Source organism: Papaver somniferum, chromosome 8, assembly GCF_003573695.1.
Source record: "Papaver somniferum cultivar HN1 chromosome 8, ASM357369v1, whole genome shotgun sequence".
NCBI lineage: Eukaryota > Viridiplantae > Streptophyta > Magnoliopsida > Ranunculales > Papaveraceae > Papaver > Papaver somniferum.
In genome coordinates, this window is record NC_039365.1 from 93858456 (window position 1) to 93930544 (window position 72089).

General features: G+C 36.6%; 3 protein-coding genes and 1 pseudogene across 3 annotated transcripts; 2 read left to right on the forward strand and 2 right to left on the reverse strand.

Moving 5' to 3' along the window:
• The first annotated feature begins 2785 nt into the window (after positions 1-2785).
• Positions 2786-13169, forward strand: LOC113302106 (regulator of nonsense transcripts 1 homolog). Its single transcript, XM_026550954.1, has 29 exons — positions 2786-3528; positions 4985-5236; positions 5331-5501; positions 5610-5660; positions 5790-5882; positions 6028-6123; positions 6302-6352; positions 6440-6558; positions 6836-6944; positions 7095-7217; positions 7300-7371; positions 7861-7932; positions 8025-8091; positions 8277-8419; positions 8509-8580; positions 8664-8792; positions 8921-9076; positions 9193-9306; positions 9425-9523; positions 9609-9686; positions 10075-10209; positions 10368-10442; positions 10552-10660; positions 10810-11183; positions 11319-11381; positions 11568-11639; positions 11902-12027; positions 12111-12230; positions 12341-13169. Exons 1-29 carry the CDS (start codon positions 2953-2955, stop codon positions 12482-12484), a joined length of 3861 nt encoding a protein of 1286 aa, XP_026406739.1. The 5' UTR covers positions 2786-2952; the 3' UTR covers positions 12485-13169.
• A 761-nt stretch (positions 13170-13930) lies between these two features.
• On the forward strand, positions 13931-15472 carry LOC113303608 (peroxidase 57-like). Its single transcript, XM_026552650.1, has 4 exons — positions 13931-14174; positions 14263-14442; positions 14551-14716; positions 14825-15472. The coding sequence occupies exons 1-4, from the start codon at positions 13956-13958 to the stop codon at positions 15349-15351; spliced, it is 1092 nt and encodes a 363-aa protein (XP_026408435.1). The 5' UTR covers positions 13931-13955; the 3' UTR covers positions 15352-15472.
• A 487-nt stretch (positions 15473-15959) lies between these two features.
• On the reverse strand, positions 15960-19035 carry LOC113302107 (10 kDa chaperonin 1, chloroplastic-like). The gene is made up of 7 exons (XM_026550955.1): positions 18883-19035; positions 18738-18796; positions 18594-18644; positions 17051-17116; positions 16868-16915; positions 16656-16685; positions 15960-16208 (listed from the first exon to the last, which is right to left on the reverse strand). The coding sequence occupies exons 1-7, from the start codon at positions 18965-18967 to the stop codon at positions 16140-16142; spliced, it is 408 nt and encodes a 135-aa protein (XP_026406740.1). The 5' UTR covers positions 18968-19035; the 3' UTR covers positions 15960-16139.
• Positions 19036-43729: 24694 nt separating this feature from the next.
• LOC113307267 lies at positions 43730-43829 on the reverse strand (annotated as a pseudogene).
• Between the last annotated feature and the right edge of the window lie 28260 nt (positions 43830-72089).

Below are 72089 nucleotides of genomic sequence, written 5' to 3' on the forward strand. Positions count from 1 at the left end.
ATGATTGTAACATTCTGCTAAACGCTTCCATGCATAGAATAAATAAGTAAATAAATAAGACATCACCCTGTCGGAGTCCTCTTGATAGTGTGAAAGAAGAAGTGGGAGATCCATTAAGAAGTATTGAAATGGAAGTGGTACTAACACATTAGTTAATTAGCTGGCACCACCTTTCATTAAATCCTAAACATTGCATAATCTTAACGATGAAATCCCATTCCATTCGATCGAAACCTTCGCCATATCCAATTTTATTGCAACTGCCCATGAAAAAGCCTTGGTTTTCTTCATGTGATTAATAACTTCATGCGTAATGATTGTGTTATCTAATATATTTCTTCCAGGTACATATGCTGCTTTCCAAGGAGATATAATATTGTAAAGATACTTCTTCAGTCGATTAGCTAGAATCTTGGATATTACTTTATACGCTATGTTGCAGAGGCTGATGGGCCAAAAATCTGATGAAGTTTCAACACATAACTTTTTCGGAATTAAGACCTGATAAGCATAATTCAATTGTTTAAGCGAGTACCCTGTTATGAAAAAATGAGACACCATAGCAACCATATCATCCGCTACTTCATTCCAACAAGTCTGATAAAATCCCGCCTGAAAACCATCAGGACCCGGAGAAACCCGATCTTTAATCTGAAACACTACCTTCTTAATCTCCTGCCTTGTAGGATTCCTAGTAAGAGCTTCGTTATCTTCCTTAGTAATGCAGGGAGTTATCAATTGAAAAATATTTGAATCTTGAGAAGGATTAGTCGAAGTAGTAATGGTGCTGAAGTGCTTTATAAGTAATGCTTAGATGTCTTCCCTGGAAGTATACCAGCTACCTTGATCATCTCTAATAAAATCTATCTGATTGCGCCTTCTTTTGAAATTATCCTTGGCATGAAAAAACTCCGTATTTTTATCTTGATTTCGAAGCAGTTGATCCCTCGATAGTTGAAAAGCAATATCATCTTTCACTTGGTACCAATTTTGAAGATCCAATTGCAATTGTTTTACTACTTCCTGATTTACAATTCTAGTATTCTGGACTTCTTGAATCTTATGCTGCACCTCTTGTATTTTACTATCCACATTACCAAAAGTTAATTGTTTTCATCTTCGTATTCCTTTCTGAGTATTATTCAACTTGTGAGTAAATAAAGCTGCAGGAGATCCAGTATTGTCAGTTTTTCATTCTGCCTAAATCAGCTTTTTGAAAGATTCATGTTTCGTCCAGTTTTCATAAACTCGAAAAGGTTTATATAAGTTATATGATTGAGGATTTGTGGATAATAAAATGCGATCACGATCTGAACCAACTGGAATAAGATTATGAATAATAATATTTGGAAAAAAAGACATCCAGTCATTTGAAGCTAATGGCCTATCCAATCTAGTTTGAACAAAATGAATATCTTTACTATGATTAAACCATGTAATGTATTTCCAGTGAAGGGGAGATATAGTTTGAGAAATAATAATGGGTACTGAAGCCTTATGAGTAGATAATGATTTTCTATCATGACAAGATAAAGTGACATTCAGATCTCCAATGATGATCCAAGGAAGATTCATATGCATACCCATTTTAGCAATACACTGCTATTGAGTTTTCCTTCCTCGCTATAACAAGAGTTGTATATGTAAGCAAGAACTCATTGTTGATTTTTAGAGCCCGTATGAACTATAAAATTTACCATGTTTCAGTGAAATGCATGAACTCAATTTTAAAACCATCCTTCCATAAAACAGCTAGACCCCCGACCCTAATTTTATTATCATGACACCAAACATTTGGATAATACATATCATGTGAAATAAAATAAACATTCTTACTTTGTTGTTTCGTTTCAGAAAGAAAAATTATATCAGGGTATAGTGAGAAATGCATTCTCTTAGATGTTGTTTAGTATGCTTGTTTCCTAAACCTTGGACATTCTAAGCAAGAATTCGCATTGTGATTATCCACACCAAGTAGGAAGATTTAAACGATAAAACCAGCAATAAATAAGAGGAGTATATTGAAAAGAAATTCTGAAATACGATGTTAAGAGAAAACTTGATCTTCCAGCTCTGTTGTATAAGTCCCTGATTGTTCAATAAGACTGTCCCAATCACCTTGTTGAGGATATGCCCGATAAAAGTTTGGATGCATTTGATGATCGGCTGCATAATAAGCTTGTTGTATATAATCCTGGTGAAATCCTCTGGATAGTTGAACACTATCCTTAGGAAGTTGAACACTATCATAACTACTTGTAACAGATCCTTCTCTAGTTTTTTAGGTCTCCTAGCTGTAGAGTTTCGACTCCTTCCGACACACTATAAATAGTTGAAACATGAAACCATGTTATGGAATTTGAAAATGCTTTTTCTCAATCCTCCTTCTACCTCTTGTCTTCCCGGGGGAAATGATAATTAGTGATGGTTTGGATGCCCATCTCATAATCCTACATGGGCTATCATCAGCATCAGGTTAATCAAGATTATCCAATTTTCGGATGACCAGTTCATATATGCGGTGAAGCCAAAGAGTTTTTTACTACACTAGCGAATCTTCACGTACAGCTGCCAGCCGAAACATTGTACACCGTCAAAACAATCATTTACTCGACTCATGGATTAACCACGATTTAACTCGAGTACACTTCCTCATGGTCCCCATCTTTCTTTCTGACCCCAAAATAGATATTAAGCATAGGCCCTTGTAAAAGACTTTAATTACACTCTCAACCTTAAGAAGAAAAAAAGAAGAGAAAACTTTATTATAATCTGCGTCTTTTTTTCAGTTCTGTCTCTCTTTTCTTATTTTCCCCAAATTCTGTCTCTTCGTCTCTCTCTTTCTCAAACCCTAACCCTAATAAATTCTGATCACATCAAATCACAGAGAGCACGAACCGTAACGAAAACCCTAGTTTTATCCAAAAACAAAAACTAGGGTTGCATCATTCAATGGCCGCTCAAACGGTTGTAAACAATCTATACGAAACGGCATCACAACCTGATACAGGGAATGATGCTTATACCTTTCTAGAATTCAATACACAGGGTGATGAATTTGATTATCCTGAATTTCGTGAACTTTCACAACCAATAAGGGCATCTGTCTGGTCTCCTACACCTGGTGCTCCTCCGTCATCAGATTCTGTAATTGTCGATCCGGTTGAAAGAAGTTCTTCTGATCTTCAAACTGAAACAAATCCTGTTTCTCCTGTTGCTGCTGCTTTAGGAGGAAGTTCTTCTAAGGTTAGAGGTGGTGGTGGTGGTGGTAGTAGTAGCAGCAGTAGTAATAATAATAACCAGGCTGTGGTTGATGCCTTGGCATCAGGAATGACTGGTTTGAGTTTTGAAGAAACTGGTGATGATGAGAATTTTGAGTATGGTAAAGGTGATTTTACGGAACATGCTTGTAGGTATTGTGGTGTTCAGAATCCAGCTTGTGTTGTTAGGTGTAATGTTCCTTCCTGTAGAAAATGGTTTTGCAATTCTCGTGGAAACACTTCGGGTTCTCATATCGTTAATCATCTGGTATGATGCTTCTAACTTTTAGTAATTTTATTCCTTCTGTATCTAACATTCTATGATGAATATGCCATTGTGGGGATAGTTCTTACGGGTTAAGAATGGTATTATAATGACATTTTGAGTAGGAAGTTGCTAGTAATTGTGCATTTATAATGCAATTAGTGATGTGAGTTGTGAGGGATTCATAATAAGGTATGCCAGTATATCCTACGTTGAAAGTAGGAAAACTTCTAAGTGAACTGAAATATTGAAAGAGAAACAAAAATGTGTGTCTGGTATCTTTTGTTGTGACTATGAACTTGTGTGTTAAAAACTATATGAATAAGAAATGTGGTAGGCCGCATATGCACAGATGTAATGTAATGTGTAACCACTTGTTTGTTTTGTATTGAATTTTTCACTCTCACCTGCCACATAAACAAGTTTTGTAGATAAAAGGAGGTAGCTAGTACTTCCATACCCTTCCCACCTCTTCCCATTCACCATAACCTAGCGGAGTAGCGATACCTGAATTTGATGATATAAAGAAGTGATATAAGCAGCAATCTTGAATTAGCATTAATTTAATAATTTTGATCTTCTGAAGCCCAACATTCTAGGTGAGAAGCATAGCCAGAACACTTACTTTTAAGAGCTGGATCTAAAAGAGTCTCAATAGAACCTCCAGTCAGTTACTATGTTAAAATTGTCGCGTTCTGCGTTTGTGGAAGGAGCAGAACATTAATAGGGTTTAGTATAATGAATTACGTGGAAATGATTTAATTGTGGTTGTCCTCCATTTTATATTTATTTTTCAGCATATATGAATTATTACTCAGATGTTCTGCTAGATCTTAAACCATGATAGCAAGTGAACTAGATTTTTGGTCTACAGAAAGAAATTTTATATTTATTTTTCAGCATATATGAATTATTACTCAGATGTTCCGCTAGATCTTGAACCATGATAGCAAGTGAACTAGATTTTTGGTCTACAGAAAGAATTTTTTATTTTTTTTTGGTCTACCTATTTGACTAAGCACAGAACTGGAATAAGTTTCCAGTTACTATTGATTGTGAAGCTGTAGACTCGTTAGAAAACAAATTCTTGTCTTCGATAATAGAAAGTTGTTGATGCTAATTTTCGTTGAATGTGTCTCACGTATTTTATTCAAATTATAGTGAAAAAGACTGTAAAATTTTGGGCAATATTATCTTTAGATAATATGGACTTTTACTTAAAACTGTTGGAATCTGAGTTGGCGTTTCCTTGCCTGATTAGCCTAGCCTACATTTCCTTCCATCTGCAGAGTTGAATGACTTACACAAGTGTTTCTTAGTTTCTTATTTTGTTGGTATCTTCCGTAGATATTTTTTTTTTGCCTTACATGAGAGGAGCAATTTTTATGAGTTGCAACTAACTTTTACATTGTTCTTTATCAACCATCTTTGAATATGTTTCCTCTTTCCTCTTTTCCAGGTTCGTGCAAAGCACAAGGAAGTGTGTCTTCATAAAGATAGTCCACTAGGAGAGACAATTCTTGAATGTTATAATTGTGGGTGCCGTAATGTGTTCCTTCTTGGATTTATTTCTGCCAAAACAGAGAGTGTTGTTGTTCTACTCTGTAGAGAACCTTGTTTGAGTGTCAATGCATTGAAGGATATGAACTGGGACCTGAGTCAGTGGTGCCCCCTTATCGATGATAGATGTTTCTTGCAGTGGCTTGTTAAGGTAGGTCTATATGGCTTTGTATCTTCTACTCAAGGTATACATCAGATTTTTTCCCAAAAAATAATTATTTAATTATTTTTGATTTCATTTGCAGATTCCTTCTGAGCAAGAGCAGTTGAGAGCACGCCAGATTAGTGCTCAACAAATAAATAAGGTGGAGGAGCTTTGGAAGTCAAACCCGGACGCGTCGTTTGAAGATCTTGAGAAACCTGGAGTGGATGATGAACCTCAGCCTGTTGCTTTGAAGTATGAAGATGCATATCAGGTGGCGAATTGTATTTTTGGAAATTTAAAATAGCTAATATGTAAACAAACATGGCAGCTGGCAGGTCAGGCTTGTTCTAACAATTTTATCATGTTGAATCTGTTGCAGTACCAAAATGTATTTGCTCCACTAATCAAACTTGAGGCAGATTATGATAAAGTATGTATCTGTTTTATGCTACTTTGTCTTTTTATTTGTTTTAACCAAGTTTGTAATCTAGAAGTGTGTGGATGGTAATTGTTGCCTGTCATTCAGACTTTGATCGTTAACAATTTCATTTTGTTGCAGATGATGAAAGAATCGCAAAGCAAAGATAATGTCACGATTCGATGGGATATTGGTCTCAACAAGAAACGTATTGCGTACTTTGTATTTCCAAAGGTGTGTTGAATATATCGTTATGTCTGCTCAGACTTTATTATGACTAATATTGTTTACATAGCCACCCTTTGAGGAAAAAAATGTATCAGTGCATGCCAGAATGGAATTTGTACACCATGTTTTAACATTATTTTGCGATTTGCAGGAAGATAATGAATTGCGACTTGTACCTGGTGATGAGTTACGGCTTCGTTATTCTGGGGATGCAGCTTATCCAGCGTGGCAGTCTGTTGGGCATGTGGTATGTTCTACAAAAGAAAAAAAACTAGTATTTTGTCCTCTTAGACATAGCATAGGTCCCTGCACCTTCACCGCCGTCGTTACTTTTGTCAGTTATATCTTACAAATGTATGAGTCAGATATTGTGCAAACCATGCTGCATGTTTTCAATATTTTATTAATGTATCGACTTGTCACAGATCAAACTAACTGCTCAAGAAGAAGTTGCACTTGAGCTCCGTGCCAGTCAGGTGTGCTTCATTACTATTCTTTTTAGCTCTGGATTTTCACTCTGCTATTCGTTACTGTAACCACTTTTTGTTATTATTTCTATTCAGGGTGTTCCTGTCGATGTGAACCATGGCTTCAGTGTTGATTTTGTTTGGAAGAGTACCAGCTTTGATCGGATGCAGGGAGCAATGAAAACTTTTGCTGTGGATGAGACAAGTGTCAGTGGGTAAGGGATCCTTCTTTTGTATCCTTGTAATGGCAGGTCAACAGAACATGCTACAATGTTTAATAACCATGCTGGAGCTGTGTATACATGACAAGTGTCTAAAATATTATTTGAGTGTTCAAGTTCAATGATGCCATACAAGCAGATCTATAGCTGAAGCATACTCTCTTGTATTCGTAAAGGATTCCATGAATATTAAGCGATCTTTAGAACTGAAGTTTGCTTGTAACTGTAGGCATACTGCTTCTCTTATTCTTAAATAATCTCTCTTTTGCAGGTATATATACCATCATTTGTTGGGCCACGAAGTTGAGGTTCAGGTTGTCCGCAATACACTACCTCGCCGATTTGGCGCACCAGGCCTGCCAGAACTCAATGCGTCTCAAGTATGTTCACATGAATAAGTGTGTCTTTTTTTTTTTTTTTTTTTTTTTTTTTTTTTTTTTTTTTTTTTTTTTTTTTTTTTTTTTTGGTGTTGTCTCAGTTAAGCAATTTCCTCGTTTAATGTCCTCAATTTTTACTCGGGTGCTTGACAGGTTTTTGCTGTAAAAAGTGTACTTCAAAAGCCAGTAAGTTTAATCCAAGGTCCTCCTGGCACGGGCAAAACTGTCACTTCTGCTGCCATTGTTTATCATATGGCAAAACAAGGCCAAGGGCAGGTACAATTGGTACTTGTTTATTTTGTGTGGCATGCAACTGTGCATTCCATGTCCGTACATGCTAATGAAATGTAATCTTTAGGTCTTGGTCTGTGCTCCAAGTAATGTGGCTGTAGATCAACTTGCTGAAAAGATTAGTGCAACTGGGTTGAAGGTAAATTTACTAACATTCTAAGGTTGTCGCATTTTTTTAATTTTATTGTATGATATTAATTTATTTCAACCTTCACGTTGGGCCTTTTTGGAAGTTATATTTGTAGATATCTACCCCAGATGCAGGGTACCTTTATTTCTAGCTTGTTAGCCTGTCGAATTGTGTTCACTCTTGTTATCATATAATGTATAACTTCGGTCCAACAGCAATAAAAATAGACTACGCTTTCATGGACCTCTTTATTATTTCTCTAGTGTGTATGACAATAACATACTCTCTGTACAGCCCCAATAACTTGATATTGGTGGATTTTGATATGCTTGAGTTAATCTTTGAGGCATAGTAACATTATTTTAATTTTCAAATAGTGTCCAAAGTTCTTAGGTTGCTTCAGATTCATTGCAGCCTGGAATATTATACCACCAATCAATGGTGAACATTAGTACAGTTGTCTTCTCTAAATACCTCAAAATTTATTGAAATTCTCAGGTTGTTCGTCTCTGTGCAAAATCAAGAGAAGCTGTGAGCTCTCCCGTTGAGCATTTGACACTGCATTATCAGGTATATTGTGGGTTTTGGTAAAAATGACGCGTTGCTTTTTGAACGATTTATTGTTAAGGCTAATCACGATTTGTATTGTTTATATGCGCCAGGTCCGACATCTTGATACTTCTGAAAAGAGTGAACTTCACAAGCTTCAGCAGCTGAAAGATGAACAAGGTGCATTTTTGCTACTTTTTTTACTGGCCTTGCTGGTCAAAAAGCAATAAATGGTTTCTCTATTTATCCGTTTGTGGGTTCAGTTGGTTCGACATTCTGTCCTGTGACCGTCCAAACTTTTGGTCGCTTATCCACTTTCAGATGATTCTAAACATTAATTTCTTTTGTCATTTTTACTCTTCCAGGAGAATTATCAAGTAGCGATGAGAAAAAGTATAAGGCCCTTAAACGGGCGACTGAGAGGGAGATATCTCAGAGTGCTGATGTCATCTGTTGCACATGTGTTGGTGCTGGAGATCCTAGACTGGCAAACTTTAGGTTTCGTCAGGTTGTCGATTAACTCCATTGTAAAATATCAGAATCTTTTAAAATTTGATGTCCTTTTGTTAATTCAATCGTTATCGTGATCTGTGGCAGGTTCTTATTGATGAGTCAACTCAGTCAACTGAGCCAGAGTGTCTAATTCCTTTGGTTCTAGGAGTTAAACAGGTGATTTGGTTACCATAAGTTTTGAGGTGATTGCCTTTAATTTTGATCTATGTAGCTTTTTAACCGTTACTTTCTTGATTTAGGTTGTTCTTGTTGGTGATCATTGTCAGCTTGGTCCCGTAATCATGTGCAAGAAGGCAGCTCGTGCTGGCCTGGCTCAATCTCTCTTTGAGCGCCTTGTGCTCCTCGGCGTAAAACCTTTCAGACTGCAGGTATAATCTAGCATCTCTTTGATATACATACTGAGCTATATTATATGTCTGAAAGATCATTATCTGAAAAGTGATTTTTGTGGGTTTTTGGTTTGCATCATTTGTTTTACTTTTTGTCTGAGTTTCAGGTTCAATATCGAATGCATCCATGCCTCTCGGAGTTCCCATCTAACAGCTTCTACGAAGGTACACTTCAAAATGGAGTGACCATTAATGAAAGACAATCTACTGGTATTGATTTCCCTTGGCCCGTGCCAAACCGTCCCATGTTCTTTTATGTGCAGGTATTTGGAGCTACTTTTCATGGTTTCCACATTTTTGTTTCAAATGAATTCTCTTAACACGCACACACACTTATGTGTATTATATTTACCCATAATTTTTATTGGGATATCTTTAGATGGGGCAAGAGGAAATAAGCGCTAGTGGAACTTCATATTTGAATCGTACAGAGGCTGCAAATGTAGAAAAGATTGTGACAACTTTCTTAAGGAGTGGTGTGGTTCCTAGTCAGGTATTTTATTTTCGTAGTCACAGTTATAACTGAAAGAATGTTCACCTTTTTGCCTTCCAAACATCTATTTGTTGGTGGTCGTGATATTGATTTATGTTTCCTCCTATGTTTTCTGCAGATTGGCGTTATAACACCATATGAAGGACAGAGAGCCTATATTGTGAATTACATGGCAAGAAATGGTGCTCTCAGGCAGCAATTATACAAGGAAATCGAGGTTACCTTCTTCAAACAGATGAATTGTATTATAATCATGTACCGTCTAGGTGATTGTTATCCTGCAACGTTTGTGGTCTTTACAGGTCGCTAGTGTTGATTCGTTCCAAGGGAGGGAAAAGGATTTCATCATCTTGTCCTGTGTTAGGAGCAATGAGCATCAGGTGAGTTTCATATTAAGTTCTCTTTGTTCTTCAGTCAACCGTGCTTTACAATTCTTAGGGTGGAAAATAGGTTGCCATATGTATGGGTTCTTTTACATATCCTCTGTCCTTCGTCATCGTCTCTATCATTCTCTTCTGAGGCAAGTTTTAGTAACTTATGTAGATCCCCTTGTGATACAGGTTCCTGTTTAATTGTCTTAAACGGAAGGAACAAAAACCCATTTGGTGTTTTAGGCATCTTACCTGGAGATTACTGTTACTAGTTTCTTACTCAATTGGTTGTTTCGTTAATTTTTTTTTTCCGGTTATGATCATCAATCTTTGGCTAATCTGGAGTCTTTTTAATATAGTAAGTCTTAACTTTGTATCCTGTCTAATCACTTTTTAGGGCATTGGGTTCCTTAATGATCCACGTCGGCTTAATGTTGCTCTCACTCGAGCTCGTTATGGTATCGTAGTTTTGGGAAACCCGAAAGTATTAAGCAAACAGCCATTATGGAACGGCTTGTTGACGCACTATAAGGTATTTTCAAGGTTCCCGTCTAGTACCTTTCATTGTACTTGAGACCTGTAAGTTGTAACTTGCTAAAGAGGACTGTATCTCACCATTTACAGTATGTGCAAAAAATCTGAGATAGTATTTTCAATTCAGCGGTAGTTGATTTCTCACAATTCTCTCAGGAACACGAATGCTTGGTGGAGGGGCCTCTTAATAACTTGAAACAGAGTATGGTTCAGTTTCAAAAACCGAAAAAGGTATTATCACTTTTATGCTGGTCACTCAGCTTGATGTATATGACGATTGGTTTGTCATTTGCATCTTGGACAGAATCTAATATGTGGGTTATTTTGGAATCTGGAGCAGATATACAATGACCGCAGACTTTTCTTTGGAACTGGTCCTGGAGTTGGTTCTAATGATAATTTCGGTTCATCAAGTCCCAATGCTGATAAGAGAGGCAATCGTTCTAAAGGTACCTTTCAGGCATAATACTTGCCCCGATAGTGTGAATTTGGTACACTGCCCTTTTTTTATCCAACGCGACGACATGGAATTTGAGATGTTCCAGATCACTTTTTGTCACTGTTATTTAGACTGACATTTATTATTCCAACGTGCCAGGTTACATGCCTTTCGGACCGTCACCTAGTGGTCCCCATAAGCCTGCTGTCCATCCGGCAGGGTTTCCTGTTCCACGCCTTCCTCTTCCACCTTTTCATGGTGGTCCTCATTCTCAGCCCTATGCTATTCCAACTCGTGCTGCTGTTCATGGACCAATTGGAGCTGTTCCCCAGGTTCCTCAACCTGGGAGTAGGGGATTTGGGGCTGGTCGTGGAAATGCTGGTGGTCCTATTGGGGGGCATCTGTCTCACCAGCAAGGTTCACAACAAGCTCGTGGGAGTATTGGCTCAGGTTTCAATTTCCCTCCATTGGACAACCCTAACAGTCAGTCATCTGTGGGTGGTCCATTATCGCAAACTGGGCTTATGACTCAGGTGCTTATATTTACCTACCTGATTTTTCTTTTTTTCCTGTTGGACGTAGTAACCATGATGAACTTCATCAGATTTCGAGGTTTTGGCAATGACGACTAGTTTGTGCCATCAATTGTTTTTGCTATTTGTTTGCAGATGCCAGTGCAAGGGCTCAGCCAGACATTCCGTGAAGGATTTTCTATGGGTGGCATGTCACAGGTATCTAATATTTTTGTAATTTAAAGTTCATCTGCTTGCGCCGTTATGTAATGTTTTTAATACTTCTTCTAACATTATGTTGTAACCAATCAGGAATTCTTGGGTGACGACTTTAAGAGCCATATTTTCGTAATTTAAAGTTCATCTGCTTGTGCAGCTATGTAATGTTTTTAATACTTACTGCAGGAATTCATGGGTGACGACTTTAAGAGCCAAGGATCACATGTTGCTTACAATGTTGCTGATTTCTCCACACAGGTAATGATTGCACATTTCGTCCATCTTTCATGTTCATACTATCTTGCTTCACCTTGCTTAGTTACTGTGTTTTACCTATTTGGGGGCTCCTAAATTCTTGGCCAAATATTCAATATTCACGCTTTGTTCCTTACTAAATGACAAACTAGGATATCTAGGTGTCCAATACAATTTATTATCCTGCAGATATCCTACAATTCATATGGTCCATGTAAGTAATTAACATACACCATGTGCCCGTGGTTGATCGGTGAACTTGCAGGCTTCTCAAGGCGGGTATGATTATGTTGCCCAAGGTGCACAAACTGGATTTCCTGGGAGCTTTTTAAACCAAAATACTCAGCCTGGATATTCACATTTGGGTTCTGGAAATGATTTCATTTCTCAGGTTTGTTTAATGTCTCCTTCGTGTTTCATTGAACCTGTAACATAAAATCTTTTTTGGTGTTCTGATACTGTTTTCACCTCTAGGATTACATGGCGCACGGATCTCAAGGGCTGTTCACTCAAGTGGGTTTTACTGATCCATCGGCAGATGATTCTTCTCAGTCCCATTTTGGTGTTCCAGGCCACAATCCACTTCAGACACAGGTTAGTAGTTTCATCGGCAGTAGCTATTGGGTCTAACATTAATTACCTGGTAATAACAGTGACACTGATTTCAACAATATTTCATCTCCCATTTTTTTTCTTCGATTCAGGGCTTAATGAATCCACTTTACTCCCAGCCCTTCACCCATTATAACACTACCCAGCCAGGAAATATGCAGCCTCCCCAACAGCAGCAGGGTCAGGGCCAGAGCTCACAAAACCATAAGCAGCAGCAGCTCCACTACAGCGGCTGAGCCGCTGTGGGCCTCTGATTAGTTGATGGGTTATACTCTTTTGCATCCCAGCAGATTGGTTATGCTGTCATGACATGCATGCTGTTTCATATCTGCCTTGACACATGTTGAAGAAAAGAAGACATCACCATATTTTGAAGCTATATGCTTTTCTCCTATTTACACAATGGTGGTAGGTTGGATTGGTTTTGGTGAAGTTTCAGAAGGCTTTTAAGTTGGTTGTTTTCGCAGACGGCTAATAATGTCACGAAGGGCTATCATGGGCAGCATTGCTTGAGAGATGAGGAAAGAATAAACCCCCGTTCCTGCTTGAAGTTTTCTGTTATTTTGAGGAGTAAGAAATTTTGAACGGAAGGAGCACTCTTTACATGGTTGTTTATAAAGATGACGATGACGACGACAATGAAGGCTCAAATGTGCTGTTCATTTGTGCTTGTAGAAAAAATGGGATGGCAGGTCGGTCAGCCTAGCAAAATATTGTGTACATATATATTAACTGATCATTCCACCCGGCAAAATATCAACCTGGCCCCACCTTAAGATTTACTTTAGAAGTGTCTCAAAAATTTCTCCCATGAATTGTATTTGGGGCTATTTAGTAGTAGTATTTTAAAGTTTGAAAAGAAAAACCTCTATTTGATGGATGTGGCATGTTACATGATATATCAGTATTCTTTTTGGTGTATGTCACGTCCCTCTTCTACCTTTAGTCAATTTTTAAGCGCTGGTGTGATGTTGTGGACACTTTTTAATTCGAGGGAAGTGTCCAACAGAGTTGGTCGTACCGAAAAATTCCGACGTAAGTGATGCCACGCATTCATCATTTAATACATTTAATACCACTTGCTTACTCCGGCACAGACACTAATTGGAAATAACACCACTTATTGTGTCTGGATTGAATTTTATTTGTTGGAAAAATAAAATTTATGTTTATTATTATTGGTAGCTGGCATTGGTCGTTTCAAGAATTTTGGAGTCGACAGGCATTGTATGTTGTTGTACGTAATTCTTATAGCTTGTCCAGAAGCGCAACTTTTTGTGAATTGCATCCAACCTCAGCCTCAGACCGTCGACGTGAAAAAGCTAGATGTAGTTAAAATCCATATATGGTGATCGCAAATGGTCCTAATGCTGATCTCTTTTGAATCGAAGGGATATAAAACCGTTCTACATTAGTTTACCATTATTCTTTTCAAATCGTATCATTTGTCCTCTCTATATATGTTCTGTTTCGCACGTTATGGACACCCGAATGACTTTGTCATATGAGGGCACTCCTACTTAACACCTAAGGTATAGTGATTGCACGACTTACATATCAAAAGTTCAAAACAATATCTTCCAAGTATAATCGTGGGAACCATTCAGATTTTGTGTGTTTATAAATGATGGGGCGTACTCGATTCAAATCAATTCAATTCAATAAAAATTCGAATTCTCATTTTAGTTTCAATACTAGAAACCCAAAATGAAAATGAACACGGTGGCAGGGTTTACATTTGGAGTTGTGCTAATTTTAGTTAGCTTCCCGGCTTGTTATGCGCAGCTTAAAAAGGGATTTTATGCCGACAAATGTGAAATCAATGTCGAGGAAACCGTCCAGCGTATTGTATTCGAAAGAATTCAAAAAGATTCAACCCTCGTAGCCGCACTCGTTCGTATGCAGTTCCATGATTGTTTCGTTGAGGTTAGATATATAATATTAGGAGACTGTACATATATATTCGATATTTCGTATTTTGGGTGTGCTTCTTACCATCTGTTTGAATGTGAAGGGGTGTGATGCTTCGCTACTTCTAAACGGGACTAGCACAGAGAAAACTGCCGGGCCAAATGGAAGCGTGAGAGGTTACGAACTGATTGACGAGATAAAGACAGAATTGGAGCAAAAATGCCCTGATAAAGTCTCATGTGCTGATATCATTGTCATGGCGACCAGAGACACTATCACCTTGGTACGTTTAAATAGTTATGAATTGCCATCTTTGAGTTTGAATTAATTAGATTAATTTGCTATTTTTGTATATTGGCTTAATTCTTAATGGTATGTTGATACTACCCAGAGCAAGGGAAGCAGATATGAAGTAGAAACTGGAAGGAGAGATGGTTCAAAGTCCAGTGCTTCTGACGCAATTGCGAATCTCCCAAGTCCTTCCATTTCAGTGTTCGACGCCATTGAGGTGTTCAAAGCCAAGGGTCTTAATGCAGCAGATATGGTTCTTCTATTGGGTACACCAATTAGTATTTTATTTTCCGCGTTAACAATAAACTTCGATTACTTGCACAATTTGATCATTTTCGTTTTTTGATTTTGTGAACATGTGTCTGTATATGTAGGTGGGCATACAATAGGTAAAGCAAGTTGTGGGAATTTTGAAAGCCGACTCTACAATTCTCCACCAGATAAATCGATGGACCGGAGTTTAGCTGGAAAACTAAAAATGATATGTCCCAAAGAGACAGAGGGCTCTAACGCCGGCCAAGCTGATCTAGACCAAAATTCTGCCAGTACTAATATTGTAGATAATTCGTTTTACCAGCAAATAAGAATGAATAAAGGATTGTTGTCTATCGACCAAAAGATAGCATTCGATTTGTTGACTGCAGAGTTGGTTAAGACATTATCGAATGATAATGTCCAGTTCTTGACTCGATTTGGTGCAGCTATGGTCAAGTTGGGTGCGGTTGGCGTTAAAGTTGGTAATGAAGGAGAAATTCGTAAAGATTGTAGATTTGTAAACAATCTTGCCACTGCGAGCCCAAGCAAAACCACAACACCAAGCACAACGCCAACCACAACCCCTAGCACAACCCCGAGCACAACACCAAGCACAACCCCATTAACTTCCGGTATGCTCCCTTAAGGATAAAAAAAAAAAACTATAAAAAAACTAGCATACGTCGTGCATGCGTGATTATATTATTTGATTTGTGTTCAGTAAGTTGTTCTAAAGAATTTGGGATCCCATTATAATTGCCGCTGGGAATGCCAAATAATCTCTATTTCATTTTATATTTTTCATATACTGATCAGGATAAACATTGGTTGAAATTTCTCTATTCTGTTTTCCAACTTTATTTGATTCTTTAAGTATAAATGAAATTTAATCGAGTTAAGAAGATTGATTTTTTATTCTAATTCGACTTTTTTACTTCATTTACCTTGCCTAGTAATAAGAGACATGGTAGTATTGCAACGTGCTAAAAGCGTAAGACCATTTGGTAGAAGGAATTCGTTTCATCTATTCTTGTACTTGTAGTGAATTCAAATCTTTTCACTTTTTATTTCTCCATCATGAAATGCTGAAACCAGTGTAGCTTGGAATAAATAGTTTTTGACTGAAGAGGTTAAATCTGTCTCATACCTAATTGACTGTCTGCAACTTTCATCCTCAGTTGTATAACGTTATAAATGTCATTTTATGCCTAAGCCGTGATATTAACAGAGATCATGGGTTATCAGCTCAGCAAAAAAAAAATACTCATAAGGAATCCTTGACATTTATCATAAAATCTTTAAAGTGGATTCAGATCAAAAGCATCACTCACAAGGAATCACCGTCTTTCATAATAAAATCTCAATAGCAGATTCTCCGTTTTGGAAAATTAAGCACATAACTAAATCAAAGGAATGTGACTGATATATTTCTTTTTATTCGACCACGGCCAATAAGTCACTCGCTCGACAAAAGCAGTGCCTTGCATCCGATCCTAGATCCACCTGCATATAAAAATGCAAGTAAAATCACTATATGAAAAGATACTGCACACCACCATAAAGTCATAAAAGAACGCTAAAACCAGTAGTCCAGTTTCATTCACTGTTTGTAACTCCTCTTTCTGACTAATGCATGCATAGAAGTTCCAGATTTCTGGAGGGTATACAATGAGATCCATAGTCCTATGCTCTACATACAGATTTTTGGTGGTTAAAGTCTGTAGAGGTTTATACACACATGACTCGTGAGCTTTACTTGAATTCGTACTTTTCACAGGATAAGGGAGCACCACTTACTGATAGACGGTAGGGACATTTACTCATGATGTGCATACATATACAGCCATAAGATGAGGTTCTACACTAGAATAATGCAAAAGGAAGCAACCCTAACCCTAGGTAATCAAATATAATTTCCTCCTGGTGACAATTCACTGTGGCACCACTTACCTCATACGCATTAATGTCTGAGAAAAGAACCTGCCAAAAGATACATTGTGTTCATTAGCAAGAAGGAAGCGCGGACACAATAGGTAGAAAATAGAAAAGGAAAATAAACCAGAGAGCAAAAGCCGATCTGGTATCAAATAGAAACACAACGAATAACTTGTGATTTGGAATCACTACAAATGTCTAAAACTCGACTTGATACTACTGCTCACCTTCTTTCCAGCCTCTACTTCCTGTACTTCAGCACCAACAGACAAAATCTGCAAAAGAATTATAAGTGATGATTAGATACCTGAATGCAGCAGAATTGATTTAGAGGATCTCTTTTTTATGCTTTCCTAGCATGTTCTTCGTGCAAACGTATTCACATATCTGAGTAGTTAAACCTGGCTTACCTCCCCCATTAAGTAGCGTTCGAATTTCACAGCTGATTTTGGCAACAACACTCCACCAGCAGATTTCTGAACCCATAAACAATATTTCCTTTGTTAGCAGGAGAATAAATGAAAATCTGGATGCCCAATAAACAACCTACCTACTATGAGTTTTCTTACCAGAATCAAGTTTTGAAGGGGCAGAAAATTCAGGTTGGGGTTTCAAATAAGTTAAAAGCAATAATGCATGCAGTTAGAGCCGCCTAAGGCTAAGATTTTGCCGAACATTTACAAAAACGAAGGACCAAAGTAGATCCTCTTGCAGTGACGGAGCCAAAAAATTTCAAGTGGGGGCAAATTCGTATAGTAAAAGTCATCCCATACCGACGATCATGTGGCCGAAGGCCGCCTGAATTTTTTTGCATTGTAACTAGTTATGAATCATTTTCTTGAGTGAAAACGAAGCTATAAAATATTTTAATTAAATTAGAGAAAATAATTTACATCGTTTTTCATACATATATCATACATTTGATGTATTTTTATTAATCAAGTTTATAATTTTGCCCCTATTAAAAATAGAGTTTTAATTTATCATTCGCATTTGCCCCCACAAGACATGTAATTCACAAAAACACTAAGCCTAATTTAGCTAAATCTCAAAATCAACTGGGGTCGGTAGAACCCACCCACTTGTCCCAATCTTCCTCCGTCCCTGTCCTCTTGTGTAAAGTTCAGGTCAGATTCCACACCTCATCATTAAGGTGCAATATCCAGATAACAAGATGCCTGATAGAAAAACACTTACTGGCAGTAAGTGAGTTGTGTTTCACTAGTACAATATCAGTAAATCTACCTTGAAATAACTAATTATCCAACACAATCACCTGTAGACGTAGTATAATAAATTCTAGTGCCATCCGACTAATCAAAAAACAGAAACACGAGAATGTTGCCATCGCAAATCATTGACTAAGTTTTTTTTTCTTTTTAATTTTACATCACCAGCACCCTTGACCTAAAGGTCCGAAAGCTGATGCTTTACCAACTAGGCCAAGGAAGCAGTGGTCATTGGTTATTTGCTGAACGACTTAAAACCTTATCTTTAGTCTCTCATTGCTTAAATTCATATCCTTTTATGTATTCTTTTCAGTCTTTAAGAACAACCCAATTCACATATCCTTATCTTTAGTCTTAAATTCATATCCTTTCATGCATTCGTTTCAGTCTTTAAGAACAACCCAATTCTCATATTCACGTATGAAACAGGTAAGCTCTTTATCTATCATTAATATCACCCAATAAAGATCCTAAAATCTCTAATGAAGATTAAAATCTCTTTTAAGACAAAATGGATGTTCAGCTGCTCCAAACTAACTGCCATTCCAGATTACAAAAACCCTTAACATCAGAACTAAAACGTAAGACTCCAAGAAAACAAAAATTCGAAACTGCATATTGCATATGTTAAACCCAACTTTTACTTCCCAATTGGCGAGTTTCATGCACAAACCCTAACAATACAGAAGATTTCCTTGTAAAACAAAATACAAATTAAATATACCTTGGCCAATTCTTCAAGACGAATTAGAACCCTATCATTTTGTGGAACAACCTACGATCAAAGAGGGAAATTCTCATCAAATTACAAGGAAATATCAGGAACCCAGAAATTAAATACAAAAATTGACTAAAAAGAAAAAAATACCTTTGATGCTTCCCATTTCTTTGATACTGCATTGATTCTCAAAGTGTTGCTTCTCAAACCTGTTCAATAAACATATACAATTAATTGAAGGAGAAATAATTGGAAGTGGAAATAGAAAAATCAATTTGTAGAGGTGTTAACAGACCTGGAAGTCTCTGATTAGAGAAAGAAGGTAGGTTTAGTTTGTGAGAAGTGAAGGATTTAGCAACTGAGATGAAAGAGGTAGCCATGGATGGATAAGAGGGGGAGATAACTGAGCTCAACGAAATGGTAGTATTAATAATGTTGAAACATAAAAACCCTCACTGGGTTTTGTTAGATGAATATCGAATAATGACCGTTGATTATATCTTAAGATCTTCGAGTAAAGAATAAGATTAGATCCACCGATCAAAAATACCGGAGATAACCAGAAAACTCTGGTTCTGGTTCGATTTTTGTCGTATACTAAAAGAACCCTATTACGTGGGCTCCGAAGATTTAGTTTCCAGAGCTCTTACGAATGGGCTCGGATCACCTGTCCCTTGTATTCCTGTCTTTTCCTGTCCTAACCAATGAAATCACGTCACTTGTTTTGCTCTAAAAATGTGTAATTAATAGATAACCGCGTCTAATATAATAAACTACACAGTTGTCATCGTCATTCTCATCTATGCTTATAAAATTTTCTGTTCATCTAGTTGATCTAATTACGATCCAGTAAAAATATGATAAACTTCCCAATAATTTAACATAAAAACCCAAACTAGATGATGATAGTTTCAACTGTTCTTTTGCTCCTGATCCTAAATTGAAAGTAACAATCAATGGATTATCAATCGTATTGTAGCTCCTGATTTTGTAATTCTTGAATATAGCTATACACGATTGTAATGGTAGATTTTTTGGATTCATTTTATGGGTAGAAGTTTGTGGGTGTTGATTTTAGTTCTGGATTCGAAAACTTACCCGTCTGTTTCATATTACAGGTTTATCAATTATAACCCTTTTGTCTTTTTTAATTAGATTTAAATCTTAATCACTTCTTGTTAGGGTACCGATCCTAAACTCGTCATAAGTCCATGAGTAGAACTCAACTCGAAAACCGGTTGACTAGATGAGGGAACCCATTGACTTATAAACTACTAAATAAGACCCATCTAAGCAATGTGGGACTAGGATCCCAAATTCGTTAATAATCTTCACTCCCCTATCAGTATTCAATGCTGGTGACAACTACGCCCATACATAGGTGCCCCAACACTTTAATCTAGCCTATAGGTCACCCCTTCCGTGGACCGGGGTTGGGTCGTGGTGGTTGGCTCTGATACCAGCTGTTAGGGTTCTTGACCTTTATACTGGAGATAATCTGTGAAGATAGTCCTCACAGGAGAAGTCGTGAAGATAGTCTTCACATGATTGTATTCTAACGAAAGAAGAAGAAGAATTCAGAGAATAAGAAGATTAAGAAGATTTAAGGGAAGAAAGAAGAACAGAAGAGATTGAAGAAATAGTCTTTGTATTAATTCTTAAGTCATTACAAAGCTCAGGAGTTGTATTTATAATTATGTATACTTGTGAAACAAGTAATGCTAACTATAGAGTTCAAATTAAACAAGGAAACTAATATAGAAAATATAAATAAGTAAACTAATATGAATAGGTGTTGGTACTGCAACATACCACCCTTCTCGAAAAATGGCTTGTCTTCAAGCCTGAAATTGTGGAATCGCGTCACAATGAATACAGCGTGTCTTGTATTCTCCATATAATTCTCTTAAGCTACTGATATAACTATCCATGATCAAACACAAATATCATAGCGTTAGAGATCAAAAAGAGAAGTATCCAAGAAATGTGTGTCCATGCATCATAGAGGTTGCGCTTAATTTTCCCACGATCAAAGACAAAAATCACGTCACTAGTGTTGGTAATGATAACCATGTTAGCAACGACTTTCACGAGAATAGTATGTGTATCGTCCAACTTCGGAGTTACACCTTTGAAAACGTATTCGATCAACTCAATCATTCTCTGGTCCAAGAGTACCTCCTTGACTTCAGTATCAACTTTTTTGTTAGGAAATAAAATCCACCAACCAAGTATTCCTTTCTCTACATAACGTCTAGCATCAAATGTGTTATCCACAATTGTCCCAACAAAGAATACAATAACATGTGGTGAAGAGAATAATGAGAAATTAAAGGTTTTATTGAAGCACCCCCGTCCGTATCAGCCGGTCCATTACTGGCTTTCTTTCTTAAGTTCTTAGAATAATGTGGAACCCAAATTACCAAGTTCAGGGTAACACCTAATACGTCAAAAGAAAGCAACTGACCATTAATACTTAAAGTTTCAAGGTTAAAGTATACCATTTTATTATGAGTATCAACAACACGAATGCAAAAACCATTTGATTTAATTTTCTGATCCAGACGTGGTTTCCCATCTAGAAACACAATTTCGTCCTATAGTAAGTCTTTGGTGACTCTATCTGCGAAATTCCGAACTAATTTCTTGGTTATCATTGAAATTTCTTTCCATATCTCGTAATAATTGTTTACGTACTTCGAACGCAGAGAAATATCATCTATAAGAAATACCCAGGTTTGAGCAGAAGATGACTTAGCAGCTGCATTTATCTTCAAAATTTCATCAAATTTGAGCTGCCGATATTTCTCACATATCGTATGATATGTCAGTATGAATTCAATCACAGCGACACAAGAGTGGCCACAAGGTGCTATTTATGGGTGAAAACGGTTTCTGCTGGTTTCGGTAATTTCGTGTGTGTGGATGAGACACAAGTCTAAACCCTAAACAATGTACTGCACGGGAGTACTTTTGATTCGAAAGATCAATCTTTACAATCCTGGACTAAACCAAGAAATGGTCGTTCCAGGCTTGCTTCGGTCACAAAGTGAAGGAGAAGGGCTGGTCTTAGGGAGGGAAGCGAAGAAAGTGTTGAGACCAGCATAGTTGATTCTGTAAGTGTGGGTGTTTTGTGACTTGTATCAGAAAGTTGAATTGGCTAGTCGAATGAAAAGCTATTAGATGATTTTTGGATGTGGTATTATTCTCCTGACCAAAAGTTGTTGTTTGGTGGAAATAGGTGAGACCTATTTATACAAGTCGTAAATAAAACGTACCCTGGTCTCATAAGAAGTGTAAGCGATTGAGTGGTGGAAGATTAATGTGTAACGTGAGGATTTATGTTTCCATAATGAGGGAGGTGGATCCGCTCACGCCATTACTCCTTGCCATTACTAACATCCCTGCTTTATGACACTTTCTTGTAACGAGCGTTTTGCACGCCGCACGCTGTAAACCGCCAGACCAATACCCTGATGAGCATCCTCCAGTTTGTGACATGTTTGATGTCTCGAGTGTTTTCGTGGAAAACATGTAGCACTTTGCTACATGCGGAAAATTAAAATTGATAGGCTTTCCGTATGAAAATAACATGTGATGATATTGGCTGGTCGCCTGAAATGTACCACAAGCTTGCCAGCTCGGTGGCGAACTTGGATGGATGAGATCGTATCTCATGAGGAAGGGTAGCCGTTGATTATGGGTACCTTCTGTCGGCGCCTGATAATGACGTAGTGGCACTTTTAACGCGCACCTGTGGCATCGCGACATGTCTGGCATGACTTGTGCATGCCAGTGGCACGGTGGCACATGGTGTAGCCATGGCCACTGGATTTAGGCGGTTGGTCGCCTAAAGTTGCCATGAGTTTGTCAGTTCGGTGGCAAACTTGGATGGCTGAGATTGCATCTCAGGAGGAAGGGTAGCCGTTGATTATGGCTACCTTCTGTTGGAAGTGGCGCCTTTAACGCGCTAGCAGCATTGCGGCATGGCTGGTGTGGCTGGCATGGCTCGTGCATGGTGATGTAAGTGGCGCCTGGCGTGGCCATGACCACTGGATTTAGGCGGCTGGTCGCCTAAAATTTGCCACAAGTCTGTCAGTTTGGTGGCCAACTTGGACGGATGAGATTGCATCTCAGGAGGAAGGGTAGTCGTTGATTATGGCTACCTTCTTTAGGCGCCCGACAACTTTGTATAAATTAGGGTTTGGCATGTCGAAACCCTAATTAGTGCCCCTTACTAAAATCGTTGTAGAATTCTCATACAAACTCGTATTTTGACGGTACGCCCCTCCATTTTGATTGGAAAAGAATTTCATATCTCCTCTCGCGGGAATATTTAGGGTTTGAGCACGTTTAGAAGGTGAAAACAGCCCGATCTCAGGAAGAATTCAGGAGGGATGTTGCGGGCCCGAGGTGGCATAATTTTGTGCCACGATTAGGAATTAGGGTTTTATCCACCGCCACTAGAGCATGGCCACACCTAGGGTTCAGGCTAGCCAAATTGAAGGCTGTTGTGAAGCTGGTCACGCACGGAGAGTGGGCTGGCAAATTTTGGCATGCTGTCGCGGTAAGTGGCGCGTTTGGTATGTGCGCTTGGCATGCGCGTTTTTGGCATGTTTTGTCATGCGCGTTTGGCATGTGAAAACGGTTTCTGCTGGTTTAGGTAATTTCATGTGTGTGGATGAGAAACAAGTCTAAACCATAAACAATGTACTGCACGAGAGTACTTTTGATTCGAGAGATCAATCTGTACAATCCTGGCCTAAACCAAGAAATGGCTGTTCCGGGCTTGCTTCGGTCACAAAGTGAAGGAGAACGGATGGTCTTAGGTAGGGAAGCGAAGAAAGTGTTGACACCAGAATAATTGATTCTGGAAGTGTGGGTGTTTTATGACTTGTATCAGATTGTTGAACTGGCTAGCCGAATGAAAAGCTATCAGATGATTTCTGGATGTGGTATTATTCTCCTGACCAAAACTTGTTGTTTGGTGGAAATAGGTGAGACCTATTTATACAAGTCGCAAATAAAACGTACCCTGGTGTCATAAGAAGTGGAAGCGATTGAGTGGTGGAAGAGTAATGTGTAACGTCGGGATTTATGTTTCCATACTGAGGGAGATGGATCCGCTCACGCCATTTCTCCTTGACATTACTAACCGCCCTGCTTTATGACACCTTCTTGTAACAGGCGTTTTGCACGCCGCACGTTGTAAACCGCCAGACCAATACCCTGATGAGCATCCCCAAGTTTGTGACATGTTTGATATCTCGAGTGTTTTCGTGGAAAACATGTAGCACCTTGTTACGTGCGGTAAATTAAAATTGACAGGCTTACCGTAGGAAAATAGCATGTGATGCTACTGGCTGGTCGCCTAAAACTTGCCACAAGCTTGCAAGCTCGGTGGCGAACTTGGATGGCTGAGATCGTATCTCATGAGGAAGGGTAGCCTTTGATTATGGATACCTTCTGTCGGCGCCTGATAATGGCGTAGTGTCGCTTTTAACGCGCGCCAGTGGCATCGCGACATGGCTGGCATGACTTGTGCATGCCAGTGGCACGGTGGCGCCTGGCGTAGCCATGGCCACTGGATTTAGGCGGCTGGTCGCCTAAAAGTTGCCACGAGTCTGTCAGTTCGGTGGAAAACTTGGATGGCTGAGATTGCATCTCAGGGGAAAGAGTATGCGTTGATTATGGCTACCTTCTGTTGGCAGTGGCGCCTTTAACGCGCTAGAAGCATTGCGGCATGGCTGGTGTGGCTGGCATGGCTCGTGCATGGTGATGTAAGTGGCGCCTGGCGTGGCCATGGCCACTGGATTTAGGCGGCTGGTCGCCTAAAAGTTTCCACAAGTCTGTCAGTTCGGTGGAAAATTTGGATGGCTGAGATTTCATCTCAAGAGAAAGGGTAGCCGTTGATTATAGCTATCTTCTGTCGGCGCCCGACAATTTGTCTAAATTAGGGTTTGGCATGCCGAAACCCTAATTAGCGCTCCTTACTAAAATCGTTGTGGAATTCTCATACAAACTCGTATTTTTACGGTCTTCCCCTCCATTCTGATCGAAAAGAATTTCCTATCTCCTTACGCGAGAATATTTAGGGTTTGAGCTCGTTTAGGAGGTGAAAACAGCCCGACAGTAAAACTCAGGAAGAATTCAGGAGGGATGTTGCGGGCCCGAGGTGGCATATTTTTGTGCCACGATTAGGAATTAGGGTTTTATCCACCGCCACTAGAGCATGGCCGCGCCTAGGATTCAATCTAGCCAAATTGAAGTCGTTGTGAAGCTGGTCACGCATGGAGAGTGGGCTGGCAAGTTTTGGCATGTTGTCGCGGTAAGTGGCGCGTTTGGTATGTGCGATTGGCATGTGCGTTTGGCATGTGCACCTGTTATGCGCGTCTGGCATGTTTGGCAAGCCGTTAGCATGTGGGCACGGTTTTTTGGAAGCCAATTGGCTTTGCGACCATCTGGCGTGGTTTCCTCCTTTTCAACACTGTGGTGAGTTTGGAGCAACCTGATTTGTTAATATAAGAGGGTCGGCCAAGCATAGGTGTGGCCACACTTCTGGTATGAGTGTGGCGGTTTTAGAGCGACCTGATTGGTCGATGGTAAGTTGGGACGGAAAGCTAGGGCGTGGCCACACTTCCAGTGCGTCGTGGCGGGTTTAAAGCGACGTGATTGGTCGATGGAAAGGAGGCCGGTTTAGTAGCATGAGTGTGGCCACTTTCAAGTGGCGCCGGCTGGCCTATGGCATGGCCGCACCTCCCTTTGTTGCTCAATAAATGCGCCAGTGAAGAGGTTGAACACTCATCACTTTTACATGGCTCTGTTTCTTTGCAGAGTGACGACACATTAAATGTAGGTTTTTACATATTTATCCCTGAACTAAAAACCACCATCAACAGGTGCACAAATTGGCAAAACTAAAATCACTTGAAGATTACCATCCATAATATTATTAAGACGTATATATTTGGTGTTGCAATAATACTGTACCCTTGAGTAAGTCATAATACTAGGAGATACCTCAACGTCCTCGTTGGCCCACTCTATCGACACTGACCCGAAGGTAGACCTTTCTCTTATGGCGACTTCACTCCTCTATCAGTATTCAATGCGGGTGACACTACGTCCATACATGGCTGCCCCAACACTTTAATCTAGCCTATAGGTCACCCCTTCCGTGGAGCGGGTTTGGGGCGTGGTGGTTGGCTCTGATACCAAATGTTAGGGTACCGACCCTAAACTCGTCATAAGCCCATGGGTAGAACTCAACTCGAGAACCGGTTGACTAGATGAGGGAACCCATTGACTTATAAACTACTAATTAAGACCCATATAAGCAATGTGGGACTAGGATCCTAACACTTCTACACTAATTTTCTTCCACTTGTTTTACCCCTCTTTTGCATTCATCGCTGTTCGAACTTAAATCAGATCTTCCATGAACTTAAGTTTTTTTTAATTGACCAGGATTTGCCGATCTCAACAAGATTTTTGTTTTCTCAAAAACAATGAAATTGTTAAATTGTTATATAAAAGCCCTTGTTTGTTAGATCTTTGAAATGTTATTAATTAAAATTTATCAGAGAGGAGTAAATAAATCCTTCTTTCAGAAAACAAAGAACCAAACACAGAGAAGATAGTGACTGAAATAACGACGTTAGGTTAATATAATCTCGCCATGAGTTACAAATAAAGCAAAATAACGGAAAACATGTGGCGTAATGTCATTGACTGGGACAAGATGAGACAGGAATATAGGGGACAGGTGATCCGAATCCAGATTAATATAATCTCGCCATCTGTTACAAATAAAGCAACATAACGGAAAACATGTGGCGTAATGCCATTGGCTGGGAAAGGAAGAGACATGAATACAGGGGACAGGTGATCCGAAGCAAGATTAATATAATATCGCCGTGAGTTACAAATAAATCAACATAACGGAAAACATGTGGCGTAATGTCATTGGCTGGGACAGGAAGAGACAGGAATACAGGGGACAGGTGACCCGAAGCCCGAACGAATTGATCCTTACGAATGATTCCCTAAAAGATTTCTATTTCATTGTAAAAACAAAAGTTTCCTCAATCAAACACTTATATTTTCAGATTTGAATTCAATTCCTTATAATTCAATTAAGAATTAGATTATCTCATAATTAATTTTTTAGGAATCCATTCCAATCAAACAGGTGTAAATATGGACGAGGAGTGACCTAATTTATGATGAAAATATCTTTTAAGAACTAACTTTACTACCTTCATGGAGCAATTTAAAATCGGATTGGTTAATATTCACTGATACGAGGTTGTTTTTAGGAAAACCACTCCAGATCTCACATCTTTGATTCTTCAAATTAAGAAGTTCATACAATCTCAACTGTTAAGGGAGAGGACAAAACTCAAGATATCCAGAAAATGAAGTTTACTAAACCTTCGCGGAGCAATTTAAAATCGGATTAGTTAATATTCACTGATGCATCATATAATAAAGAGAACTTATCCGTGGAATATGCGTTCATTTTGTACTCGACCGACTAAGAAGTTTTCATGCACATTTTCGCATGTTCAGACCGGGCCTTTTCGGCCTTGCATGCAAAAGCAAATGTGATTTTAAAGGCTTTGAAATGGCTAGAAGATAATTTACTCTCAAGTGTCATTATTGTTACAAACTGTAGACTCTTGGCGGATTCAATAGACAAAAAAGGATCAAATGTTTCTTGGATTGCAGATAGTACTATAAAAGAGAATCTTTACATGTTTGAAAAACTTCTGCAAGCTAAGGTAAAATTTATCAGCAGAGATCACAATGCATCAACGGACTCAGTGGCAAAAGAAGCAAGGATTAGAAGTCTACAACATATTTCAAAGCACTTGCACCAGCGAGTGAAAAAAGATAGCATTACTACTAATATATTTGATAAAAATGAAATTGTAGATATTTTGTACTATATTTAATTAATATATCTCATATTTTCATCATAAAAAAAAAACATTACTACCTAATCTAAATTTTATTAAAATAAAGATAAAAAAAACTAAAAGAAGAAAAAAAAAACACGCATCTTCATCTTCTTCTCCTTCATCGCCAATTATTCCATTTTTTTCTTCTTCAACGACGAATATCTCAGCCGATAACGACTTCACTTGGTTAAGAGTTGAAAAACTCACCCTTTTTTTAGGCTTTTGATTGCATGAATAAGTCAAATTTGATTACACTATGGATTTAGAATTAGTTTCAAAACTGGATAAGGTTGGGAAACCAATATTTTCCAACCGTAAACCAATTCTACGGTGGGGAAATATGAATTCTAACCGTAGAATTGGTTTATGGCTGGTAAAATATAAACTCCTAATCGTATATGGTGATTGGGAAAAAAAAATCAAAATTACTTTGATTCTCAAACACTAATTGTGTGATCGTCTATGGACAAAGTCGAGAAAATACAACAACGAGGTATTTACTTAGTAATAGTTACGGTATGAAACCGATATACTACAACATCACAATCTGAAAAGGCGAGGGTACCCAAATATACCTCAAGCTAAAAAAAATTCCTACCTATAAGTCGTTTCTCCGAAAGTGATTGTCTATGGACTGAGTCGACACAATACAACTAATCGGTTCACACTTCGTGTAATCGTCTATGGATACGAGATCGAGATAATGCCACAACGAAGTATGTTTACTTGGTACAAAGGTTCGGACTTAACAAAACACAATAGGATTTCTTATCAAGTAAATAGAAATTAACGTTTATGTAATTTACTTTAATTATAATAAAACAATTATAATGCAGAAATATAAAGTAAATGACACAACAAGATTTTGTTAACGAGGAAACCGTAAATGCAGAAAAACCTCGGGACCTTGTCCAGAATTGAATACTCTCAGGATTAAGCCGCTACACAAAATTACACCTAACTTCGTATAGTTGAGACCAAGCAACTAAACCTATAGTTCACCTATTTCCGTCTGTATTCCCACGCCTCCAACTTATAAATAAGTAACGTACTTGGAATAATTCCTTTGGTTCGTATTCCAAACAGTAAAGGAACAACAAATCTGTTTGGTATCAACTCTCTTCAACCAAGTGATATGAGTCAAACAAAGGCTCTTACGTTTATATTAACATAAACTCCTTCGTCAGGTCCTTAGGTCTATCTTATGTTCAATTACCGAAGTAATCGTTTAAGATTAAGCCAATCAACACTCTTAATCTAAAGAATTGTGTTGATGCCTATCTACTCAAATAATCAATCCAATCTACCACAAGGATGAACCAATTATCAATTGGATCCTATTTTACAAAAACAAATATTGTGCACACCAAAGATTATAAACCCAAGACAGATCTTCAATATCTTATTTGTCTTCAAATCTTCTTAAATCTTCAATAAAAACCTGCACACAATCACTTGAATCTCTTGTGATCAATCACGCACAAAACGGAGTCTGTTAACAACGGATTATCACAAGATCGTCTTTAGAACCAACAACAGTCTAAAGATCCCTGTCGAAAATCTGAACTAGTTTGAGTGAATCTTATATCAGAAGAGAAGATCCTCAAGCATAAAGAAACTAGGTGCAATCATATTTCAACCACCGTTAGTCAACCAAATCAATCGAAAACCAAAAGATAAACCGTAATTATCTAGTTTCCCACCAACGGTACACGCTAGAGGAAGTATCCTCTCCGAATATGGTTACTCTCCTCTCCGAATATGCGGCTACACCAGTAACAACAACAAAAGAGGAAGTCTGCTGTTACGAAGGATTAGTTTGCTAGAAAGGCAAACTTCAAGTATTTATAGACAAGGAAGTTTGGACACCAAGGAATTTCAAAAACTGAAAATATTCTCAAGATATTCATTAAAGCACAAATTCGTTTTCCATAATTCCTGGAAATGCTCTGTCCAAAAATAATGATCGAAATATCTCAAAAAATCTAATTAGTAAGTGCACATTACTAATTCTTATATTTCCATACAAAATGAAATTAATAACCTTAATTAAAGATTCTTAACTTACTTATGTTTCGATCCTGGGATTCTCTTCCCTTAGCTATTAAGGAATAACTTTGAACAATTAAAGAAATAAATATTCATAGCACGTGTTCAAAGTATGTCAACATCCTTACTTTGTAAGTTCTCTTCCACACTTACAACCTTGAAACCGATTTGCACACTTCCAAACAAGTTTAGAATTGGTTCATCTGACTTTCAAGAACTATGCGATTGATCAAACAAACATTCAATCACAATCATGGGTTTAACAGTTCTACCAAAACAAATTTCGTATCTACCTCCATGTGAGTACTGTGCATAGTCACACTAGCTTTCCAAAATTCGGTTGACTAGGTACTAGGATCGGTTCCCCACATATATATGGTATCTAACTTATATGTGTTGCACATGTTCATAGGATCGGTTCCCCTTTGCCTAAAAACGTGTTGCACATGTCCATAGGATCGGTTCCCCTTTCTGCTATAAACCTTGTCGCACCTCATACAAGGATCGGTTCCTCTTTGTGATGTACTGCACCTCTTACTAGGATCGGTTCCCCTTTCCCAAATTAGGTCAGACAAAATACAAACCCGATCATACCATCTCAGGTGATTACTTAAGATCGGTTTCACTAATAAAAGTCATACCAATACATAAGTCGGGCCTTTGTGAATAGTTCTACCAAGAACACAAACAAGTTGTGAGCGGTTATACTCAATCACACATATTGGTTATTCATAATATATGCAATGAATAACAAAACCAATAATAACTAACAATTTATGAACTTACTCCCTTAGAATACATGTAAAACATTGTTCCCTTGGATGAAATCCTAACCTCATACCCATACATAATCATAATAGCATTCAAAAGATTATGGCGATGTCTTATCTACAAAGTTTAATGGTTAAACAATAAACCTCGTATTGCATTCCCTAATACTATGTCTATCTAGAGTTCAAATATGCTTCGCAGTTTTGTTTTCAATATGCACGACTTGAAAGATACGTTAGGGAATGGAACAGTTCAAGCCAAATATCACTAACCCCAAGTGGGAGGATGATTGTTGTCATTGTAGCTCCTTGCTTCTTCACATCTTCAAGACTTCTCAATACTTGTAATGTCTCATATCCTAATACTTTCAAGCTAACCTATACGAAGTTGACTCTAGTACATAATCAAGCGACTCTTAACATGAGTTTTGATTCGCTAAAATATGACAACCAAACTTGATATACCAACGCTTGGTGGGTTCAATCGAGCAATGCTCTAACAATCTCCCCCTTTGTCAATTTTAGTGATAAAACTTTTACATCATATGGATAAACAAATTACAAGAATTCATTACACATGCGCTTGATTCCCGAATTCAACATCACAGTAAACTGCATACATTCAATCCTTGAAAATGTTGTTGTTAACATTTTAATAACAAAGCTAATACCCCCTCTAAGGAATATAAGTAGATATTCAATCCGCACATCTTTGTTATACCAATTCATATAATATGTTACTCGCCCTTAGTCTGTGCTTTCACTATTTCGTTAGATAAACGTTCAAGCACCACTGTTCTTTTCCTTAGCGATACCAATCAATATAAACTCAATGCCAGTATCACTTGTTTACTCCATATATTTCTCCCCCTTTTTGTCACAAAAATGAAAAAGAAACGAAAAAATAAAGGACAACACGAAAAGAATCTTACAAATCTCAAAATAGACTTGCAACCTATAGAGTTAGGCACGAGGGTTCCACACATCATGTTCTGATAACCAATATCAAAACCGAAACCACGAGTAGTTTTATTTTGATATGTTACCAAGGAAATAATTGTCCGAAACAATTTTTTCAATTTAGTTTAGCAAAACAAAAATCAACTAAGTACCTTAGTCCCTTTGCTAAACCGATTGTTCAAAAACAACCGCTTAATTCGATAAGACCAAAATAAACATAACTCTATTTTTCTCATCAGGTTCTAATTATCCATAAACTTAGACCTTTCAATTTTAAACAAGACAAGTACTAGGTTAGTTAACTAGCATTTCTTGTGAAGGTGTTCGATTAGACTTGAATAACCCAAACCACACTTTGATAAGACAAACTAAGATCATAATTAACTTAGTTTCTTATCCGGGATCGAATTGGACTAAACAACTCATATCATACACAAATTATTTTGTTAAGCCATACATAATTCATACAAACCAACATAAATCAACTTGCATAATTATTCACCTCAACCGGAAGTAATTGAAACAACATAAACATTAAAAGCACCGCAATTGCACCGAAATTTTGCAAGCCTAGACAATTGATACCACACAGTAAAGCAAGATAACAATAGTTTTTCTTAACCAGAACCAATTGAATCACACACTGTCAGAGCACTGCTCGGTTACACCCACTAGCGTAGGTATGTCAAGTTAGTTTTCAATTTTAGTTTCCAAAATGAATTCTTGATTTAGCATACTAAAGATAGTTTTGGACTAGATTAGGTCTAAGAAGTTGAATCGAAGCTATCCTTAAAGATTGAAGATTGAAGACTACAAGAAGACATCAACAAGTACTTCATCAACAAAGGTATGTGATTGATTTCATTTGGATTCTTGTTCAATTCTACCTTTCTAATCTATCAAGATATATGCTCACTCTATGGAACAATTCTGATGACGGTAAATGTACATTTATGTATATATACTTGAGGTTATTTGATTCATGACCTTGGAGACAATAACCTTTATCCTTATAAAGAATATCATGTTATAGTGAATGAGATTACGAATCCAACGAGCCAAGAATCACTCAATTCCGAGTTATAACGATGAAGCTATGAGTGATTTATTAAAGTTCGTTAGTAGGAAACAATCCATGGGCTGTTTGTAACAGTTCACGGACTTGGGCCCAATCCGTGACTAAAAGCTATTTTTGGTCAAGTTGGTGATGTTTCCTTGTATATGCAAGATGTCTATTAATCCAAACATATTTTATTACCATATTAAAGTGTTTGTGATAACTTTTAATTCCTGCTTAAGTTAAAATGTGATGCATTCACATAAATAAATATTTGCTAATTAATTATTTATGCATAATATTTATAACTTAGGAAAGACTCCCACAATCAGGAGAGTCTTGAAAAAAGAAAATAGTCAAAACCCGAGCTTTGTTTTCAAGCTAACTTTTCACTATAAATAAAGGGTTCGTGAGTTTACACGGTTTTCATCCCCTTTGGAAAATTGGCGTAAGCTTTGCAGGTTGTTTCCATGTCTTCTGTTCTTCGTGAACAAGAGTGAGATAAAAGTCTTTGAATTGGGTATCACAAAGACGAATTGGATTTAATCTTCGTGATTGATCATACAACTTGTAATCTAGGTTTTACACCTCTTGTCTATTCTAAGGTTTTCTCTTCTGATATAAAACCATTCAAGAGTTGTTGATCATAAACCCTAGGTTTTGATAGATTTCAGTTTCCGATCGTATACCAACACTTGTTAGTCGAAATCGGAGACTACAAAGAAAAACTTCTATTGAGGCATCTCGTAAGAATCCTTGAGAAGTTTTAAACAAGATATCTCTAGATTTATTCTAGTTGTTCTTGTTGTAGAGTTATTAGGTTTCTCTTCCTATTTTTGAAGAGTATAATAATCCCTAATCTACGAGTTTGTTTTGATATTAATTTTACCTAGTAATTTTTTTTATCAAAACAAACACAAGATTTCCAAAACCTTGATTCACATCTAAAGGGAAATCAAACCGGTGTTTTGTGCAAACAAAATATCAAATCGTATCAATCGTGTTGGTGTATCTTTTTAAGAGAACCTTGGGTTCTGTTAGAAGATTTGCGTGAATAATTTCTAAAGAGAATCGGTATTCTGCTAGGAGTTCTACAAGTGCTGAAGGAGGTATTACATCTAGTCAGAATAGGTAGTATGAAATTGGTGTAACATCTTTTAATCAGTGTGTGTTTATTCTGGACTAGGTACCGTTTTTTTTTTTTGCATTTGCGGTTTCCTCGTTAACAAAATTCTGGTGTCTGTGTTATTTCTTTTCCGCATTATATTTTATTTATATAATAGAAATATCACAGGTTGTACGTTAAGATCAATCAATTCTTGTATCCGGCCTTTGGGTTGTTGAGTGAATTGATTGACACTTGAACATTGGTCTTTGGTACCATTCAAGTTAATCCTCTTATATTTAATCGGGCTCACGAATTCCTATTTTCTGATTGCGGATTGGATCAAGAGATAGAGATATAAAAATCTTTGATATACTTTTATAGATTGAGTCTAGCTGTCTAGTTGATTTTCTTGAAAGTGTATTGGAGTTTGTCTATTCAGATTTCCAAACAAAATATTGGGTGTGGTTGTTAGACCCCCGCTTTTTTAATTGGTATCAGAGCAGGAAAACACGCTACGACCTCATAAGTCTGTGTTTGTAGCAATCTGATTCTATGGACAGAAGTGCGATCTCTATACACGTACCACCAGTCTTCGATGGCACGAACTATTTATGGTGGAAAATTGTTATGCGTTCTTTTATACAAGCGTGAGATTTTCGATCATGGGTTCGTATTGTTAATGGCTATAATCCTCCATTAGTTACAATAGACGATGTAACTGTTGCAAAGGATATTAATGATTACGATGATCTTGAGATTCTTGCTGCCAAGCAAAATTCTGATGGATTAAATACTATCATCCATGCCATTACCCCAGATCTTCAGCACCACGTGACTACGTTAATAAGTCTAAAGATGCTTGGGATATCTTAGAAACCATATTCGAATGGAATTTCACAGAGAAAGAAGCAAGGCTTCAAAATCTAGCTTATGAATGGGAAAAACTTCACATGTCTGATGATGAAACCTTTGATGAGTAACCAAAGACTTTCTCAGATAGTTAACTCCTCATTTGCGTTAGGAAGAACTATTCTGGAGAAAGATATTGTGTGCAAAATTCTCAGGTCTCTACCATCAAGATACGAGTCTAAGAAACATGCCATTGAAGAAGGAAACGATTTTTCTACACTCTCCAGAAATACTCTTGTTGGAAAGTTAAAGATCTTTGATAATGAACACGCATCTAGAAAAAAGGTGATTTCTCTTAAAGATGCAAACAATTCTGAATCCTTTAAGGATAAATCTGGTTCGCTAGATACTAAGGATGTTACTCCACGAAAATTTAGAAAATTCTTGAGAGACAGGAAAAAGAGTTTTTCTAAAGGTGCAACATCTCCTAATGATGATGTACAATGCTATAACTGTCGTGGTTTCGGGCACCTTTCTTCAGTGTGTCCTAGATGGATCCATAGACAATCGGCATATGCAGCTGGTTTGCCTACTCTTGATGATGGACCTGAATATTTTAAGCACCACGAGTACGCAGGCGAGGTTGCATTATCTTCTGAAAAAATTCTTTCGGATAGTGATTCTGATTCTGACGAAGAAGTGTTCCATGTTGATCCAGTTGCTAATAATCTTCTGAAAGAATGTCATCAGAAACTCTCGGAAGCTGAAAGCACCATTTTCAGAGAGAAAGTTAATATGACAGACTTCGTAGTCGGAATAAATACTTGCAAGACCAACTTGATTCTAGTGGTGCAAGAGATTATCTCAATGAAATACGAAAGCTTAAAGAAGAAATTGCCGAAGGTCGAGATCTGGAAATTGTTCTTCAAGCAAAGATATATAACTTGGAGAACATTCAGATGAACTTGTTACGTGATTCGGAACGAGAAGATCTCAAAGTTCAACGTGAATCATCCAAGAATTATCTAGTTATTGCGCTTGACAAGGTCAAAATTTTGGAAGAAGAAAACTCGAACTTAAAAGAGAGTTTGTCTATAAATAGCAGCTCAGATAAATTATCCTCGATATTGGGAGCATGTAGAATTCATCGTGATACACGAGGATTGGGCTATGAAGGAATAGACCCTCCTAGTATTTGGAAAGAGGTAAAATTTGTCAAAGCTAAAGATTCTTCTCAACCAAAACCTTCCACGGTTGACAAAAGTAAAGTATCTCTACCAATTACGGATGGTGAAAAGAGGAAATCCTGGCATGCTCCAAAGCAAGCACATACACATTCAGGTAATACTAAACATAACTTTGTCGATTCTACTAAACATTGTTTTTATTGTGGAAAACCAGGTCACTTGCAAAGGAATTGCAGATTTCTTAAACGAGATAAAACCAGATTTGATTCTGTAAGGATGACAAGATCCGATGTTCCAAACTGGAGAAAAACTGAGTCTCATAATATCAGTTCTTTCAGTATTCCCCCCAAGAAGTTTCATAACTATATTGGGGAAAAAAAGAAATATGTTGCTCCAAAAGCTGCTAAGAAATGGGTACCAAAGAAGACCAATAAAACAACGATTACTATTGGGAAGGATCTCCCAAACAAGAGTTCGACAAGGGGTAACATCTTAAAAAGGTATGGAGCAGTTATTGAAAGTTTCAAGAAAGTTGTTAAATTCCTAGCTTCCATGTTTGATCTTGTTTTAAATACCTATGGTGAGCAAGATTTTGTTCACCTCAACACAACCTAATTGTGTTGGAAGTGCATCCTCACTAAGAAGCCCTAGTAAATGCGGTGAGTATTGCAAAAGAATTGGGGCGCACATATTATGTTGGGAAATTTCTGAATATGTGGAACAATTTATTGTTTCGAGCTGAGTTTATCTCGCTTACATATTCCTCGAAATATGTGTTGGTAAGCTTTTCGCTTCAACCAAGTTTATCTTTACCTAGTGACGAAAGTCATGATATGTTTCAATCACTTTTAAAATTGCTTTGACGAAAAATGGTGTAACAACTATATAACGTCCTCTAAGAATGTTTCAATGATTGGAATGAGAGTTTAGATTACATAACCAATGGTGGACATAAGCATTGTTGTGGAAACACATTTATGTATAAGTCCTATTCCTTGAACCAAAGTTTGCGAACTTTGTTGATCAAGAGAACCGGAAGAATGGCGTGAGCCAAGTCCGCGAACTCAGTCCGCGAACTGCCGAAGTTCTCAAACCCGAGAATTTCTGCTGGAGTTGACAAACTATGTGCGTGAAACTAAGTCCGCGAACTCAGTCCGCAAACCCAGTCAACGAACCGGCGAAGTTCTCATACTCGAGAATTTCTGCCGGAGTTTGTAAACTCTGCCCGGTAACTTAAGTCCGCGAACCTAGTCTGCGAACTTGAGTGAGGTTATATCTAAAGATGATTGTTTTGAACTTATTTATAAATACTAAGGAATGCAGTTTGCAAACCGTGGCCAAAATGTTCATGAACTGATTCAAGTGAATCAAATCATCTTTGCTTCAATTGTGTCTTGTGTAGTTACATAAGATTTCCTTGCAATTGAACAACTCTCTAACTAGTTCATTTGAGTCATTTGAACTAGTTATGGTTAAGATGAATATGGTTAGATACCACATGTATGAGTCTTAATTACTTAACTTGATTTGTGATTGGAATTCTTAAATATAACAGGTTAGAAGCAATTATCAAATCCATGGATGTTAGTTTTTATTTTCAAAGAATTGTTTTCATACTCTTATGGTAACCATTCTTGGAGTACATCCTTATGGAAAATATTATTCTTCCTTATAAGCATATCAATTCTTGTTCATACAAGTTTGTATCTAAGAAAAGATGATCACAATATTTGACCTTCATGATTACATATTGTGTATTATTACCATGAGATAGTTCTATTGTTCAGTAACTTTATCTCATGAGAGACTTTCAATGATTGGTTCTTTGTTCGCATCTCCTTGTGGGTTTTCTAAAATCCAATATATAAATCCTTATCTCTGGAGTAAGGTCACTCTTGTTGTTCTTTCGGGAATGACATCTAATTAGGAATAGTTCTTAAATGAACTTGTGCTTAATTGTCATATCTTTGTAGGGAGAAGTGGGTTTGGAGCATTAAGGGGTTACTTGTATCTTTATAAACTCCTTGATGAAGTCACTAAGTTTCGATTCTGTGATATCGTCTAAACAAAGTTGATATGCTTCTTTCTTTTGGTCATGAAGTGTCTCCGTGAAAATTTCATGAGGATCCCACCAGTCTTCGTACATTTGCCAATTTATATTGACAAAAAGGGGGAGAATTTTTTTGTAGTTCACACTACATATACATATGGTTTACGGATCATTATGTAAGGGGAGTGGTTTTCATGTTGAGATGGAGTATTGACTAAGGGGGAGTGATACATATCACCGTAGTATTATTGTCAAAGTTGTGATCCAATGAAACTTTGATGTTGTATAATAATACTATGATGGATATTCAACAAGTACAGGATGAACACATGAATAGTTGAAGAACCAAGGAAATCAAGCTTGTCGATTTTGCTTTTAACAAGTACAAGCCATATGTAAAATGGTTTTGTCATTAAAATTGACAAAGGGGGAGATTGTTAGAGCACCGCTCGGTTGAACCCACAAACGTTGGTATGTCAAGTTAGTTGTAAATTTTAGTTGCCAAAATGCATTCTTGATTTAGCATACTAAAGATAGTTTCGGACTAGATTAGCTCTAAGAAGTTGAATCGAAGCTATCCTTAAAGGATGAAGATTGAAGACTACAAGAAGACATCAACAAGTACTTCATCAACAAATGTATGTGATTGATTTCATTTATATTCTTGTTCAATTCTACCTTTCTAATCTATCAAGATATATGCTCACTCTATGGAACAATTCCGATGACGGTAAATGTACATTTATGTATATATACTTGAGGTTATTTGATTAATGACCTTGGAGACAATAACCTTTATCCTTATAAAGAATCTCATGTTATAGTGAATGAGCATACGAATCCAATGAGCCAATAATCACTCAATTCCGAGTTATAACGATGAAGTTATGAGTGATTTATTAAAGTTCGTTAGTAGGAAACAATCCATGGGCTGTTTGTAACAGTTCACGGACTTGGGCCAAATTCGTGACTAAAAGCTATTTTTGGTCAAGTTGGTGATGTTTCCTTGTCTAGGCAAGATGGCTATTAATCCAAACATATTTGTTTACCATATTAAAGTGTTTGTGATAACTTTTAATTCCTGCCTAAGTTAAAATGTGATTTATTCATATAAATAAATATTTGCTAATTAATTATTTAATTAATTATTTATGCATAATATTTGTAACTTAGGAAAGACTCCCATAATTAGGAGAGTCTAGAAAAAGGAAAATAGTCAAAACCCTAGCTTTGTTTTCAAGCTTACTTTTCACTATAAATAAAGGGTTCGTGAGTTTACACGATTTTCATCCCCTTTGGAAAATTGGCGTAAGCTTTGCAGGTTGTTTCCATGTCTTCTGTTCTTCGTGAGCAAGAGTGATATAAAAGTCTTTGTATTGGGGATCATAAAGCCGAGTTGGATTTAATCTTCGTGATTGATTATACAACTTGTAATCTAGGTTTTTCACCTCTTGTCTATTCAAAGGTTTTCTCTTCTGATATAAAACCATTCAAGAGTTTTTTATCATAAACCCTAGGTTTTGATAGATTTCAGTTTCCGATCGTATACCAACACTTTTTAGTCGAAATCGGAGACTAGAAAGAAAAACTTCTATTGAGGCATCTCGTAAAAATCCTTGAGAAGTTTTAAACAAGATATTTCTAGATTTATTCTAGTTGTTCGTGTTGTAGAGTTATTAGGTTTCTCTTCCTATTTTTGAAGAGTATAATAATCCCTAATCTACAAGTTTGTTTTGATATTAATTTTACCTAGTAATTGTTTTTATCAAAACAAACACAAGATTTCCAAAACCTTGATTCACATCTAAAGGGAAATCAAACTGGTGTTTTGTGAAAACAAAATATCAAATCGTATCACTCGTGTTGGTGTATCTTTTGAAGAGAACCTTGGGTTCTGCTAGAAGATTTGCGTGAAGAATTTATAAAGAGAATCGGTATTCTGCTAGGAGTTCTACAAGTGCTGAAGGAGGTATTACATCTAGTCCGAATAGGTAGTAGGAAATTGGTGTAACAGCTTTTAATCAGTGTGTGTTTATTCTGGACTAGGTCCCGGAGTTTTTCTGCATTTGCGGTTTCCTCGTTAACAAAATTCTGGTGTCTGTGTTATTTCTTTTCCGCATTATATTTTATTTATATAATAGAAATATCACAGGTTGTACGTTAAGATCAATCAGTTCTTGTATCCGGTCTTTGGGTTGTTGAGTGAATTGATTGACACTTGAACATTGGTCTTTGGTACCGTTCAAGTTAATCCTCTTATATTCAATCGGGCTCGCGAATTCCTATTTGCTGATTGCGGATTGAATCAAGAGATAGAGATATAAAACTCTTTGATATACTTTTTATAGATTGAGTCTAACCATCTAGTTGATTCTCTTGAAAGTGTATTGGAGTTTGTCTATTCAGATTTCCAAACAAAATATTGGGTGTGGTTGTTAGACCCCCGCTTTTTCACACACATCCACACACATCATGGAATAAACATCAATTGAACCGAAATTTTGTTAAACAAAATCAATAAATATATATAATATAAACTCGGGCTTTTCTTAAACAGAAAACAATTAACTAACAAGATTGTTACCTCAAATTTCGCATCCACTTCTCCAATATGTTTGCATCTTCGTCCAGGGAGAATTGATATCGAAATATCATCATGTTGTCATCCTTATGCCAAAGTAAAAGAATAACAATAACCCTCAACCTATACCTGAGAAAGGTTGAAAACCGGTTTTAACAATTTCAAGCAAGAGTTGAAAACCGTCAAAACACATATGCTTTTATGCTAAACCAAAACCGATTCAACATATTGAGACTTTTTCACATATTTTTTCTACCAGAATCCCTCATGATTCTTTGATAAAGCCTACCAACATGGGCTAGAACTTAAACCTGCTAAATCAAAAAGTCACCCAAACCACAAGGGTTCACAATATATGAGATCGAATATTAAGGTAGTAAAATCGAAATCAAACACCCCATAAACATACATGGCAATAAGATAAAAGCATTCAAGCACAGGCTATTGATAGACACATTTTTGTGTCCGATTTGTCTCGATTCTATATATTGTTAGGGCTCATTTTTGTACTTATTATGGTGTTTTATTTATTTGTAGGTATTTTTGGCCAATAAACATTTTTGGAAAAAATTGGCTCGAAAAGTTGTCGGAAAGCACCCGGAGGACATTTTCTATTCGGACCCTCACTTTGGATAAGGGGTAACCTAATTACTAAGGGGAATCCCATTTCCGAGCAGCTTCTAATCGCACCCCTACTCTGGATAGGGGGAGACCATCTTCTACATTTGAATTATAAGTTTTGGCGGGAAATATCTTGGCAGTGAAGAACAGATTAAGGTTCTTGATTTGGAGGAGTTTGAGGTCAATTAAACCTCTGATTTCATAGGATAGACTCCTTATGGGTCTAGGAATCTGATATGGGTGTTGAAATCGATTAGACTGGGCTCAATCGACGGATTTTTATCACAACAGAAAATATGGAAAGTCACGTGTGTGACCTGTTTTAGGGAATTTTAGAGAGATTAAAGTGTTATGAACCTTCCCAAAGATTTGTATATATCTAAGGAAGAGTTTAGAATAAAAAGGAAAGCTCAGAAACATGTAGAAATTCTAAAACAAGAAATTGCCGCAACTTTGTCGTGAAGAGAAGGAAAGAGATTTTGGAAGATTTGGGAGAGATTTAATCGGTATTTTTGATATAAATAGATTATTTGGGTCATATAGAAGGGGTGTCGAGAGTTTGGGGACCTGAGGAGAGCCAGAGAACAAGAAATTAGAGTTTTATCAAACTCTGTTTCTGCTGTTGCTGCTGCTGCACAGCTCAAGAACGCGAAGAACATTGACGCACGAGAAACAGTCGCAGAATAGTGTCGTTGTTCAACAGCAGAAGATAAGTAACGTTTATATACAACAATAACCATTGTTCCTCTTTGTACCAGAGATCTGTAACACTTTTACGCTGTTGCAAATCAACTGCTTTACACCTTTCACTCTTTTAATCAACTTTTGAGCAACAAACATGTATTTTGAGCAAGTGATTAATATGAGGAGCTAAACCCCATTGCTGAGGCGATATAGGAAGCTATTTTTCCAACAAAAAGTGGTATATTCTTATTTATTTATTTATCGCAATTATTTTTATGATTGTTTTGCCTTGAGTGAAAATTGTTTGAATGATTCTTGTTAAGCAATTGTTATTTCTTTTGATAGAGCATGCTTGGACCTAGGTTTTTGATGTTCTATGCTTCGGATTTACACTTGTTATTTTGAGAGTCTACTTGTTGCAATAGTTTAGAATCAAATTGAACGAAAAAAATTGCATGAATATAAATATTGGATTAAATCATTTTGAATTTGGAAAATAGTGGAATCTTAGCCTCAGTGTTCTTTTAATATTGATATCAACTTTGATTGAGTTTGCTATAATTTTTAGTGAGTTTTCTATTTTAATACTAGAATTTAAGTCAAATTAATATCCTCCACAAGTCTGAGAATCGAACCACTTTTACCACTATCTACAAATCACATCAATTTTTGGCGCCGCCGACGCGGACTTGTTTTTATGGTTTTAGATTTATTTATTTTTTATTATTTTTGTCCTTTTTTATGTTTTTGGGTATTTATCTTGTGTCTACAGGTACTGGATCATAAAGAAAATTGAGCCAAAGAGTTTGGTGATTTCATAAAGACTTGGAGCTAAAGACTAAAGCAAAAAAAACAGAAAAGAAGACAATTTTATTTTAGGGTATGTTTATTTTCTTTAAGAAAAAAAAAACTGTATTAGGGTTTATTATTTTTGTAAATTTTCTTTACTTTTTTGGACTTTTGGACTTTGGGACATTATTTTTTTTATTACCCTACGAAAGGGTACTTTAAATATAAACTGTTTGCAGAGAAGGAGGACAATTACGATATTGTCTCTGCACCTTGGGTTCGTACACTAGACATCGGAGTCAGTGGCCCGAGTCGACTACAACCGATTCATCCCCCGTCTGGAACGGGAGGTAAGATTCTATACACTCGCGAATCCCCTATCAGCGAGTTACTGGACTCCTTCGTATGCATATATGTTGAGGACTGAATACAGAAATTTATTTTTCTAGTAAAGGGAAAGGCCTGGCCATACAAGATAAGGGTTCGGATTTCATCACCGTTCTCTTCTTACCCGCTTTAGGAACACGTAACCTACGCGAACCTAAGCCTAAAATTTTGACTAGAACGAGACTGATAGGGTAACGAGCTTAACAGGAAAGTCATTCGAAAAATATTGGTTACTCTTTTAAGCATACTTCGAAGTTCTTGACGGTTTCTGTAAGTTGAATGCGTGACTGCGCCGCCTTGTAATACCGGTGAGGCCTTGGGTATCAAACCTCCACCGATCTTCCCTCGCCTCTATTCAACTTATGTTAACTCGGATTGATTCCAGAGGGGTTTGCTTAAATTGTAGCGAATTCCCGTCCGAAGGATTAGAAGCTGGTCTAGAAACAATCTAAGTGGAGCGATCATGCTTTTTATTTGCTAGAAATCAATAGATTTGATTTGGTTGAGTCGGCCTTGATCTGTGTTTGCTTACCCTTCCAATTTAGAAAATATTATTGTATGCATGAACGTAAAAGAGACGCACTAGGTAGATTTGTTAAAGAGAAACCTAGTAGTTCGAAGCGTCTCGATTACCTTAATCTAGAGAGTCCGACTTTTGAAGAGTCTGTTTTTGAACGTCCTTTGACTGAGGAGAGAATCCATGTTGCTCCGATAGCGCCAGAAATGGCAACTTTGAAAGGTTTGTTGAATCCAACTAGGACTACTCGTCCTTCGTGTATTAAGTTAGCTGAAACGGAGGCACCCTATGAACTGAAACCTGGGACCTTACAGATGCTCCCAATCTTTTTAGGAAAAGAAAATGAAAACCCTTATTACCATGTTAGGGATTTTGAGGAAATTTGTAGTACTCTAAGAATAAGAGGCTTAGATGATGATGCTTTGAAACTTACATTATTCCCATTTTCCCTGAAAGATAAGGCCAAGTCGTGGCTGTATAGTTTGGACTCCGAGTCAATTGAGACATATGAACAACTTACATCTGCCTTTTTCAATAAGTTTTTCCCTAGGCACAAAACACCATCTATTAGGACGCAAATATGCACATTTTCACAACAAGATGGAGAATCTTTATATAGGTATTTGGAAAGGTTCAATGATTTATTATCCCAGTGTCATCATCATGGTTTATAAAAGGTTAGGCTAGTTCAGATCCTTTATGAGGGTTTAGATTATTCCACAACGACCATGGTTGAGTCTCTATGCACTGGTGGATTTGAAAACCAAACTGTTGATGCGACGATGGAATTTTTTAATGAAATCGACGAAAAAACCCAGCAATGGGAAAATAGTAGGGCACCCCAGAAAATAATTCTTTTAAGTAGAGGAAACGTTAATATGGTAGAAGGAGGCTATGAATCAGATGCCAAAATTGCTGCTATAGCAAAAAGGTTAGAATCCTTAGAAGTGGGCCAGACTAGTGGTAGCGTGGAGCCTTTTTGGGAAGGCCAGAATATTGAAGAGCAAGCCAACGCTCTTTATAATAACACTAGATTTGATAACCGTCAAAAGATTGACCCATATTCAGAAACCTATAATCCTGGTTGGAGAAACCATCCGAACCTTTCGTGGTCTAAGGGCCAAAGTCAAGGTCAGTTTAGTAATTCTAATGCTCCCCCAGGTTTTGGCTATACTAAGAATCCTTCAGGATTAACTCAGTTTCAGAATCAGTCAGATAAGAAAATCCTAAGTTTAGAGGAATCTCTCGCCTTGTTAACTCAGCAAACTGCAAAATTTCAGTTATCCGTAAAACAGAGTCTACAAGCTAGTAATAGGATAGGACAAGAAAATAGTCAGGCTATTTCCGAGTTAAAAACCCAGGTTGGTCTGATAAGTGATTCTTTGAGAGAAAAAGGTAAGTTTCCTAGTCAAACACAACCCAACCCTAGAGGAGTTCATGAATTAGGTGCAAAACCATCGAATCAATTGAATGTTGTTAGAACCCTTAGAAGTGGTAGAGTTGTAGACAATAAGGTAACCATTCCCGATAGTGAACATACTGTAGTTCACCCCTCAGGATCTCACCTCTCAGGACCAGTAGCTGAAGAGACTGATAAAGTTTCTGATTATGTGAATTTGGTTCCTGAAAGGTCTGATTTTATGCCTAGAGCCCCATTTCCTCAGCTATTAGTACCAACAAAGAAGGAATCGAACTTTAATGACATAGTGGAGGTTTTTAAGCAAGTTACCATAAACCTTCCTTTATTAGATGCAATTAGGCAAATTCCTGCTGTTTCCAAGTTCCTTAAGTATATGTGTACGCGAAAGCGAAAACTTAGCGTCCATAAGAAAGCCTTTTTAGCTTGTCACGTAAGTTCAATCATTCAGAACACCACAACTCCAAAGTACAAAGACCCAGGTTGTCCTACCATTGCTTGCACAATAGGTAACTTCCGGGTAGAAAAGCTTTACTTGACTTAGGATCCAGTGTGAACTTACTGCCATTCCATGTATACTTACATCTAGGACTTGGTGAAATGAAACCTACTCAGATGACACTGCAGTTAGTTGATAGGTCTGTTAAAATCCCTCGAGGTGTTATCGAGGATGTTATTATTGAGGTCGACAAGTTTATTTATCCAGTGGATTTCGTGGTCCTAGATACCCAACCTGTCCCTGACCCAGAGAACCAGATACTTGTGATTTTAGGTCTCCCATTTTTAGCTACGTATAATGCGATCATTAACTGTCGAAATGGTGTGATGAGTTTATCTTTTGGTAATATGACTATGGAGATGAACATTTTTAATGTCAGTAAGCAACCTCATGATCTAGATGACACATGTGTTGAAGAGGTGAACATGATAGAAGCCTTAGTTCAGGAGTCATTACCAAACATTTTGTCTGAAGACCCATTAGAAAGTTGTTTATCCCATTTTGGTTTAGATTTTGACGACGATAGCACTATTGAACAGGTGAATGCTCTATTAGATTCTACCGTCGTGTTAGAAACTGATAGATGGAAAGCTAGGTTCGAACCATTACCAGTTTCTGAGACTACCCTAATTCCTTCTTTAGAAGATCCCCCAAAGTTGGACCTTAAATCACTACCCGATACTCTAAAGTATGTGTTTTTAGGCCCATCTGAGACTTTACCTGTGATTGTAGCTTCCGATTTGGATAGTGATCAGGAAAGTAGGCTAGTAAATGTACTTCAAGACAATAAGGAAGCTTTAGGGTGGACTATAGCAGACATTAAGGGTATAAGTCCTACTGTGTGTATGCATCAGATTCATTTAGAGGAAGACTCCAAACCTTCTAGGGAGATGCAACGTCGACTGAACCCAAACATGAAAGAGGTAGTTCGAAAAGAGGTGCTTAAGTTGTTAGATGCGGGTATTATTTACCCAATTTCAGACAGTAAGTGGGTCAGCCCTGTTCAGGTTGTCCCCAAGAAATCAGGTATCACTGTAGTCCAGAATGATAATAATGAATTAATCCCAACCCGAGTGACCACGGGATGGCGTGTGTGTATTGACTATAGGAAATTGAACAAGGTCACAAGGAAGGATCACTTTCCCCTTCCTTTTATCGACCAAATGCTAGAGCGATTAGCTGGACATAGTCACTATTGCTTCTTAGATGGCTACTCCGGTTATAATCAGATCGTTATTGCCCCAGAAGACCAAGAGAAAACCACTTTTACCTGTCCCTTTGGTACCTTTGCGTATAGACGCATGCCTTTCGGGCTATGTAATGCCCCTGCACTTTTCAGCGTTGTATGATGAGCATATTTTCTGATATGGTAGAACGGTTTAGAGGTCTTTATGGATGATTTTTCAGTGTTTGGTTCATCTTTCGATGAGTGCTTGCATCATTTGACATTAGTGTTGACTAGGTGTAAGGAAAAAAATTTAGTGCTTAATTGGGAAAAATGCCATTTCATGGTTAAATCAGGAATTGTGTTAGGGCACATCGTCTCTTCAAAGGGTTAGAGGTAGACAAAGCCAAAGTTGACCTTATAAGACTTTACAGGTCCCAAAAACCGTAAAAGATATTAGGTCATTCCTAGGGCATGCAGGTTTTTACCGTCGATTCATTAAGGATTTTAGCTTGATTTCTAGACCTCTTTGCAATTTGCTTGCTAAAGATGTTAAGTTTGTCTTTGATGATGCTTGTTTAGAGGCTTTTGAGAAGCTTAAAACTTTACTCACTACTGCCCCGATAGTCCAGGCACCTAACTGGAACCTACCCTTTGAAATTATGTGTGATGCTTCAGATTATGCTATAGGCGTTGTGCTAGGTCAGCGAGAAAACAAATTACTCCATGTGATTTACTATGCTAAAACTCTGAATGATGCCCAAATGAACTATACAACTACCGAGAAGGAATTTAGCCATCGTGTTTGCCTTGGATAAGTTTAGATCCTATTTATTAGGTTCTAAGATCGTAATCTATACTGATCATGCTGCTTTGAAATACCTTTTGTCTAAGAAGGATACCAAACCTAGATTGATTAGATGGATCCTTTTGTTACAAGAATTTTGTCCAGACATTAGAGACAAAAGGGTGCAGAGAATGTAGTAGCAGACCACTTGTCTAGGCTAGTTGTTAGTTCCCCTAATAATTCCCTTCCTATAAGGGACAGTTTTCCTGATGAACAATTGTTCTCTGTTTCCCAATCACCTTGGTATGCAAATATAGTGAATTATCTTGTTACTGGTCGAACCCTCAACATTGGGGTAAGCAAGATCGTTCTAGGTTTTTAGCCGAGGTTAAGCATTTCTTTTGGGACGATCCTTATCTGTTTAAGTATTGTCCGGACCAGATTATTAGGAGATGTGTATCTGAGAGTGACCAGTCTAGTATTATCTCCTTTTGTCATGAACATGCATGTGGGGGTCATTTTAGTGCTAAGAAGACTGCTGCTAAGATTTTGCAGTGTGGATTTTACTGGCCTTCGTTGTTTAAAGATTCCCATAGTCATTGTGTTTCTTGTGAGCGTTGCCAGAAGTTAGGAACCATTTCCCGTAGAAATATGATGCCTTTGAACCCTATTTTAGTGATTGAGGTCTTTGATGTGTGGGGCATTGATTTTATGGGTCCATTTCCTATTTCGTTTGGTTATCTTTACATACTTGTCGCTGTAGACTATGTGTCTAAGTGGGTTGAGGCGGTTCCGTGTAAAACGAATGACCACAGGGTCGTAGTCCAGTTTTTGAAAGAGAATATACTTACACGTTTTGGTACGCCGCGAGCTATAATTAGTGATGGAGGTTCACACTTTTGTAATAGACCGTTTGCTCTTTTAATGAAACAATACGGTATTACCCATAAAGTAGCAACCCCATATCACCCTCAGACTAGTGGTCAGGTAGAGGTTTCCAATAGGGAAATTAAACGTATTCTAGAGAAAACAGTTAATCCAAATAGGAAAGACTGGTCGTCGAGGCTTACTGATGCCTTACCGTACTGCGTTTAAGACACCCATTGGAATGTCACCTTATCGTTTAGTGTTTGGCAAGGCATGTCACCTGCCTGTTGAGTTAGAGCATCGAGCCTATTGGGCTATTAAGAACTTAAACTTTTCACTTGACAAGGCAGGAGCTCAAAGAAAGCTCCAGCTCAATGAGTTGGACGAGATTCGTAGAGATGCATACGATAGTGCTAAGAGTATAAGAACAAAATGAAACTTGTGCATGATAGGAATATTTTACGAAAGTCATTTTCTCCAGGTCAAAAAGTTCTTCTGTATGACACTCGTTTGCATCTATTGGGAAGTTGCGCTCTCGGTGGACCGGTCCTTTTGTGGTCCGTACTGTTTTTCCTCATGGCGCTGTTGAGATTGAGACACCAGATGGTAGTAGTTCTTCGAAGGTTAACGGTCAGCGATTGAAGCCCTTTTTAGAGCCTTTTCCTACAGGTGATGTTGAGGAGGTCCCTCTGGAGGACCCTGTTTACCTTGATTGACCATCGAGGCGATTTTGTATGTTGTATAATATTTTTGTAGGTTTTTGGTTACACTTCACCCAGGTACTATCTTTCCGACTTCTCTCTTTACTATTTCCTCATGTTACTTATATTTTTGGTACTGTTCTTTAATTAGAAACATTGAGGACAATGTTAGATTTAAGTTTGGGGGGGGGTAGAACTTTTTGTTACCTTTTCGTTGCAATAAATAAACTCCAGAGCCTAGAAATTTATCCCTATTAAGGATGGCACTAACCAATCTAAGTGGATGGAAGCATTTTGGTTGTAGGAGTTGAGGAACCAATCTGACTAGATGGCAACATCTAAAGAGTCTATTCATAAAAGCACAGAGCTCAGGTGTTAGAAATAACATGATAGTTTCACCATATCTCGTTGAGTCCTTTTCACTTCTGTTTTTATTTTGTTTTGTTTTTAAACTATGTTTCTCTAAGTGATTAGGTGGGGCTCACGATTCAAGTTGTTACCAATGCTAGGGTGAATTAGAGTGATTGAGATACAAAAAAAAAAAAAAGAGACCAGACCATCAGACCAACTGGAATAAATTCAATAAAGTCGACCACTGGAACCCTTGTATATGCCAGTTGTGTTGACCTAGAGTTAGGATTATCAATCACTGGTTCCCTTGTATATGCCAGTGTGTTGATATTAGTCAGACTAGTATCTCAGTCCATTAGGATAGGTTCATTTTGGCGGAGGCCTTCAGACAGATATGAGAAACACCGTTCACCTAGTAAACATCAAAACCATCTATGTTTTTCTATATCCATCTTCTTGATCTATCCATGTGATTAGTTTTGACTCCGGATATTGATGTCCATAGTGCGACTATCTGAGTAGAGCTCTGTCACTTCATATGAATTTTAGTATGCTTGAGTGCAAACTCGTGTACAACAATTGGAATTTCGCATCAGGGTACTTCCTCCTGTAGTCAATAAGTATGCCAACCAAGGAGATTCTTTAGTGCCTTCCAAGGTTCTGTGTAGATAGCTAGGGTCTGGAGTATAAAGGTTTTGTGGGTATACCTCTGGTAAGCCCTCCGGAGACAACACTCCGCCACTAGGGACACCTAGGGGTTTAAAGGCTTATTGCATACGCTAAATGCAATCGACGATGCCTGCGACAGTGAGTTAGGATTTTATTTCTATTTTATTTTTGCTCGAGGACTAGCAAATAATAGGTTTGGGGGTATTTGATAGACACATTTTTGTGTCCGATTTGTCTCGATTCTATATATTGTTAGGGCTCATTTTTGTACTTATTATGGTGTTTTATTTATTTGTAGGTATTTTTGGCCAATAAACATTTTTGGAAAAAATTGGCTCGAAAAGTTGTCGGAAAGCACCCGGAGGACATTTGCTATTCGGACTCTCACTTTGGATAAGGGGTAACCTAATTACTAAGGGGCATCCCATTTCCAGGCAGTGCTAATCGCACCCCTACTCTGGATAAGGGGCAACCATCTTCAACATTTCAAAAAGTTTTGGCGGGAAAATTGCAGTGAAGAACAGTTTTGGGTCTGATTTGGAGGAGTTTGAGGTCGATTAAACCTCTGATTTTCATAGGATAGACTCCTTATGGGTCTAGGAATCTGATATGGGTGTTTAAATCGATTAGACTGGGCTCAATCGACGGATTTTTATCACAACAGAAAATATGGAAAGTCACGTGTGTGACCTGTTTTAGGGAATTTTAGAGAGATTAAAGTGTTAAACCTTCCCAAAGATTTGTATCTATCTAAGGAAGAGTTTAGAATAAAAAGGAAAGCTCAGAAACGCGTAGAAATTCTAAAACAAGAAATTGCCGCAACTTGGCCGTGAAGAGAAGGAAAGAGATTTTGGAAGATTTGGGAGAGATTTAATCGGTATTTTTGATATAAATAGATGTTTGGGTCATATAGAAGGGGTGTCGAGAGTTTGGGACCTGAGGAGAGCCAGAGAAGAAGAAATCAGAGTTTATCAAACTCTGTTTCTGCTGTGCTGCTGCTGCAGAAGAACGCGAAGAACATTGACGCACAGAAACATCGCAGAACAGTGTCGTTGTTCAACAGCAGAAGATAAGTAACGTTTATATACAACAATAATCATTGTTCCTCTTTGTACCAGAGATCTGTAACACTTTTACGTTGTTGCAAATCAACTGCTTTACATCTTTCACTCTTTTAATCAACTTTTGAGCAACAAACATGTATTTTGAGCAAGTGATTAATATGAGGAGCTAAACCCCATTGCTGAGGCGATAGAGGAAGCTATTTTTCCAACAAAAAGTGGTATATTCTTATTTATTTATTTATCGCAATTATTTTTATGATTGTTTTTCCTTGAGTGAAAATTGTTTGAATGATTCTTGTTAAGCAATTGTTATTTCTTTTGATAGAGCATGCTTGGACCTAGGTTTTTGATGTTCTATGCTTCGGATTTACATTTGTTATTTTGAGAGTCTACTTGTTGCAATAGTTTAGAATCAAATTGAACGAAAAAAATTGCATGAATATAAATATTGGATTAAATCACTTTGAATTTGGAAAATAGTGGAATCTTAGCCTCAGTGTTCTTTTAATATTGATATCAACTTTGATTGAGTTTGCTATAATTTTTAGTGAGTTTTCTATTTTAATATTAGAATTTAAGTCTAACTAATATCCTTCACAAGTCTGAGAATTGAACCACTTTTACCACTATCTACAAATCACATCAGCTATGTAAACCGAAAACTATCACAAGAAAAATTACCAATCAAATAATTTTATTCATAATAGTTTTATTCATTAATAAACCAATACAATCAATGAAAGAAATAAAAAATTAATGTCTATTTTTCCAAATTAAGTAAAACAACAAATAACTTAATCTCTGTTGGTGCTCTCGTTGTTCACTGAGGTCTCTTCAGTGTTCAAACTCTTAAAGCATGTCTCAAGAGACTTGTCAGCAACCACTTTATGTTTCATAAGATCTTCCATTTGAAGCTTTAAGTCAGCAAGCTCACTTTTTGCCTCTTCCAATCTTTCTTTCAATCCATATCGATATTGCATCAAGGCAAAAATATTTCTTATGAGTTCATCAAACACATGCATAGCTTCATGCATGCCATCTGTGGGAAACCACTTGGTATAATCTGAATCATCGATCACAAAGAGACTTATTTCTTCTTGAGATCTATCAGAGTTATGATCAAACACGATTCTCGAGACAATCTTCCTGATTCTTCGATATGGGACAAACCCTTGATAGTTTCTTACTTTTCGTGCTTCTATTCTATCGCTCCTTGTAACACTGCGAGTTATAGGAGACATCCTTATCAAGGAAAGACAATAAACCTAAGAGAAGTTCTTTGAAACAGTTTTTTTCGAAAATATACACAAATATGTTTTCGAACTTCTCTTTTTATTGAAGAGTATAATCAAAAGATATTCCATAAATATCTCTTATTACCGACAATGGGAACTACCTTTAACATGTGCCCTTGTTTCCTTACGTGCTTTTATCATCCAAAATTAAGAGCACAGAGAGGGATGATAGTCCACAATTTCGATACAACTAAGTTGCATCGGAGTAAGCTTTTTCCAGCTTACATTGAATATCAGAAACATAGTTCATGTTTCTCTGCGGGAATTTCTGCCCAAAATATTTTCTTCCAAGACGATGATCTTTTCTAACTAGAGTGATATGATCATGTGGAGAAAACGTACTAATGTGAGAATTCTCAGAGATAGATAAATCTATCTTAATTCTTTCAATGAGATTTTCATAAGGTTTTCTCATTCTAAGGACTTCCATATTATTCACATTAGTGTGATCATCTGAAACAACAATAGGAAATTCCTGATTGTATCTTTTGGCAGAGATTCTCTCTTTCCTTCCTTCTGAAGTCATTCCTTATCAAAACCAGAACTGTCTCGATATGGGTGTGGAGGAACCTTTTTCCAGAAGCGATTATCAACTCTTTCCTCTGACTGCTTTGAGTTGATCTTATCGGGATGTGGTATAATTTATTTTTCTACAGAGGAATGATCTTTCAGTTTTTTAAGACAAGAAACTTCCTTCATAAATTTTACCACTGTATATTGAAAAAGTATAAGTTTCATGTCAAGTGACTGAAAATTGTATTCCTTACAATCACCACGGAATCGGTTCAAAGTTTCCTTTGGAGAAGATTTAGTTTGATCATCAGTAGATATAGAAGCTGGTTTCTCAACCTCTTTTAACTTGATGTAGTTGGGAAAACTACCATCATATTGATTTGTTTCAGATGTGATTAAACCGGTTTTATCACAATCTGTAAAAGTCGAGCAAGGACTTTTAGTTTCCTCATCAGAAGAAATCACAACAACATCAATAGTCAGAATCATAGGACGTGTCTCTTTATTTGTAAGAGATTTACCAAGAGCCTCTAGTTTGACAGTGAGATCCATTTTCTCTTTGGCTAGACAAATCAGTTGAATGTCTTTTTCTCTGATCTCCTGTTTAAGAAGATCTGACTCTATCTTTAAATTGAGTACTTTAGAAGACAGAGATTGTATAGGCTTTAGGAGTACTATCAACTATTTATCAGCATCTTCTCTTTCATCAGAGACAGACATAGATGTTTTCGTAACTCCCGGATCATGAGTTAACGAAGTAGTAACTTTCATCAACATTTGAGTATTCATACTCTTGCATAACGTTAACTGAATCAGATATTAGATTCAACTCTTATAGGTTGGATCGCACCAAACATAGATTGTTAGATATTTTCGTGTTTGCCTGCTCTGATACCAATTGAAAAGGCGAGGGTACCCAAATATACCTCAAGCTAAAACTTTTCCTACTTATAAGTCCTTTCTCCGAAAGTGATTGTCTATGGACTGAGTCGAGAAAATACAACTAATCGGTTCATACTTCGTGTGATCGTCTATGGATACGAGATCGAGAAAATACAATAACGAAGTATGTTTACTTGATACAAAGGTTCGTACTTAACCAAACACAATAGGATTTCTTATCAAGTAAATAGGAATTAACGTTTGTGTAATTTAATTTAATTATAATAAAAAAATTATAATGTGGAAATATAAAGTAAATGACACAACAAGATTTTGTTAACGAGGAAATTGCAAATGCAAAAAAAACCCAGGACATTGTCCAGAATTGAGTACTCTCAGGATTAAGCCACTACACAAAATTACACCTAATTTCGTATAGTTGAGACCAAGCAACTAAACTTATAGTTCACCTAGTTCTGTTTGTATTCCCACGCCTCCAACTTATAAATAAGTCACATATTTGGAACAATTCCTTTGGTTCGTATTCCAAATAGTAAAGGAACAACAAATCTGTTTGGTATCAACTCTCTTCAACCAAGTAATATGAGTCGGACAAAGGCTCTTCCATTTATCTTAACATAAACTTCTTCATCGGGTCCTTAGATCTATCTTATGTTCAATTACAGAAATAATCGTCTAAAATTAAGCCAATCAATACTCTTAATCCAAAGAATTGTGTTGATGTCGATATACTCAATTAATCAATCCAATCTACCACAAGGATAAACCGATTATTAATTGGACCCTCTTTTACCAAAACAAGTATTCTGCACACCAAAGATTATAAACCCAAGTCAGATCTTCAATATTTTTTTTGCCTTCAAATCTTCTTAAATCTTCAATAAAAACCTGCACACAATCACTTGAATCTCTTGTGGTCGATCACGCACAGAACGGAGTCTGTTAACAATGGATTGTCACAAGATCGTCTTTAGAATTAACAACAGTCTAAAGATCCATGTCGAAACTCTGAACTAGTTGAGTGAATCTTATATCAGAAGAGAAGATCCTCAAGCATAAAAAAACTAGGTGCAATCAGATTTCAACCAACTTTAGTCAATCAAATCAATCGAAAAACAAAAGATAAACCGCAATTATCTAGTTTCCCACCAACGGTACACGCTAGAGATTCTCAATCCCAAAGAAGACTTTAAACTGAGCGGTCGTAAGAGATTTCGACTAATTAGGTTACCCTCCTCTCCGAATAGGCGTCTACACCAGTAACAACAACAAAAGAGGAAGTTTATTGTTACGAAGGATTAGTCTGCTAGAAAGGAAAACTTAAGGTATTTATAGACAAGGAAGTTTGGACACCAAGGAATTTCCAAAACCGAAAATTTCTCAAGATATTCATTAAAGCACAAATTCGATTTCCATAATTCCTGGAAATGCTCTGTCCAAAAATAATGATCGAAATATCTCGGAAAATCTAATTAGTAAATGCACATTACTAATTCTTATATTTCCCTACAAAATGAAATTAATAACCTTAATTAAAAGATTCTTAACTTACTTATGTTTCGATCCTGGTATTCTCTTCCCTTAGCTATTAAGGAATAACTTTGAACAATTAAAGAAATAAACATTCACAGCACGTGTTCAAAGTATGTCGACATCCTTACTTTGTAAGTTCTCTTCCACACTTACAACTTTGAAACCAATTTTCCACACTTCCAAACAAGTTTAGAATTGGTTCATCTGACTTTCAAGAACTATGCGATTGATCTAACAAACATTCAATCACAATTATGGGTTTAACGGTTCTACCAAAACAAGTTTCGGTTCTACCTCCATGTGAGTATTGTGCATAGTCACACTAGCTTTCCAAAATTCGGTTGACTAGGTACTAGGATCGGTTCCCCACATATATATATGGTATATAACTTATATGTGTTTCACATGTCCATATGATCGGTTCTCCTTTGCCTAAAAACGTGTTGCACATGTCTATAGGATCGGTTCCCCTTTCTTCTATAAACCTTGCTGCACCCCATACAAGGATCGGTTCCCCTTTGTGATGTACTGCACCTCTTACTAGGATCGGTTCCCCTTTCCCAAATTTGGTCAGACAAAACACAAACCAGATCATACCATCTCAGTTGATTACTTAAGATCGATTTCACTAATAAAAGTCATACCAATACATAAGTCAGGCCTTTGTGAATAGTTCTACCAATAACACAAACAAGTTGTGGGCGGTTATACTCAATCACACATATTGGTTGTTCATAAGATATGCAATGAATAACAAAACCAATAACACCTGGCAATTTCCTTTTCGGTTCACAGACAAGTTTATGAGCTTACTTCCTTAAAACACATGTAAAACATTGTTCCCTAGGATGAAATCCTCACCTCATACCCATACATAATCACATTACCATTCAAAATATTATGACGATGTCTTATCTACAAAGTTTAATGGTTAAGCAATAAACCTCGTATTGTATTCCTTAATACTATGTCTATCTAGAGTTCAAATATGCTTCGCAGTTTTGTTTTCAATATGCACGACTTGAAAGATACGTTAGGGAATGAATGTCTCAAGTCAAATATCATTAACCTCAAGTGGAAGAATGATTGTTGTCATTGTAGCTCCTTGCTTCTTCACATCTTCAAGACTTTGCAATAATTGTAATGTCTCATATCCTAATACTTTCAAGCTAACCTATACGAAGTTGACTCTAGTACATAATCAAGTGACTCTTAACATGAGTTTTGATTCACTAAAATATGACAACCAAACTTGCACTTGGTGGGTTCAACCGAGAAATTCTCTACCACAATCAAGTGTATTGGATTAAGGTACAAGTGTTATTTACTTTATTATAACTTAAACAATTATAATGAGAATGTAAAGTAAATGACACGACAATATTTTGTTAACGAGGAAACCGCAAATGCATAAAAACCACAGGCCCTAGTCCAGTTTTGAATACTCTCATAATTAAGCCGTTATACAAAGAACAAATCCAACTTCATATAGTTGAGACAAATTAATTTATCTCTAGTTACTTAGCGCCTACAACCATCTGGTCAATGCACGTGAATCCCAAGATAGAAATCACTACCTTGAGTTGCTTTACCGGTGTAAATTCTTAAGCACTCAACTTCTTTTGATCGTATTCCAAACAGTAAAGGAACAAAGCAGTTTGATAACTTCTCTATCAATATTTAAGAATAAAGATATGATGATTTATGACAAAGGCTCTTCCGTTTAAACAAGTAAACTCCTTTGTTGGCTAAGCTCAATCAAGATCCGAAACAATCAGATTTATATTCACAAGTATCAGATTCGGATACTGAAGAATAACACCAAATGATAGTTTCCGATTTATACGAATACTTGATCAAATCTATCAAAGATAAATCAAATCTTAGTTGGATCCCATCCAATCAAGATTTATTCCTAAAGTAAAATCAGAAGATGTGAAACCAATCAGAAAAGTATTCTTGTCTTCAAATCTTCAATTATCTTAAATTATACCTACACACCACAATCTTGATTTCGCTTATGATCGATCACACACATAACAGAGTCTGTTAACAATGGATGGTCACAAGTTGTCAGATCAAAAAACAATTTTGAATATCCCGTCGATACTTTGATCTAGTTTGTGTGACCTTGTGTCAGAAGAAAGGATCTCAAGAATAATCAAGCTAGGTGTTAGTCAACCAAATCAATAATCGAAAACTAAATAACAATGCTCTTGTTTAGTTTCCCACCAACGGTTATTGCTAGAGATTCTTGATCCCAAATAAGTCTTTAAATGAGCGTACATAAGAGATTTCTCCTAATTAGGTTACTTTCCTCTCCCGTATAGTATTACTACTAGTAGTCGGCTCCGCCGGAAACAATGAGTTTCGCCTGGCTATATGTGGTTTGTAAGAAGAACAAACTTTAGTATTTATAGACCAAGGTTGTTTGGAAAACAAGGAAATTCTAAAATTGAAACATTCACAAGATATGTAATAAAGTACCTAATTTCTATTTTCATATTTCCAACTAATATCCAACATGTAATTCCGAAATCTCTCTTTATAAAATACCTAATATTAGTCTGCACTTAACTAATATAGATTTTCTAGAGATATGTTTTAATTGATGGAAAATCAAAAACATATAATTCGAAAATATTAATTAAAAGATTGTCAATATTTCGGTTTCAGATCACCTTGAGTATCAACAAATATCTTTGAATGATCAATTATAAAAATTATACACATGTTCAAATTATGTCGACATCTGGAACTTTCCTATTTAGCAAACCCTAATTCCAAATTCACACAAAACCGTAAAGTGATATGTAAATGTTGAAAATCGGTTTTGCTCTTGGGACCGGTTCTACCATGACTCCCAACATAAATTAGGATCGGTTCTACCAAGTATCCAAATATAGGTAAGGATCGGTTTTACCATGACTGCCCAAAAAAGATAGGATCGGTTATACCAAGACTCCCAATATAGGTAGGGATCAGTTCTACCTCCCAACAAAATCTAGGATCGGTTCTACCAAGCATCCCGATATAGGTAGGAATCGTTTTTACCATGATTCCCAACAAAATCTAGGATCGGTTCTACCAAGCATCTCGATATAGGTAGGGATCGCTTCTACCATGTGTTAGAGCATAGCTCGGTTGAACCCACCAAGCGTTGATATGTCAAGTTTGGTTGTCATATTTTAGTGAATCAAAACTCATGTTAAGAGTCGCTTGATTATGTACTAGAGTTAACTTCGTATAGGTTAGCTTGAAAGTATTAAGATATGAGACATTACAAGTATTGCGAAGACTTGAAGATGTGAAGAAGCAAGGAGCTACAACGACAACAATCATCCTTCCACTTGAGGTTAATGATATTTGACTTGAACTATTTCATTCCCTAACGTATCTTTCAACTCGTGCAGATTGAAAACAAAACTGCGAAGTATGTTTGAACTCTAGATAGACATAGTATTAAGGAATACAATACGAGATTTATTGCTTAACCATTAAACTTTGTAGATAAGACATCGCCATAATCATTTGAATGCTATTGTGATTATGTATGGGTATGAGGTGAGGATTTCATCCTAGGGAACAATGTTTACATGTGTTATAAGGAAGTAATTTCATGAACTTGGTTTGTGAATCGAAAAGTAAATCGCCAGGTGTTATTGGTTTTGTTATTCATTGCTTATCTTTTGAAAAACCAATATGTGTTAGTAGTAGAACCGCTCATGACTTGTTGTGTTCTTGGTAAAACTATTCATAAAGGCCTGACTTATGTATTGGTATGACTTTTATTAGTGAAACCGATCTTAAGTAATTACCTGAGATGGTATGATCAGGTTTGTGATTTTATGTCTGACCAAAACTGGGAAAAGTGGAACCGATCCTAGTAAGAGGTGCAGTACATCACAAAGGGGAACCGATCCTTGTATGAAGTGTAGCAGGTTTATAGCAGAAAGGGGAACCGATACTATGGGCATGTGCAACACGTTTTTAGGCAAAGGGGAACCGATCCTATGGACATGTGCAACACATTCAAGTTAGATACCATATATATATGGGGAACCGATCCTAGTACCTAGTCAACCGAATTTTGGAAAGCTAGTGTGACTATGCACAGTACTCACATGGAGGTAGAACTGAAACTTGTTTTGGTAGAACCGTTAAACCCATGGTTTGTGATTGCATGTTTGATCAATCGCATAGTTCTTAAAATTCAGATGAACCAATTCTAAACTTGTTTGGAAGTGTGGCAAATCGATTTCAAGGTTATAAGTATGAAAGAGAACTTACAAAGTTAGGATGTCGACATACTTTGAACACGTGTTGTGAATGTTTATTATTTAATTGTTCAAAGTTATTCCTTAATAGATAAGGGAAGAGAATCCCAGGATCGAAAAATAAATAAGTTAAGAATCTTTTAATTAAGGTTATTAATTTCATTTTTAAGAAAATAAGAATTAGTAATGTGCATTTACTAATTAAAAATTTTCCGAGAGATTTCGATCATTATTTTTGGACAGAGAATTTCCAGGAATTATGGAAATCGAATTTTTGCTTTAATGAATATCTTGAGAATATTTTCAGTTTTGGAAATTCCTTGGTGTCCAAACTTCCTAGTCTATAAATACTTGAAGTTTACATTTCTAGCAAGCGAATCCTTCGTAACAACAAACTACCTCTTGTTGTGATGCTACTGGTGAAGCCGCCTATTCGGGAGGAGAGTAACCTAAGTAGGCGAAATCTCTTACGACTGCTCGTTTTAAAAGTCTTATTTGGGATTGAGAAGCTCTACGAAAGTGATTGTCTATGGACTGAGTCGAGACAATACAACTACTCAGTTCACACTTCGTGTGGTCGTCTATGGATACGAGATCGAGACAACACAACAACGAAGTATGTTTACTTGATACAAAGGTTCGGACTTAACCAAACACAATAAGATTGCTTATCAAGTAAATAAAAATTAACTTTTGTGTAATTTAATTTAATTATAGTTAAACAATTATAATGTGGAAATATAAAGTAAATGACACAACAAGATTTTGTTGACGAGGAAATTGCAAATGCAGAAAAACCCCAGGACATTGTCCAGAATTGAATACTCTCATGATTAAGCCGCTACACAAAATTACACTAACTTCGTATAGTTGAGACCAAGTAACTAACCCTATAGTTCAACTAGTTCCTTATGTATTCCCACGCCTCCAACTATAAATAAGTCACGTACTTGGAAAAATTCCTTTGGTTCGTATTCCAAACAGTAAAGGAACAATAAATATGTTCGGTATCAACCCTATTCAACCAAGTGATATGAGTCGGATAAAGGCTCTTTTGTTTATCTCAACATAAACTTCTTCGTCAGGTCCTTAGATCTATCTTATGTTCAATCACCCAAAGGTAATCGATTAAGATTAAGCCAACAACACCTTTAATCTGAAGAACCGTGTTGATGCCGATCTACTCAATTGATCAATCCAATCTACCAAAAGGATAAACCGATTATTAATTCGATCCTCTTTTACCGAAACAAGTATTGCACACACCAAAGATTATAAAACCCAAGTTAGATGTTAAATATCTTCTTAAATCTTCAATAAACACCTGCACACAATCACTTGAATCTCTTGTGATCAATCACGCACAGAACGGAGTCTGTTAACAATGGATTATCACAAGATCGTATTTAGAACTAACAACAGTCTAAAGATCCATGTCGAAACTCTGAACTAGTTTGAGTGAATCTTATATCAGAAGAGAAGATTCTCAAGATAAAAAAACTAGGTGCAATCAGATTTCAACCACCGTTAGTCAATCAAATCAATCGAAAACAAAAGATAAACCACAATTATCTAATTTCCCACCAACGGGTCGCGCTAGAGCTTCTCAATCCCATAGAGACTTTAAACTGAGCGTCCGTAAGAGATTTCGCCTAATTAGGTTACTCTCCTCTCCGAATAGGCGGCTACACCAGTAACAACAACAAAAGAGTAAATCTGTTGTTACGAAGGATTAGTTTGCTAGAAAGGCAAACTTCGAGTATTTATAGAAAAGGAAGTTTGGACACCAAGGAATTTCCAAAACCGAAAATATTCTCAAGATATTAATTAAAGCACAAATTCGGTTTCCATAATTCCTGGAAATGCTCTGTCCAAAAATAACGATCGAAATCTCTCGGAAAATCTAATTAGTAAATACACATTACTAATTATGTAATTTCCCTACAAAATGAAATTAATAACCTTAATTAAAAGATTCTTAACTTACTTATGTTTCGATCCTGGGATTCTCTTCCCTTAGCCGTTAAGGAATATCTTTGAACAATTAAAGAAATAAACATTCACAGCACGTGTTCAAAGTTTGTCGACATCTTAACTTTGTAAGTTCTCTTTCACACTTACAACCTTGAAACCGATTTTCCACACTTCCAAACAAGTTTAGAATTGGTTCATTTGACTTTCAAGAACTATGTGATTGATCAAACCAACATCCAATCACAATCATGGGTTTACGGTTCTACCAAAACAAGTTTAGGTTCTATCTCCATGTGAGTATTGTGCATAGTCACACTAGCTTTCCAAAAATTCGGTTGACTAGGTACTAGGATCGTTTCCCCACATATATATATGGTATCTAACTTATATATGTTGCACATGTTCATAGGATCGGTTCCCCTTTGCCTAAAAACTTGTTGCACATGTCCATAGGATCGATTCCCCTTTCCGCTATAAACCTTGTTGCACCCCATACAAGGATCGGTTCTCTTTGATGTACTGCACCCCTTACAAGGATCGGTTCCCCCTTTCCTTTTAATTGGTCAGACATACAAAATCCGATCATACCACAGGTGATTACTTAAGATCGGTTTTACTAATAAAAATTATGCCAATACATAAGTCAGGCCTTTGTGAATAGTTCTACCAAGTATACAACAAGTTGTGAGCGGTTATACTCTATCACACATATTGGTTGTTCATAAGATATGCAATGAATAACAAAACCAATAACACATGTAAATTTCCTTTTCGGTTCACAAACAAGTTTATGAACTTACTTCCTTGGAACACATGTAAACATTGTTCCCTAGGATAAAATCCTCACCTCATACCCATACATAATCACAATAGCATTCAAATGATTATGGCGGTGTCTTATCTACAAAGTTTAATGGTTAAGCAATAAACCTCGTATTGTATTCCTTAATAATATGTCTATCTAGAATTCACATATGCTTCGCAGTTATGTTTTCAATGTGCACGACTTGAAAGATACGTTAGGGAATGAAACAGTTCAAGTCAAATATCACTAACCTCAAGCGGAAGGATGATTGTTGTCGTTGTAGCTCCTTGCTTCTTCACATCTTCAAGACTTCGCAATACTTGTAATGTCTCATATCCTAATACTTTCAAGCTAACCTATACGAAGTTGACTCTAGTACATAATCAAGCGATTCTTAACATGAGTTTTGATTCACTAAACTATGACAACCAAACTTGACATACCAACGCTTGGTGGGTTCAACCGAGCAATGCTCTAAAAATCTCCCCCTTTGTCAATTTAGTGACAAAAATCTTACATCATATGGATAAACAAATTACAAGAATTTATTACAATCCGCTTGATTCCCGATTCAACAGCACAGTAAAACTGCTTACATTCAATCCTTGAAAATGCCGATGTTGACATTATAATAAAAAATCTAATACTCCCCCTAAGGAATATAGGTAGATATTCAATCAACACGTCTTTCTTATAAAAATTTATATGACATGTTACTCCCCCTTAGTCTGTGCTTTCACTCTTTCGTTAGATAAAACATTCAAGTACCAATGTTCTTTTCCCTAGCGATGCCAATCAATATAAAATCAATGCCAGCATCACCTGTTTACTCCATATATTTCTCCCACTTTTCGTCACAAAAATGACAAAGAAACGAAAAAATAAAGGACAACACGAAAAGAATCTTACAAATCTAATAGACTTGCAAACATGTAGAGTTAGGCACGAGGGTTCCACACATCACGTTCTGATAACCAATATCAAAACCGAAACTACAAGTAGTCTTATTTTGATATGTTACCTAGTTAACTAAGCACATTACTCCCTTTGCTAAACCGATTGTTCAAAAACAACCACTTAATTCGACAAGACCAAAATAAAGATAAACTCCATTTTTCTCATCAGGTTCTAATTATCCATAAACTTAGACCTTTCAATTTTAAACAAGACAAGTAATAGGTTAGCTAACTAGCATTCCTTGTTTAGGCATTCGATTAGACTTGAATAACCGAAACCACACTTTGATAAGACAAACTAAGATCATAATTAACTTAGTTTCTTATCCGGGATCGAATTGGACTAAACAACTCATCTCGTACACAAATTATTTTGTTAAGCCATACATAATTCATACAAACCAAAATAAATCAACTTGCATAATTATTTACCTCAACCGGAAGCAATTGAAACAACATAGACATTAACAGCACCACAATTGCACCGTAATTTTGTAAGCCTAAACAATTGATACCATACAAAAGCAAGATAACAATAGTTTTTCTTAACCGGAACCAATTGAATCACACATACATCAATTGTATCGAAATTTTGTAAGCCTAAACAATTGATATCACACAATAAAGAAAGATAACAATAGTTTTTCTTAACCGAAACCAATTGAAACACACATCCACACACACATTATGGAATAAATATCAATTGAACCGAAATTTTGTTAAGCAAAAGCAACAAATATATATAATATAAACTCATGCTTTTCTTAAACATGAAAACAATCAACTAACAAGATTGTTACCTCAAATTTCACATCCACTTCTCCAATAAGATAGCATCTTCTTCCAGGGAGAATTGATATCGAAATATCACCACGTTGTCATCCTTATGCATAAACAAAAGAATAACAACACCTCAACCTTTACCAGAGAAAGGTTGAAACCCGGTTTTAACAATTGCAAGCAAAAATTGAAAACCGTCGAAACACATATGCTTTTATGCTAAACCAAAACCGATTCAACATATCGTGACTTTTTCACATATTGTTTCTATAAAAACCCCTCATGATCCTTTGATAAAGCCTACCTACTAGGGCTAGAACTTAATCCCGCTAAATCAAAAAGTGAACCAAACCATAAGGGTTCACAATATATGAGATTGAATATTGAGGTAGTAAAACGGATATCAAACATCCCATAAATCAACTTGCAATACACCATAAATATTCAAAATAAAATCAAATATTGCAATTACCTCAATCTTTTAGGAAACTGAATCACGAAACCGACACAAAAAGAATGAGCTCATTCTGAGTTCGGACGAAGAAGTTATGCGCAAAACAGTTTTTACACTTCTTCATAAGGGGACCTCTTACTAGGATCTGTTCCTTCACCATGACATGGTACTAGGATCGGTTACCTCACTATGATAGGGTACTAGGATCGGTTCCCAAGAGTTACTTGTGACATATCACAACACTAAACTGTTTTCGACATAACTTTTGCATACGATGCCCGAATTCAGTGATTTTTGGCTCGTTTTAACCGTAAAAACAAGAGCTACACATATATGATCAGTAGATATCAACATCATAAACTCAAAGTTACCGTTTCTATCAAAAGGCCGAAAATAGATAGATAAGGTATGAGTATAGAAGAAAAGAAATCTCCTAAAGATGTTAATTGGTCATATAAAAATCGAGAGATCATGTGATCAGTTTCATGTGCTTCCTCATCTTTCAAAATTGAGCACCAAGGTGAGTATGCACATTCTAACACAACTAGGTTGTGTTGAGTTGATCCTTGTCTTGTTCGTCACGAGTGACTAAGACGGAATCATCATTCTTGACCTCTTGCTTGGTTTGTTTTCTCTTGTTCCATCTCTTGTTTTTATTCTTTGACTTGTGATGTAGAGTGTCATTATCACAACCTTTACCAGTACAAGAGATTTCAGACATAATGTCTTTCTTTAGCCTTTCAAGAAGACTCTTGTAATTATTGTCACCAACAATTAACAGTTGAGAGTCATTCTTGTGACTAACTTTTGGTGCCTTCTTGGCTATGGAGGACTTAGGGACCCATTTAGAGTTGGGTTTCGCAGGAGCATCTTTCTCCTTCATAATACCATTAGGACGATTGTCCTTTTGCGAAACATCCTTTCTATAATTGAAACGTCATCTCTCTTTCTATAATTGGGTATTTTATGAGATGACCTTGTCGAGTGATATGAAAAATTTGAACTATCATCATAATAATTCTTTTGCCTAAACTTAGGACAATAATGATCTAAGTTCATATGAGGAGCAAACTTAACCAATTCATTTGATACAAAAGAAAGTGCATCTTGCATCTTACGAACTTTGAATCCCCATTGAAAGTGTCCTATATTACCACAATAATAACAATTCTTAGTATAAGTATAAGAAGTATGAATTTTAATGTTGCCTTTTTGTGGATCCTCTTGCATCGGAGCTTGATGAGTTTTCTTCTTCTTATCTTTGTTCAACGTTGTTTCCTTCTTGACAGACTTCTCTTCTCTACAAGGAATATGAGCATCTTTGTCATCAGTGGAAGCCTCTGATTGAGAAGAATTTGTAGCTTTAACAAATTTTACCTCTTTGCTAATATTTGAAGCATTTATTCCCTTATATCCCAATCCTCGTGTATCACGATGATTTCTACTTGCTTCTAACATTGAGGTTAACTTGTTGGAGATTTCATTGGATTTTTTCAGTTCCAAATTTTCTTCTTCCAATGTCTTGATTGTATCAAGAGCACCGGCTAGATCAGCCTCAAGGAGTTTTTCTTGTGAGAGATATACACCTTCTTTCTCTTAAAAACTCTTTTGTTGAGAGTTAATCCTTGCATCAGATCAACAAGTTTCTCTTCCAATAACTGAATTTTTTCAAGAGAAACTTCATGCTCTTTCTCTAACAATTTTGTTTGAGAGAGACTAGCACTGGCTTTTTCTTCAAGACCCTGACTTGTCGATAATTAAACATAGCTTCCGATTCAGCACGTTTCTTTTCCGACAAAAACAGTTCTCTTTGAAGATTTTCACATTCTAATTTCTTAGAATTTAGATCTTTTGTACGATATTTAAGAAGATATTCACGGTTTTGGAAATCAATATAATAACCTTGAAAAACCTTCTTCAATTTCTTGTTCTCAAGACAAAGAGGAGTCATAAAACCAAGAAAATCCGAAGTTCTCAGCTTTACATTTTCCAAAGGTTCCAGCAGTTTAGAGTATTCTGAGATATACTCTTTTACTTCTTGTTCAAAATCTGAGTCATCATCATCGGAAATTTCATCTAGCCTTTCTTGTAGACTTATTTTCCAGTCGTCATCGGTTTCTACATTATTACACGATTAACTTGTCTAGTAGAGACTCTAGTGATGATATCTTCAGATATTGATTCGTAGATGCCATCATCTAGTGTTAATTCAGAACTCTTGATGTCTTGCTTTACATTAACTGAATCATTCATTAGATTCAATTCTTATAGTTTGGATCGCACCAAACACAGATTGTTATATCTTTTCGTGTTTTCCTGCTCTGATACCAATTGACAAGGCGAGGGTACCCAAATATACCTCAAGCTAAAACTTTTCCTACCTATAAGTCCTTTCTCCGAAAGTGATTGTCTCTGGAATGAGTCGGAACAATACAACTAATCGGTTCACACTTCGTGTGGTCGTCTATGGATACGAGATCGAGACAATACAACAACGAAGTATGTTTACTTGATACAAAGGTTCAGACTTAACCAAACACAATAGAATTGAGCTTTTGAGAGTTTCTCAGGGCTCTTTAGTGTATTTAGGGTTTTTAGGAAACATTCAAAGATAATCTTCATTATTGTAGGGAATTTTATTAGTATCATTCTTTATAAAGAATTAAATTACTTTCAGTTGGCTTTAACGAATCCCCTAGATAGTAGATACTACTTATACGAAATATAATTAACTTAAAGCTTTTTCAGGGCTTTTTAGAGTTTTTCAGAGCTCTTTATATTTTTCAGAGCTCTTTAAAACAATTATAATGTGTAATATAAAAGTAAATGCCACGACAAGATTTTGTTAACGAGGAAACCGTAAATGTAGAAAAACCCCGGGACCTAGTCCATAATTGAATACTCTCAAGATTAAGCCGCTACACAAAATTACACTAACTTCGTATAGTTGAGACCAAGTAACTAACCCTATAGTTCACCTAGTTCCTTCTGTATTCCAACGCCTCCAACTTATAAATAAGTCACGTACTTGGAACAATTCCTTTGGTTCGTATTCCAAACGGTAAAGGAACAATAAATCTGTTTGGTATCAACTCTATTCAACAGAGTCGGACAAAGGCTCTTCCGTTTATTTTGTGGTTTATCTTTTGTTTTCATTTATTTGGTTGAATAACGGTGGTTGAACTTTGATTGCACCTAGTTTGTTTATGCCTGAGGATTTTCTCTTCTGATATAAGATTCACTCAAACTAGTTTAGAGTTTTGACAGGGATCTTTAGACTATTTGTAGTATTAAAGACAATCTTGTGATAATCCATTGTTAACAGACTCCGTTCTGTGCGTGATTGATCACAAGAGATTCAAGTGATTGTATGCAGGTGTTTACTGAAGATCTAAGAAGATTTGAAGACGAAAAAGATATTGAAGATTTCTGATTTGTGGGTTCATAATCTTTGGTGTGCACAATACTTGTTTCGGTAAAAAGAGGATCCAATTAATAATCGGTTTTATCCTTGTGATAGAATTGGATTGATTAATTGAGTAGATCGGCATCAACACAATTTTTTGGATTAAGAGTGTTGATCGCAAAATCTTAACGATTACTTTGGTAATTGAACATAAGATAGATCTAAGGACCTGACGAAGGAGTTTATGTTAAGATAAACTGAAGAGCCTTTGTTCGACTCATATCACTTGGTTGAAGAGAGTTGATACCAAACATATTTGTTGTTTCTATACTGTTTGGAATATGAACCAAAGGAATTGTTCCAAGTATGTGACTTATTTATAAGTTGGAGGCGTGGTAATACACACGTAACTAGGTGAACTATTGGTTTAGTTGCTTGGTATCAACTATACGAAGTTAGGTGTAATTTTGTGTAGCGGCTTAATCTTGAGAGTATTCAATTCTGGACAAGGTCCCGGGGTTTTTCTGCATTTGTGGTTTTCCTTGTTAACAAAATCTTGCTGTGTCATTTACTTTTATTTTTCGCGTTATAATTTTTTTATTATAATTAAAGTAAATTACACAAACGTTAATTTCTATTTACTTGATAAGTGAATCCTATTGTGTTTGGTTAATTCCGAACCTTTTTATCAAGTAAACATACTTCGTCGTTGTATTGTCTCGATCTCGTATGCATAGATGATCACACGAAGTGTGAATCGACTAGTTGCATTGTCTCGACTCAGTCCATAGACAATCATTTTCAGAGAAAGGACTTATAGGTAGGAAAAGTTTTAGATTGAGGTATATTTGGGTATCCTCGTACTTTCAATTGGTATCAGAGCAGGCAAACACGAAAAGATCTAACAATCTGTGTTTGATGCGATCCAACCTGTAAGACATGAGTCAAAGTAAAGTTAAGCGAGAGCGAAAACTAAAGAAAGACTCGGTTAACGTACCTCAAGACTTTGAAAGTTTTGATTTTAAGACATGTTTAAAAGGGGCTTCTTCATCAAGTTCTACGTGCTCTTCTGAGAATAATTCTGAATGTTCTCAAGACGAGATTAAGTTAAGTCCTGTATGCATAATCAATGATTCAGACTCTGAAAGAACTCTTCATGATGACGAGAAAAACATTGATTCATCGAATATAGAAACATTTCATCAAAATGAATTAAGCAAAAATTTTCTCTCATGTTCAACTGAACTAGTTCTTGCATTAGAAAGAGAAAATAAACATCTAGACGATATAAATAGTCTGCAAGCTATGATTGATCAACTTGTCATTGGTATTGACTCCTCAAAGTCTGAATTTGTTTCTCTAAAAAATAAAGCTTCATTAGAGGTTCATTCTCTGAAAGAAAGGCTTAACAATTGCCTTGAAGAAGCAAAAAAAAAAACTGATTCTAAATATATACAGAATCTTGAGGAAAAAGCTAGTGCTAGTCTTTCTCGAGCGGAACTCTTAGAGAAAGATCGTGATGCTACTCTTGAAAAAGTACATTTGTTGGAAGAGAAACTTGCTGATTATGATGCAAGGATTAACTCTCAACAGAAGAGTTTTGAAGAGAAAGAAGGCGAATATCTCTCCCGAGAAAAACGCCTCGAGGCTGATCTAGCTAGTTCTCTTGATAAAATCAAGATGTTGGAAGAAGAAAAATTTGGACCTTAAAAAGTTCAATGCTAGCTCAAAAAATTTAACCTCAATGTTAGAAGCAAGTAGAAATCATCGTGATACACGAGGATTGGTCTATAAAGGAATAAATGCTTCAAATATTAGCAAATAGGTAAAATTTGTTAAAGCTAAAAATTCTTCTAAACCATAGGCTTCCACTAATGCAAAAAATGCTCGTATTTCTTGTAAATAAGTAAACCCAGTCAAGCCTAAAAATCATGTTCAATCATTCTCTTCAAGTACGACAATCAAAGAGAGCACTTCTACTAATGTCAAGGAAGCAACAAAGTTGAACAAAGATAAGAAGAAGAATATGACGAAGAAAAATCGTCGAGCTCCAATACAAGAGGATCCAAAAAAAGGTAACATTAAAACTCACACTTCGTATGTTACTAAGCATTGTAGTTATTATGGTAATAAAGGGCATGTGGAATGGGGATACAATATTCGTAAGTTAATGGACACATTTTCTTCTGTATCAAACGAATTGGCTAAGATTGTTCCCCAGAGGAACTCAGATCGGTATTGTCCTAAGTTTAGGAAAAAGAATTATTATAATGACAGTTCAAATTTTGAAAATCACTCTACAAGGTCGTTTCATAAAAGACACAATTATAGAAAGAGAGATGACTTTTTAAATGCAAAAAAAAAGATCTGATGTTCCAAATTGGAGAAAAGGTGTTTCGCGAAATATTCAAAAGGACAATGATCCTAATGGTATGAAGGAGAAAGATGCTCATGCGAAACCCAACTCTAAATGGGTCCCGAAGTCCTCCATAGCCAAGAAGGGACCAAAAGTTAGTCACAAGAATGACTCTCAGCTGTTAATTGTTGGTGACAATAATTACAAGAGTTTTCTTGAAAGACTAAATAAAGACATCATGTCTGAATTCTCTTGTACTAATGGGCGTTGTGATAATGACACTCTTCATCAAAAGTCAAAGAAGAAAAACAAGAGAAAATAAACCAAGCAAGAGGTCAAGAATGATGATTTGGTCTTAGTCACTCTTGACGAACAAGACAAGGATCAACTCAACACAACCTATTTGTGTTAGAATGTGGATGCTCACCTTAGTGCTCAATCTTTTTAAAGGTGAGAAAGCACATGAAAAACTGAGCACATGATCTTTCAATTATTTTATGACTAATTAACATCTTTAGGGAGATTTGTATTCTATACTCATAGCTTCTCTATCTATTTTTGAGCTTTTGATAGAAACGGTAATTTTGAGTTTATGATGTTGATATCTACTGATCGTATATGTGTGGCTCTTATTTTTACAGTTAAAATGAGCCAAAAATCACTGAATTCGGACATCGTATGCAAAAGTTATGTCAACAACAGTTTAGTGTTGTGATCCGTCACAAGTAACACGTGGGGTACCGATCCTAGTGATAGGTGCAATGTGGGGAACCGATCCTAGTGAGAGGTCCCCATACGAAGAAGTGTAAAACTGTTTTGCCCATAACTTCTTCGTCCGAACTCGGAATGACCTCATTCTTTTTGCGTTGTTTTCGCAATTCAATTCCCTACAAGATAGAGGTAATTGCAATACTCGATTCTTTTTTAAATATATATGGTGTATTGTATTTGTGTTTATGGGATTTTGATTTCGGTTTTATTACCTTAATATTCAATCTCATAATTGTGTGAACCCTTGTGATTTGGGTGACTTTTTGATTTAGCAGGATTAAGTTCGAGCCCATGTTGGTAGGCTTTATCAAAGAATCATGAGGGGTTCTGGTAGAAACAATATGTGAAAAAGTCACAATATGTTGAATCGGTTTTGGTTTAGCATAAAAGCATATGTGTTTCGACGGTTTTCAACTTTTGCTTGCAATTGTTAAAACCGATTTTCAAACTTTCTCTGGTAAAGGTTGGTTGTTGTTATTCTTTTGTTTTTGCATAAGGATGGCAACATGATGATATTTCGATATCAGCTCTCCCTGGACGAAGATGCAAACTTATTGGAGAAGTGGATTCGAAATTTGAGGTAACTATCTTGTTAGTTAATTGTTTTCCTGTTTAATAAAAGCCTGAGTTTATTTCATATATATTTATTGTTTTTGCTTAACAAAATTTCGGTACAATTAATGTTTATTCCATTATGTGTGTATGGATGTATGTGTGATTCAATTGGTTCCGGTTAAGAAAAACTATTGCTATCTTACTTTATTGTGTGGTATCAATTGTTTAGGCTTACAAAATTTCAGTGCAATTCCGGTGCTAAAATGTCTATGTTGTTTCAATTGCTTCCGATTGAGGTGAATAATTATGCAAGTTGATTTATTTTGTTTGTATGAATTATTTATGTCTTAACGAAATAAAAGGTTTATAGATGAGTTGTTTAGTCCAATTCGATTCCGGATAAGAGAAACTAAGTTAATTCTGATCTTAGTTAGACTTATCGAAGTGAGGTTTCGGTTATTCAAGTCTAATCGAATGCCTTAACAAGAAATGCTAGTTAACTAACCTAGTACTTGTCTTGTTTAAAATTGAAAGGTCTAAGATTATGGATAATTAGAACCTGATGAGGAAAATAGAGTTATCTTTATTTTGGTCTTATCGAATAAGCGATTGTTTTTGTACAATCGGTTTAGCAAAGGGACTAAGGTGCTTAATTGATTTTTGGTTTGCTAAACTTAAATGGAAAAATTGTTTCGGAAAATTGTTTCCTTGGTAACATATCAAAATAAAACTACTTGTAGTTTCGGTTTTGATATTGGTTATCAGAACATGGTGTCTGTAACCCTCGTGCTTAACTCTACAGGTTGCAAGTCTATTTTGAGATTTGTAAGAT

Coding starts and splice junctions, on each gene's coding strand:
- LOC113303608 (XM_026552650.1), top strand. CDS start 13,956: ATGAAAATGAACACGGTGGCAGGGTTTACATTTGGAGTTGTGCTAATT. Junction 14,175..14,262: donor TCCATGATTGTTTCGTTGAG/GTTAGATATATA, acceptor TTGAATGTGAAG/GGGTGTGATGCTTCGCTACT. Junction 14,717..14,824: donor AGATATGGTTCTTCTATTGG/GTACACCAATTA, acceptor CTGTATATGTAG/GTGGGCATACAATAGGTAAA.
- LOC113302107 (XM_026550955.1), bottom strand. CDS start 18,967: ATGGCTACCTCTTTCATCTCAGTTGCTAAATCCTTCACTTCTCACAAA. Junction 18,797..18,882: donor CTCTAATCAGAGACTTCCAG/GTCTGTTAACAC, acceptor TTTATTGAACAG/GTTTGAGAAGCAACACTTTG. Junction 16,916..17,050: donor AACGCTACTTAATGGGGGAG/GTAAGCCAGGTT, acceptor ATTCTTTTGCAG/ATTTTGTCTGTTGGTGCTGA.
- LOC113302106 (XM_026550954.1), top strand. CDS start 2,953: ATGGCCGCTCAAACGGTTGTAAACAATCTATACGAAACGGCATCACAA. Junction 8,793..8,920: donor TAAAACCTTTCAGACTGCAG/GTATAATCTAGC, acceptor TCTGAGTTTCAG/GTTCAATATCGAATGCATCC. Junction 11,382..11,567: donor CTATGGGTGGCATGTCACAG/GTATCTAATATT, acceptor TACTTACTGCAG/GAATTCATGGGTGACGACTT.